The following is a 72,089-nucleotide window of genomic DNA, read 5'->3' as shown; positions in this document are numbered from 1 at the left end:
AAATTACTATTGGTTTAATAAAAAAAAATGTAGACGCGCTACCTTGTAAAATTTACATTTGTTGCAATTGAAATTCAGGTTGCGTATGCGTACTCCTTTTTTTAGTCTACATATTATGCTCCCTTTTTTCTAAATTTCCCACTTTGACGATTACCGAAAGCGGTGACTGGCGAGTTGAGACGTTCCAAATAACAAATTCTCTCACCGGTACAATATATTCATTTTCAGGAAAACAAACAAATTTCAATTTTGCTCGACCTACTTTACAGAGTTTGTACCACGGATAAAGCAATACACACAGAATTATTATAATAAGCTGAAATGAGAACATTTTTCCATTTCCTTTAGTATTTAGTGTGCCGCACAAATTGCACTATTAGGTAGAAAAGTGTTATTACTCTCCGGAAATGGCATCCGCTTTATGAATGCACGCTCCTTATGTGAATACATTTCAAGTGCAGTGAAGTATCCAATTTGCAGTTATTTCTAAACATTTACTTCAAAAATTCATAGAGCCAACATATGAACATGTTATCTGCATATTGCAAGAGAGAGGTACTTCGAATTGTAATAATATCGTCCCGTAATAATTTGCGAGAGTTAAGCCAGTGTATAATAGCAAGTTGGAAACTTAGGGCAGTAAGGGGTGGTTTTTTGTTTGTAATAAACATAAATTAATTTGGAAACAACCCCTGGCAGTTCAGGGTTGGTTTACATCAGCTAAAGACGAAGCTAAAACAGATAGTTGCATCTCGCGCGTGTCTTGAGTCTTTATGTCCCGTTATCCTTCCTGCCTTTAGGGAATGTGTAAGATAAACTACGATATGGTCTTTAGGGTCGAATGAGGTTTAGTAATGGATCTCCATCTAGTGTACAGGAACATAAAACAAGTACGTTAATGTTAAATTCAAGTATGTATAGTTAGGGGTTCTTTTAGTTACAATAGCATTTCGATACGCTGCCGGTAGCTTTACTTAATTTCCCTCAAGTTACCCTCAAGTAAAAGAATAACTAACCTTAAGATACTTTTGAAAAATACGTGTTCGAAGAGATTAACATTTAAATTGCATTGCTGTTCTGTTCGATATAATTTGTTTGTAAGATTTCCAGCTCATCCCTAGGCTCATCCTTGGTGGATGGCTCTGAACGGTGATGGAGGGTAAAACATACTTTTGTTTGTATTTCAAAAGTGGTCAATGGTAAGCCATCATAAATGTAAAATAATATCACAAAATCAGAAACTTCGAACACCATATTTGTTTTTTTTATTGAAACCCTCTTCTTTCTAACCTAAATTGTTCGCAAAGCCAAAAGCTTCCTAAAGCTTCCTTTTAAAAGCTCATGTCCGTTATATAAATATAATATTTATAAAGTTTCCTACACCTTTCCCTAATTTATCTCATCAACTAAAACATTATAAAAATATTTGATTGTTCAGCCATGCAAACAGTCAGCACATTAAAATCAAAAAACCGTTTTGACGCTGTCAATAAACAACTCAAGTAAAATATTTTTTTTTGTTATACCTGAATAACAATTTCAGTTTTGAACACTTAAGTGCGTTCGAAATCGAACCCTTAAAACACAAGTTCTTTAAAGGTTGCTAAGTAATGTTACTTCAAATATGACTTATGAAATAAAAAATCTTCTTAGGTCGCTTTCTGTAAATGCAAAAGATTCTTTGACTTGTACCTATCCTTTGTGTTAATCTTTCACAAACGCGTGTAATGTAGGGTATACTGCTGTTCCAGTATAAGGTCAATATTATTTTATTATATTCGGCCTCATTTCGTAAATAAATAATGTAGTACCCTCGTATCTGGTCGTTCTAACCACAATTTGAAAGCGCAAAATAACGCCCCCTCCACCGCTGAGTCACTCTCTAAACACCTTACACTTCAGTCTTCGTTTTTGTGTCGAACTATCGACATACGTTCTTCTTTCGGCGTTTTGTTGTTTTTGTGATGCCGAAGCATTCTAAAAGACGGAGAAGTCGCAGCCCTTTGCCTGTGACGATCGAAGCTTTAGGATCTTTATTACAAAAAATTGATCATCGCCTGGGAAAGGTCGAGAAAAGACAAAGAAAATACCGCTCCCGGTCATCGACACCCCGTTCTCGGCGAGGTTCGCGTGAACGCGCAAGTGTCACTCGCGGTTCACCGGCAAGGCCTGTTTTGAGTTCTCCCGCTGGTTCAACAGCGAGTGTTTTGGAAGATTATGATGACTACGCCTCCGATAAGGAAAATGAATTGACAAATTTTGGTAAGTTGATTACTCGTTTTGTACGAGTATAACGTGCACAGATTTTGAATATTAATTTTTTAACAAATTGGCTCGTTTGGATTAAAGCCGAAGGCCTATCTACCTAGGGTGGTAGAGTAATATGTACCTAGTGTGGTACTTATTGTAAAATATAATGAAGTTTAGTAACGTTTATATTATAATTTTTTCTCTATGGCTATCGATTTCGGCAACATTGCCATCATCAGGCCTAGCTATAAATATATTCTGTATTATATAAACAACATATCTTATACTTGTGCTTACCGTCAAGGTTTAAAAGGCAGCGTATTTATACATGTCATGAAGTGCGTTATACATGACATGTATAAATACGCTGCCTTTTAAACCTTGACGGTAAGCACAAGTATAAGATTATGTTGTTATATAATACAGAATATATTTATAGCTAGGCCTGATGATGGCAATGTTGCCGAAATCGATAGCCATAGAGAAAAAATTATAATATAAACGTTACTAAACTTCATTATATTTTACTCTATTCATAACGTTTATCAAAAATGGAGACGTACATCAAAAATATGGTACTTATTGCTTATTATTATCGGGATGTATCTCGACAAACTGTCAGTGAGCACAGTGGCCAATTGTTCGGCTCCGAACTTTTGCATTTTGTACCTAGTGTGGTACCTATTTATTGTGGCTGAGAGGTAGTGCAATACATGTTCAGAGGGTACTTGTATGCACGTTGCCCCAATGTTGGGGTTTTTTCGGTCAAGTTACCTTTGTTTTATCTAATGACCGTTTGGTTTTTAGATGAACGGGATGGAAGCGAGACAGGTGGAGTGCTTGCTCCTGATATCCTAACTTTATTAGGCGAGGATGTCGCTTCAGAAAAAGTATTTTCTGATCCTTGGCAACCTGACTTAGCTTCACGTTGGGGAAAGCTTCTAAGAGCTGGTCTGCCAGAGGAGCAGAAATCAGTTCTTATTAAGAAATATCTTCCTCCTGAAAACTATGCAGAGTTGATACGTAGCCTACCGATAGAACTAGCCGTGACACTCATCCCCACTATTGCGTTGACGTCACAACTGACGGCGGCCGTCATATCGACTTTTAATGTAATTAATTCCAAGTAGTTTAATGTTGTACACTTAAATTAACTGTATTCGAACAGAATAAGTAAGAAAATGCCAAATACGTGCTGCGTCCCTGATTGCAAAAGCAATTATAGTTCAAGAGACAAGGTTCCTTACGGTTTTTCGTTTTCCGAAAAATGAAGACGATCAAAAAAAGTGGTTAAGATGTATTCACCGGGACAATTTTGAAATTACTAGTTACTCCAGGGTTTGTATAAAGCATTTCTCCGACATTTTCATTATTCGGGTAGACAAGATGACTAGATAAGACGATACAGTATTAACAGTTCCACGAGACCAGATTAAACTTGCCGAAGACACGTATCCCACCATTTTTGAAAATCAGCCATCATATATGAAAAGGATGTAAATGATGAGTTACGGGAAAATATAGACCTTTGCAACTACAAATGACCGAAAACTGTAGTCTCTAGGTGGTCCAGGGGCCGAGATCTCGATGGAACAGACAGATAGGCAGACGACGGAATAACGAGCACATAAGCGTTACCTCAACTTCGTTGTGTTACGCTAAAAAAGGCAGATGTGTGTATTAGAATGTTTAAATTTTATTTGTTTTCAGCTCGGTTTTCAGTGAGTATTTGTTGTTTATGTACGTATTTAATAAAATTTTTGCATAATAACACGTGTCTATAATTAGGAAACAACATATAACAATCCTGCGGCTCAAAATAAGTAATTACTTAATGTTTTCGCGTTAAATGAGTACGCACGCGAATCAAATTGCATTTAAACACATAGTATCGCGTTGCAGTGGCCCATCTCCAGTTGTGACGTCACTAAATCAATGTCACGGCTAGATCTATCGGTAGGCTACGGTTGATACCGCCGAAAATTAACCCTGAAGTTAGAGGCGCACTTCAAGAAAATACAGCTCGCAGAGATCTCCGGTTGTCACAGTTGCAAACTCAACTTGGTGCAGCAATTTCGGGAATTGGATCAGTTGTTACAAGCATGATTGCAGGAACTGGAGAATTTAAGCATTTCATCGAAATTCTTAGTGACGCTGGACGACTGCTTTGTGATATGCATCACGGAGAATCAATTTCAAGGAGGGAGCTGATATCAGTTAACCTCAATAAGGACGTCAAGGATACATTGAAAAATACCCCTTTAATTGACTGTTTATCTTTATTTGGGAATGATTTAGAACACAGTCTAAAAACTGCAAAGGAGCTGGAGAAGTCTGCTAACCAATTGAAGGTTCCAAAAAAGATTGCAGTGTCTCGAGCTTCTGTTTCATCAAAACAGGGAAACTTCAAACGCCCGTTTGTTCAGAACAGAGGAGCACAGCAAGCGGGTCCAAGTTTTCGTGCTCACAATATTCAGACCAGGGCTCCAGCTTACAAATCTGTCAGAAGACAGGAACATTACAAATTACCGCAACCTCAGCAAGGGAGGAGAGGTCGCTGACTTCGGAGGTTAGTGCTATCGGTGGTAGATTAAAAAAGTTTGTTGATAGATGGGTTAAGCTCGGCTTTGACAAAACTGTTGTCTCATATACTAGGGGATTTCGTGTTCCCTTTCATATAAGACCCATGCAGATCTGTAGACCTGCAGAACCAAAGTGGTCTTTAAGCGAATTTAAGATAATTAATGAGTTGATACAGGATTTGGTTAATAGGAAAGCCATCAGCTTAGCTAATCCAAGTGAGGATCAATTTTTATCATATATATTCTTAGTTCCTAAGCCAGACGGGTCTAATCGGCTTCTTTTGAATTTAAAACATTTAAATAAATTTATAAAACAGGTTCATTTCAAAATGGAAGGCTACACAACTGTTGCTCAGTTGATTAGACGTGACATCTTCATGGCCACTTTGGATCTAAAGGATGCCTATTATTTGGTACCAATTCATGCCTCACATAGAAAATATTTACGGTTTATGTTTAATGGCTGTCTGTTTGAGTACAACTGTCTACCCTTTGGGTTAAGTTGTGCGCCCTGGGTTTTCACAAAAATTTTAAAACCTGTAGTAAGCCTGCTCAGAGAAATAGGGTTTATTTCGATTGTTTATTTGGACGATTTCTTGCTGTTGGGCAAAACACAATTAGATTGCCTTAATAACATAAAAGAAACTACAAATTCATTGGAGTATTTGGGATTCTTAGTGAATTACAAGAAAAGCAATCTTACGCCCAACCAAGTTTGTAAATTTTTAGGCTTTGTTTACAATTCCAAATTAATGACCATATCTTTACCAAATGACAAACGTGTTAAGTTATCTCAATTAGCCATTAGATTCCTGTCTTTACGAGAATGTAAAATACGAGAATTTTCTAAATTTATTGGTTCATTAATTTCTGCCACTCCAGCTGTTAAATATGGTTTCTTATACACTAAGTTGGAATTATTGGCAGTTTTGTTTGGGCTAAAATGTTTTGCACAAGACCTTCGTTCTTGCAATATTTTATGTCGGGTTGATAATACTACTGCCATTGGCACTATTAACCGAATGGGAAGTGTTCGTTTTGATAACCTAAACAGCTTAGCTCGTTTAATTTGGGGTTGGTGTGAAAAAAGGGATATTTTCATTTTTGCGTCTTACATACCTTCTTTGGACAACGTTCGTGCTGATAAAGCTTCTCGAGTGAAACACTGCGAGACAGAATGGACATTAGCAGAATTTGCTTTCCAAAATATTGTAGACAATTTTGGAACACCCGACATAGATTTATTTGCAAGTCGTTTAAATAAAAAGTGTCAAAAGTTTGTATCATGGTTTAGAGACCCAGGAGCATTTAAGGTAGATGCTTTTACTTTAGATTGGAGAGAATTTTTTTTCTACGCTTTCCCACCTTTCTCTTTAATACTAAGAACTCTTCAAAAGATTATTTCAGATAAAGCAGAAGGGGTGGTGGTAGCTCCTTTATGGGTCTCTCAACCCTGGTACCCAATTTTTTTGAACCTGCTTACTGAAAAGCCAATTATTTTTGAACCTAATGAGACTTTATTGTCCTTTAGCGGAATTCCACACCCTTTGGCGAAAAACCTTTCCCTGGTAGCAGGCAAATTATCAGGGAAGCACTACGACTCAGAGGCACACCTGAAACTTGTGTAGATATTAGTTTATTTTCTATTACAGAATCCACTCTAAAGCAATATAACAGTGGACTTAAACTGTGGTGGAAATTTTGTTGTAAGAATAGTATTAATCCTTTTCATGTTACGGTGTCTGACTTATTAGTTTTTCTAGCCGATCTTTTTAATAATGGTGCGTTGTATGGAACTTTAAATTCTTACCGTTCGGCTATAGGACAAATAGCCGAGGTTGATTTAAGCACAGACTCGCGTTTAAAAAGATTTTTTAAAGGGGTTCTAAATTTAAGACCACTTAAGCCCAGATATGATAATATCTGGGACCCTAATATAGTGATAAATTATGTAAGATCTCTTAAGTCAAAAGAAATTACATTACAAAAATTAACTCATAAGCTTGTAATCCTTTTGGCTTTAGCAACAGACAAGTAAGTTTAATAAATATTGATAATATTTTTGTTCAAGAGAATAAACTTGTAGTAAATATTCCAGATCGTATCAAAACTTCTAGATTAAATAATTCCCAGCCCTCTTTAGTCTTTCCCTGGTTTAACAATGACACCGAAGTTTGTGTGGAAAAAACAATTTTAGAATATCTAGAAAAAACCAAAAATCTCAGGGGAGAGTGCCGTTTCCTTTTTATTACACATAAAAAACCCCATCATCGAGCATCTACACAATCCATTGGAAGATGGATAGCTTCCATTTTAAAGGAAAGCGGAGTTGATACAAATCTGTTTAAACCTCATAGTACAAGGCACGCCTCCACTTCAAAGGCAGCTAGGGCAGGTATAAGTTTTGATACTATTAGACTTGCAGCCGGGTGGTCGAAGAATTCGAGCACGTTTGCGAAATTTTATAATAGACCGCTTTGCGAAAATTCAGATTTTGCGAAGGTGGTCTTAGATTCTGAATACAGATAAATGTTTAATGCATTTGAGTTTTAGTCTTAAGAGAATTTTTGTTCTTACATTGAATTAAATTTGTTCCTCAGTTGTTGCATGTCTTTAAACATCTACATTATTTATTTACGAAATGAGGCCGAATATAATTACAAGATCAAACGAACTTACCTCAAGTGAAGTTCGATCTTGATTATATGAGGGCCTCATTGAAGTAAATAGTCCCAAACCCTCCCATATTATTGCACAATCCCGTTAGATGCAACATCTTTCAAGATAACTGAAGTGTAAGGTGTTTAGAGAGTGGCTCAGCGGTGGAGGGGGCGTTATTTTGCGCTTTCAAATTGTGGTTAGAACGACCAGATACGAGGGTACTACATTATTTATTTACTTCAATGAGGCCCTCATATAATCAAGATCGAACTTCACTTGAGGTAAGTTCGTTTGATCTTGTAATTTTATGTCCCTTATTTTAAAATTATATTGCAGGTATAATAAAAGATACTATAAGAACCATGTGCATAAAGGGTTTTCAAAGCTCATGCAACTTTTAAAGACATACACACTGCGCTACTCGTTGTGCCATTAAACTCGTTGCACGTGCTGTAAAGACTTGATTATTAGTGTCCCTTATGCATCAGAATATAGCTGTTTAAAACACGGCTGGCCGTGCTAAAAAAAGTCGATTAAATCACGCAGAGCTTTAAAGATTGCTAAAAACGTTACTTCAAATATGACATAATTATGAAACTATAAAGGGTAGTTTATACAGGATAACTTACGCTAGCGGTTACATATAAGCAAGTTGTAAAAAGCAATTTCTCTTAAAAAAGAATATTTGTTATTTTAATTACTGTAGACAGAACACAAAAATGAACCAACAGAAACTCCTTTATTTGTAAGTTTGTTACAATACAGAGTAAAACTTCAGCTAGATTTTCCCGTTCCATATTGAAAATTACAAACAATACACCGTGAAATTGTCTGCGACAATTAATTGCAAAGAAAGGATGTAGAGTACAACTGGCTGAAATTGAGCGCTCGTCTGGACGAAAACTAATTAATTTTTCAATGAAAGCCGTAATGCATAAATGCAGTTTGTTTAATAAATCACAATGAATTAAAATTATATATAGAGGCGGCAGAACTTCGAGATTTATTTATAATTCACTAAGACGTTAAATTTTCTAAGCATTAAATTCTCCCAAGTTGACAAGATAATTCTGCATTTATTCGAGTTAACCGAGAAGAAAGAGTGGAATAAGAGTAGTGGCAAATGGATATATAATAGAGGTTTCCTGGTGGAATATATTCGTCGATGTCATTGAAATTGCATCTCGGCGCAAAAAGCAATTGCTTAGATCTATTAGTCTGGCGTTAATATCCAGTGCACGTATTTTGTCCCCACGTTATCACTAGCCACCCGATTTCGTTGCACAAAAAGTTATATTCGATCAGCGATTGTGGAAGGGAGCAAAATTAAGAAAAAAGAAATTAATTCCATTCCCGAGTACGCAATGTTCTATATAGAAAAAAAAGGTTAAATCCTTTTAAAACCAAATCTTTGCTATTTCTTCTTTCCCTGCAGATATTTAATCGAATTAGCGATTCAGATACTATTACAAAGGTACCAATTAGATATTTTCCCTTCCCTATCGAATTCTTGTAATGGAATAATTTAATTCGATCCTTTTTAATTTTATAACCTTATGGCAATTATGCACCTTCATTTTATTCCTCGGAAGACTGTAAAACGAATCCGTTCGTTCAACAGGTCCATATAATGCTATAACTAGGTAACTTAATGGAATCTATTCATTTGCAATCTGAGATATAAATCTCAAATGAATATTACGTTGCCTCTTGGAGTCGGTAAGACCATTTCATCGTATGTCCACTCACGTCTATGAGAAGTATCTCTATTTAAAATGTCGGTCAGATATCTTAGTAAAGAAACTGAATCTGCAATTAATGATTTACGATCGTAATTATTCGGGTAGTTTCAATTTTGTAATATGTTTTATACAATATGTACATCATGTCTCCTAGTGTTAAATCTAAGTTTTCGACCTTGACGAAGCTGTACGCACGCCACCATCTTCGAAAAGTCAGTCAAATAGCGGCAAAATCTAGTTTTTCCCATATTTCTCTTCTCAATGCTTCTTCCCAAATTTTCTTTTATCTCCAATAGGTACCGAGATATAAAGTCGCAAAGATTCGTGTAAGTTTGCAAAAACACGTGTTTTTTTTTATTCCTTGCTCGGGCCATGAACAGCTACAAGATAGTCTTCCGCTGTCTCATCAGTCGAATCCTTGGCCACTGGGTCACTGGTAGTCCTGGTCATCATCAAGGGCTCCTATAACATTCTAACAGGAGTTGTCGTTGCAGTGAATGCAAAATATAGCGAACATTTTAAACCTGACTTTTTGCAGGTGCACTTTCCTTTTTTGGACTGGTAGAATATGAAGTTCAGAAAGGCCTGGGGTGCAGCTTCTTTCGACATTGGCACTGGAGTTAGTAACCTGTCAGCATCCTTCTTCCAATCCCATTGAATTGAATTTTTATCGTGCCCAAGTCAAGTCTGCACTTGCAAGTATGTCCTTGGAGCGTGATGTTGGATAGCATCTTTGACGGATGATAGCCTGGATAAATGAAATTTGTTCTGTTTCACTCCTTTAACAAAAAGAGTGTGCCTTAAATTGGCCAAACCGGATTTCTCATTGCCGCTATGCAACAGGGCGGCTGCCAAAATGCCAAAGTGATTGTCTCTCGTTTTTTCTTTGGATCTTGAAACACATGAACACATTCATTCACCGGCGGGTTCTGGAGAAGAATCTTACAAAAGTTATAATAATAAGCCTGACCGAATGAAGCAGCACGAACGAATGAAATGTTTTAAACTATTTCGGTGTGCTTAAAACATTTTTTGAAGCCTTAGGTGATTTGCCTTTATCAACTTTTTGGTAATATGTTGGAGAGGAGAGAGAGCTCCGAAAAGCACCAGCAGGTCGCTATCCGAAAGTCCGAAATTTTACACAATCTTAATTAAAAGTTCACATCATTTCGTCGAAATTTTAGGTGATGTTACTTATATTTTGTCATTCTTCTGGTACAACTGAAAGATCAGAATTAATAAGAGGTTGTGTTAACTTCTACGTCGACTAAACTGAACTGAGTTTAACGTGCATATTAACAGTTAATGTAATAAAAGTAGTATAATACGTATATACTCGTACAATGCAAGTTTAGATTTAGTTCGACTTATACACAAAATAAGCGATACTCCGATTAACTTCTAACGCCTTTTCTGTATCAGCTGATCACCAGTACCATCGATGACAAATGCGGATCCTTCCAAGTTTACCTCATGCAGTGGGGTAAAGAGGTCATATAACACTGACTTGGGTGTCTTCCTCATTCCAACTGCTTCGAACAGAGAGAGATGATAGCATCTTATCACTTGAAAGGGGAAGGGACATCTTTCGCACCTTTCATAAATCGTCTTGTTGTTAGCGACCGCCGATTCGATCAAGTAAATCTTTAGCGATCTTAACATACACTACCGATTCGTGGTACCGTATATGTGGCCCATTACAGGACTGAAAAAATTAAGTGCAATCAAGTTGTAGTAGAAAATCTTCCGAAGTACGTATACTTTGTTAGTATGAAAGTCAAAAATTGCTGTGTCATCTGTAAATAGTGTACTACCTACACATGAAGGATGTATAAAAAAATAACATAACCTCTTAAGAAATTGAAGTTGGAATGTTACACACGCTCTTACCAACTTCAAAGTAATCGTGAAATGTGGAGCAACATAACTTTTGATTCAAATTATGGAAATTTCGGGATTCTCCCGCAATTTGTTGGTTGAAAACCTCTTAATTAAGGTGGAATCTAGCCATTTTTATTAATTTCAAGATCGTAGCTGGGGGGCTTAATAACGTCACGTAACCAAAAAAAGATACAAAAAGGGTTAGAGGGAATATGTTCGATACCTTCCAATCTAACAACTACCTCAGGTATAAATTTTTCACAATATTGCACACATCAATCATCCTCAGATAGAGAAATAACTTGGCAAAAATATCGTAGCATGCTACGCAACACGAAGCTAACAGAATGACCGTGCTGGGAAATAGAAAAGAAGATCAAGATTTACAATGTGACTGAGTGAATAATTTCCGATTAATTTTTAGTGTTACATTGGTGGAAAAAGACCACTACAAACAAATTCAACAAATATTACAATTACAATATTACGTCCCCAGAAAGAAACAAACAAAAACTCTCAGGCTCATCGCACAAGCCGATAACAGTGAAGTCGTAATTGAATTCCAAAGCCATCTTTCCAAAATCTGCTAGATACCCTAAATTGTCTCAACGCTTTGTGTATTAATCTCAAACCTCCATCTAACATGATAAATGATGATAAATGTAACGTCAAAATCAAAATAGAATATTAGTAAAACTGCTGAAAATTCCACAAACATTAAGCCACATGGCACATGCATGGATTTAATTTCAAAGGTTGGGAATACAGTGATTATAGAGACAGTGGCGACAATTTAATATACTGTCTAATTTTGTATGGGTTGTTGCGATCGGCCGCAATGTTGCATCGAGTATATTGTATTGCTTTGAAATAGTCTTTTATTTCAATGTTGTATTGTAGTGTACACAACACATGTCATACGTGTATTGTGTGTTGCCTACTTCTAACTTGAATTTTCTATGCAACATGGCGGCTATCGCCACTGTCTCTGAGGCGTCAGTAGGCGACATCTAACAGAGGAATTCTACAACACTTATTACAGGGGCGTTATACAAATAAAATTTACCAATCTTAATTTTCCTTACAAAACCTCGTTTGATTTACACGCGGTTTATTTGCCATCAATTGTAACCCTTTCTAATTTACATTATCTCTTACACTAACACACCGTTTTCAAAGCATCGCGCAAGTAATTATCTCAATTATGATGAACGATTCATCGATGCTTTGTATAGTAAGTATGGAACTGGGAAAGCGTATACTTTTAAACGTGAAAATATAGCCGCGCTATACAAATAAAGCCTGTCTTGAAACGACGTCACCTACCATCTCAGCTCGTCTAACGTTGAAAATGTCTAGTTTGATAAGTGTAGGCCATAAACTCATTGCAATCTTCTTACTTGTAGAGGTATTTTTATAAAATAGCGTTCCTTTTGCCAAAAGCAAATAGATCGCAAACATAATAAATTGAATTGAGCATTCCCAAAATGATAAAACGAATCTTCTTGTTTACAAAGGATTTATTTATATTTTAAGGGTACCTACTCGCAGAAATAAAATCAACGTGCATGTTAACAGTGGAGTTTTGAAAAGGCAAAGATTAATTTAGTTAATTTGGTTCCTCCACTTAGGAAATACGTACTCCCCACCCCGTCACACTATGTATTTTGTCGCTGGTATGGTGGTATCTATGCAACCTGGTACTTCAGATTATGTGCTCATTTGCGCCGCTTGAATAGAAGCTAGCGCCAGTACTGTTCCGCCATAATAAATTTTCAAATAGAAGGGGGGGAAGGAAAAAAGTATTTTCGGATTTCGTTATTTTCGGTGGCGCCTTACAAGCACATGACTATGAAATGTATAAGTGGAGGCGGGGGGAAGGGGGGAGGACAAATGAAAAGATCCAAGATTTACGAAAGAATGGGGAATAGATAAAATATCCCGTTCTATTTTCGAGTCCAATGTTGTCCCACGCAAATTTATTCAAGATGAATTCGCAAAATTATCCAGAAAGTTGTAACTTTAATGTTGTCAATATAAACGGGAGCTCAAAAATTTGGTATTATACGTTGAAACGTAAGCGTTGAACGTTGAACGTTGAAAAGCAAGAAAAAGTTCAAAATAATAAAATAAGAGAGAATTTTAAAATCATAGCGTCTTGATGACATCAGAATCCTGATGGTTAATTAATAACTGAAAAAATGTCTTGAAGGGCAATGCCTGATTAGAGATGGCAAATAGTACAGAAAAGAGTCCTTTACGAAATTGAAGTTTCCAATATTTTTATCCATATGTTAAACTTTTTGTTTTACTGTTGTTCGAATGATTCATGAAAACTTACACCCTTTCCAATCGATAATGGCTGCATAAAAAGTATTGTCCTTTTTGTCATCAGTTTTCTGCTTATTTGATATCTGCTGAGAGTTAAACGCTGGTGTCAGTTTGATATATCCATTTAATACAAACAGGATCATTTGTTGAGAAGTTTCCTTGTCGGTATCTACATTATTGGTAGTAAAACGTATTATTGAAAGCGCAGCTCTTGACTTGCTGCTTCATCAATCGTAGATAGTAATATATCATTCTGGAGCGTCATTCCTAAAAGATGTTTCAGTTATTGGTCGTTTCATGTATAATTAAATTAAATAGTTTTATGAACGTTTAATTCAAATTTGAGTAGCAAAATCAATAATTACGCGTTCAGTTACACTAAGAAAAAAGAACACGGACTACCCGCTTGCCATCAAATGTGTTTCCTGTTAGGGCGTTTCGGAGGCCCTTAATTCTCTAATCTAAAAGCAAAAAATATCCACTAACGTCTTACATGCGATTTGAACATCTAAATCTCGTCGTCAAGATGAATGTAGTGATGAATGGTGTAATCAAAGACTTTCTTATCGACAAAGTTACCCTATTTACACGTAATTGAACGTGCAACTAGAAATGTTCTTTAATTTGGAATTAATTGAGTTTGAATTCTTTGGTGGCGAAAATGCTTCAAAGTATAAACACATCAAGTTTTGTAATATACTGCTATAAGTGTAATGTAAAAATTATACAATGTTCTCTATTGTCAAGGGTTCTATATATTACTAGCTTCCAATCGCTCTTTGAGTCTAATTAAGCGCGAGGAATTTGCAAATCAAACATCTTATATAGATTGTAACATTTGTTAATCTCGGTAACAAAAAGCTTTCATGCTTTACTACAATTGTTGCTTACGCCAACATCTGACAGTAAGAGCGCTATAGGGCGAAAGTCATGTACGATTTTAGCAACCCTCTTACACTAATAAGGGAGAACAGCTACAAAAGGATTCACGTTAATTTTCTTTTTCCCTTTTTTCTGCAACATAAACTGTTCGCCCGAAATGTTTAAGTACATAATCACAATAACTTCTAGATAATATTCCACAAAAGAACCACTGAAGTGGCGCATTATTATTATTATTATTATAACCGCTCATATAGCGGAAAATTACTAAATAGTTACATTTCTGCAATAAATTCATTTCTTTTAAATGGCATGTGGATTGCATCAGTTCTGTTTTGTGCTACACTTAGTTAACTAGCGCAAAATGCTTTAGAAATGAGTGTGAACATTATTTCCATTCACCAAAAAGGAGAAATTTGTTCACTAAACAAAAAGTTTTTTCACAGTAACTGTCGGTTAATGTTTTTTCGACTGTAGGCACTTATGTCAGTTAATCACCGTTTGCTCACTAACGGCAACGCAGATGAATTTTTGTAACGAAAAATAACGCAGCGCGTTTAATTGATCTGTCCTTGACCGAACACGACCTCCATTTTTGTGATGGAAAAGCGCGTATTTCACAATGAAGTGTGAACGTCCTTTGGTTGCACAATAATTCGCTTTGTGGTATAATAAATGACACTTGAAACTTGAAACTTTGACATATGCCTGGCGTCGCCGCCTCTCACAGGATTTAGTCAACTGTGGTGAGGATGCGTCCCTGGTAGACACTATCAGGGACGTTTCTCCACTACTTTGTTGCCATCGCGCTGGGCCGCGACATAGTGGTGGATTTTGTGGATTGGGAGGGTTGTGGGGGGGGGCGGCTAACTGGGTGTTATCCGACCCGAACGGGTACGGCCACAGCTTCGCCACTGGTATTCTGCCTTTGTTCCCTTAATCCATTTCTAAATATTAACTCACTGGAATTTTCTAAGCTGAAGTTTTCTATTATACTCGAAAAATACCGACGGGCCGTCTTTAATTCGACATCTCCTCTCCAGACATCCGGAATCCTTTACGCAAACAATACTCTATAGACATTAAACGATACAAAAAGGACAATCTTCGATTCCACCGAATTCTCGCTTATTATTCTTACAATCCTACTACCAAATCGCCAAACAAGCACTGCATGGAAATCGTACGAATCATGATTAACGCATAGTGTTTCTAGCGAGGTTTCTAGAGTTAAAATTAACTAGTAACTAGTATGCTGAGCACGTCTCAAAGATAAACTGATTTGGTTGATTAACGTTATGTACCCAAGACGGTGCGTTTTCAAATGGTTTGAACTTTCCAAAGTTGGCATTGTGGTTACAGCTATCTGAGCTATGCTTAAAAAAATCTAGGGTCTAGTAATTTCTATTATCCCCTATTATAAGATGGCGGTCAAGAACTTTGCCAAAGGTGTGACAATCCAGTTCTGCGTATTTATCAAGGACGTCGAAGTCAATGTAGAAAGTAATAATCGTAAGGTTTATTGTAGAGACAAATGTAGACAAAGAGAAGGACCAAACACAAAAAATCCATAAAAGAATATACAACGTTAAGTTAATTGATTATTACGTCAGCTTAAAACACTTGCCCTAAAATAGAGCGCAAAAATTTTATATAGTCGCATCTAGGCATGGGAATTTTTTTCGATATATCGATAGGTATCGATAGTTATCGATATATCGAATAACAATAGGTAGAGCTAAAAAAATCGATATATCGATATATCGATAGATCGATAACTATCGATATATCTACTATCGATAAGTATCGATATATCGATACATCGATATGTCGATAACTATTGATATATCGATATGTCGATAACTATCGATATATCGATATGTCGATAACTATTGATATATCGATATGTCGATAACTGTACGATAAAATTATGTTATTGTTGAGATTTCAACGAGCGCTACTATTTTTATTAATAAAATCTATTTTCGGGTTTACTCTCGTGTAAATTTACTATTTTTAGTCGCTCGACGTTTCGGAAACTTAACTTTGCTCCCTTTCTCAAGAGAAGCGCTACGTCACATCATCATCCATGCCAAATAAACGCAGTAATAAAATCTTTAGAAAATAGATCTTTTCGTCTTACTGACGATTGCTCAAAAAAAGAAGCACTTCAAAAACCTGAACAAAATGTTGCATCAAAATGGCTACTCTTTGGGTAAAATAAAGAAGACAATCAAAGGGTGTAATCATGGTCTATGTATCGGTATCTGACTAATGGTTACAGAGGACCAGTCACAAAAAAACAGAGAAAGCTAAGAACACTTCAAATTTAGATATACAGTTTCAATTGATTGACATTTACGAAATCTAACAAAAAACTCTTGATAAAGGTAGCAAAGAAACGTCGAGTAACTATTAATAGTCACTTTACACGAGAATAAACCAGAAAATGGATTTCATTAATAAAACTCGATAAGATAACTATCCCTGTCGATAACTATCGATACGTCGAATATTTCTCTCAAATGAGACGTGCAATTACCGCTTAATTACAGCGGTAATTGCATTGTAGAAAGCTAAAGAGCCCTGCGATAATTGCACAGTTATATGGTAACTCCATTAAAGTTGCAAGAACTGCATTGGGTTATTTTCATATTTTGTTAAAAGAGCCCTCTTGTCTTGTCGGGCTCTTTCGCCAAAATATAAAAGTAAACTCATGCAGTTTTTAGACACGCTTTCAAAAAAATTATCGGTAATTTTATATCGATACCTATATATTAAAAACTAGCGCCATAACGAGAACTATCGATATACCGATACTTATCGATATAGCGGTAGTTATCGATCTTTCGATAGTTATCGGTGTATCTATAACCATCGATATTTCGATAATTATCGGCATATCGATAAGTAAAATATATCGATAGGTAAGTACCCGATACTTATATCGATAGGTGAAAACAGTTATCGCCCATCCCTAGCGATAACTATCGACATATCTATATATCGATAACTATCGACATATCGATATATCGATACCTATCGATAGTAATCATATATCGATAACTATCGATAACTATCGATAACTATCGATAACTATCGACATATCGATAACTATCGATATTTCGATAATTATCGGCATATCGATAAGTAAAATATATCGATAGGTAAGTACCCGATACTTATCGATAGGTGAAAACAGTTATCGCCCATCCCTAGTCGCAATAAGCATATTCTATAAAGCGAAGCAAAGAAAAAAACTTCACAGATGTATAACACAACCAATATACCACTTCAAAAAGGCAGACAAAGATGTTGAGAAAAAATGGCGTATATTACCTTTTACAAGTGAACGAGCAACAGACGTTCTTCTAAATAGAATGAAAATCGAGCAATAATACTGATATGATAATAATGATACTGATACTGCCCATAGTACCTATAACTTTGTTAGCTTTGGCAATCCCATTTGCTTGTGCAGTATGGTGGCGTTAATTGGGGTGTAATACTCCATTCTTTCAAAGTGCTAGAGATAGCCTTACTTATGTACTGTGCCCCATTGTCCGACACCTTGGGCAACCATATCTGTAAGTGATGGTTTCCTGTAATGCTTTAATTGTTACTGTACTGGTGGTTTTCTTCAGGGTTTTTATTTCTACCCATATGCTGAAACAATCCTGACTAATGGGGACATATCCCTTACTGGATCTAGGAAAATGACCAATTACATCTATAGGTACTTACTTTTTCCCCATGGATGATTCACTTTTAAAAACTGCTCTTTTCCCTTGTTTTTTGGTTCTCATGCTTAAATCTGATGCCAAGATCGTATTTTCTTACATATTTCATCACGTGCTAACAACATCTAGGCCAATAGTAGTTTTTAAATACTTTAGAAATTGTTTTGGCAACTCCTAGATGCCCTGCTGGCGGGTCGTCACCACATTCATTCTATACCATGCATTCTGCAACCTCTGGAAATGTAATTGAAAAAGCTCTATATAACTTACCATTTTCTACCTTCTAATCGCGATATGACCTTGACTTAGCGACTATTTTCTCTTTCATTTTTTTATATCGACTTCTTCAAGCTCTTAAAAAGCTCGTAATTGTAGTACAAAATTTAATTTGAAAAAAGTAATTCGAATCATTGGAGGGAGGGGGGGGGGCTTAATCCAAGTAGACTCGGGCACCCCATTAAGAACTTTTAGATTCCTAGTGATTTAAGCGACCTCTAATTGAGCTTGCGATATGAAAAGCTCCTAAATAACTCTGAAAAAAAAGATACCCTTAGAAGCAGCTTCCGTACCGAAACATAGTAAATAGATTCATAATCAACTGTCAAATGAACATGTACATACGTTATGATATAAATTCAACAAAAATGGTTGGTTCCTATTTATTAGCACTATTCTTGACATAACCAAGGAGCTGTATTTTGACCTAAACGTACACATAAAGGTACCCTATATACACATATAATAATTGTCACCTTTTGTAAGCACAAACGACAAATTAAAGTTTGTAAATAATCATTGTTTTAATTAAAACAAATTGGTGTAATGCAGGTTTAGTTCATCAACTAGGAAGCGCTGTCATAAAGTTACTACGAAACACGAAACATCAGATGCAATTAGCGCACTTTGTACGTAAACTCAACTAGAAAGCTGTGAAAATGGTTTGCATATAATTACATCCTTTACGTGATACAATATTTAAAATGTGGTAATAGGAATTACAAAGTACTCCATCTACCAATTAAGCTTAACCATCAACCGCTTTTCAATCTGTTATAAAAAAGAGTGAAAAGCCCGAAATAAATGAATTTCATTTTTCCCTAACGACTTTGAAAGTTGCTCCGCTTCTTGCTTATATACACTTGAACGAATATTGAGTAGGTACGTAAATTTCTTTCATAATTAAAGCTCCTTTGGCACGGCTTTTTTAGTGTACTGAAAATGTGTACCTTCTTTCGATTAATTGGGGAGAAAACCAATTATTGAGTAGATGTTGATGAAGGCGACGGTTACGACGTCGACATGTAGCCATTAATTACACAACATTATTGATTTTATTAAAGTGCAAAATGCGATGATTGACACGTTGTTTTACGGTAATATGGAATAAATAGCGTGAGATTTATTGATATTAAATTTTGAAATGAACGTAGCTTTGGTTTGGTATTCCTAAGTAGGAAAGCTACGTGATTAAAGGGATTGAAATGCTCTTTGACATTGTATACATAGCATTAATATATAAGTAGGGAAGCTTAATATTGCATCGCTTGAATATCGGGAGCGAAGTGATAATTGCTTAGTGGGATGGGCTCATATATCACGTTAGATCAAGAATGCAATACCGTATTTACATAATAGTACCTACATTCTGTAACAAGGTTTGGATGAGAAAATTCAAGTACGAGTGCAAGCCTAAGGGGAGCATAAGGAATCACGAGTATTTGTATGTCCATTTGAACTGAGTAGCAGACAAAACCACAGGAATATTATGGCACGAAACGCAAGCAAAGTGCATAAGCATCAGGCAAGTGTTTTAGAATATCCATTAAATAACAAGGGCTTGAATATTCGACTTCTATACTGACAAATTGGATTTTAAAATTGCTACATTAGGTAACGAGTAAATAGTAAAATATTCCAAAGCTGTGTATTTTCGGAGACATCCATGGTGTGATGAAACTCAAAATGGGGTTGTGTAATTAGTATATTAGAGTCTTTGAATACCAAAAAGACACAAAACCTTCCCCATACTAATTTATTATGAAAGCAGCGACTAAGTTTCTACCAACGGTCATCTTCTGGCTTAAGGTAAATACAAAATAAAACTTTTTAAAACATTTTTAAAAGTACACAATGCAAAATTTGTAAGGCAGCATGGGGAAAAACGATCACAATTAAACAATAACATTAAAAAATATCATGATTTATTGCTTTATTTCTATTATTAGCCATGAATTACAAGACCAAAGAGAAAATATTGATGATTAAATGGTATATTATCAAGGAAATAGTTAGAATAGTAGAAATACATAATATTTAATAATATGGCATGGTTTTTATTTTGTTTATATTCAAATTAATAATAGTTTACATTAATAGTGTAAATATGCAGAGGAGGTTCTTTGGTCATAACATTAGCTTGATTTTATTTTACGTTGGTAAAATAAACGCATATCTAATGCATAGATGAGGTATTTGTTAACTGGCTGGACTCCTACACAAATGTTATTGTCAAGATCTAGTTTTCTCATTTAATTTATCTTCCTTCTAATTCCAAATTTTATATCTCTTTCACCTGCAAATGGGATCTTTTGTTAGGTCTTGCGGTGACCTAAAATGTAGTCTTCACACTCACATTACTGTTTTATGTAGGTATTTTTGTAAATTTAATCTTTGGTTTACTTGAGATTTACGTCAATCTTATTCCAGCTTGAAATTAACGTTACGTGAAAGTGCAACAATTTGAAATTATATAAACTTCTAACAGACTTGCAGTCATAACTATGCTAAACATAAATGAATTACGTTGCGGAATTCCTCACAGAAGGTTATTAGATTATAGACGAATAAATGGAAGCGAGTAAGTGACATCATTCAAAAAACTCAAGCCAACGGTCTGGAAGAGAAAAATATAAAATACAATCAGATGTCAGATCCTGTATTTGAGCACAAAGCATGTAGGTTTCCTATAGGACAAAATACAAGATAGCCCTAGAAGGGATGAAAAGCATTCGAGCGGTCAGCAAACATTTTCACAATTCGCTTGAAGGAAAGCTTTCAACTAATTAATTATTTCCAGAAAGAAATCCTCAGAATTAGAAATGCCTTGATGTCGATACGAGTTCAACAATAAAATGAAATCAAAGAGATTAACATATTTTGTTATCGAAATGAAAATGCTCAAAGGGGCGTGAAAATTATTGAGCTTTCGCTTGAGTGAACATTACATTTTCTAAATTTAGGTAAAGTAGCAATTTCGATAAATAATTTTAGAAACTTATTGCATAAGATACTTTAGTATGCATACGTTTTCTAGTTTGAAGTTTCTAATTAAGTTTAATTAGCTTTTTGTAGGATGGAAGGTTTACTTTGTTAAGGTTTTCTTTAATCTTGGCTGAGTACGTTGCAACATCATTAATTTATGAACTTTAGGAATTCAAGACTCACCAGGCAAGAAATTTGTTAAAGTAACATATGGCACAAAGAGTATAGAGGTTTGTAAGGACACATCGCATTCTAAAACACTATGAACGAGTTTGGTAAACAAAAATTGTTTGGAAAAAAATTTCGTTAATATATTTCCAGAATAATCGTTTAACGTTTAAACTGCAACAACATAATATGTTGTCTTAAATACATTTTCTACCATTAGAAATGTGTGTTAAAGTATTTCAAATTTGAGATTAATTAACACAAAACATAAGATAGGCCTTACCTTTGGTAATCAATAGTTCAGAATCGTCTTGCAATAATAAATCGAAAAAACTCATCCGTGGTGAAACTTGTCGGTTGTCATTCCCCTTTTGTTGATTCTACGCTGATGTATATCCATTTTTTACACGTGATTCCAATTTGATTTAATAGGAAAATTTCAGAAGAATTCGATCAGAAATAAGACATTTTAGTGCGTATGCGTAAACTACGTTGATCGGACATTTTATTTGATTTCGGCTCCTGCAATAACAATAGGACACCCTGTATGTGAATTTCATTTATTTTTAGCGTTAAAAGTTGGTTGTATGGGGATAAAGCGCAATTCCGATCATTTTATCCAAGTTCTAGGTCAATTTTGTTTGTAACAGAATTATTAGTTGTTAATTTTGTTTAAAAAATCGCCTTAAAATATTTATTTGTTCCATTTTATTACATGTTAAAAGCCTAGATTCAAAATCTGGAAATTATTTGCGTAGTATGTATGTATGTATGTATATGTAAAATTTATCAAATTCTCATGTTTTCTCCGGTCGCAGATAAGAAGTTTTCTTATCGCTGCAAAGCTAATTAGTTTCAAGGTACGGACGTGTGATCTCAGAAGTTTAATACAAGTGCAGATTATTCTAAAATGGCGTGACTTTTAATATTTACGTCGTATACAAGTGAACCGTAAGTCGTAGCGGAAGCGTGTTTTACGTTTATGAAGGAGTTTCCCAATACCCATTAAAGAGAGTTTGTCCGCCACTGAAAAGTCACATGAACAATTGGAATTACACGATTCAAGTGAAGGTAAAGAAGCAGAGTGTAGTAATTACCATGGATACAATCAACAAAACAATATCTCTATGAATCCATGGTTTACTATTTAAAAACAGTAAAAAACAAGGTTTTTATTGATTTTTATGGCTAAAATTTAAAAAATCCATCTATCTAATGATATGTGATAAATCCGTATAGGAATTACATATGTATAAGCGTAACCTTAGAGGTGTGTCAAAATGAACTACAGCAGAAGAATATGAATATTAATTCTAATAAATCAAAAGTAATGCTAACACGATCTGGGAACAAACATATGGACATAGAAATTGGACAAAAGGAAATTTAACAGGTGGACGTGCACAAATGCTTAGGAGTAGGTAACTTCACAGGAATAGAAAAAGAAGAAGAAATAGAAAAAAAGGTTATATTAATAGCAATGACAAAAACGTCAGTGTACAAAGTAATTAGAGTATACAGGCCTACTCTACTTTTTGGGAGCGAAACATGGATATTGACAAATACATTAAGAATAAATAAAATGGATAAGCGAGAAACGGCATTGTCAGAGAGGAATTATAAGCAGAACCAATTACATACATACAACTAAGATGGTTTAGACCTCAGAGGAATTATTCCTCTGAGGTTTGGACATCTACCTCCAATTGACAATAACGCACCAGTTAAACTCACACGGAAATCGAAAAGTCAGCACAAAAAAGGTAACCTAAGAAATCATAGAACGACCAAATAGTAGTAGTCACGAACAACGTCAAAAGACACGACAAGAAACTAAAATCCTCTCTAAAAATAGACAACAATGCGCAACATGTTTGTACGAGAAGGGTACTGACTTAAACCATACAGTATGGTCTAAGGTACAGACTGCGGATACGAGGTTAGTTTGATTATACAGGGTGTTCATTTGAAAACTTCCCACCACAGATTTATCGAAAACCACTGATTAAAGGAAAAAACGCCGAGACACGCCAAAAGATTTGTCAACGGGACTACTTTTTAACCAAAAAGTACTTCATCCCCTTTAACCACCGGTCCCCAGGGTCATTCCCTTAAAAGTTTTAAATGACAAGTGCTATCGAGTAATAGCATGTTGGAAAGGTCTTTCGACGTCTTTGATTTTAACTTTTAATTTTTTTAAAATGGTCGATGTGCTCTGGTGAACAGATCATCTTGGACTCTCTTTCTTCTTTTCGCTATTTTGGTTTATTTATTTTCTTCTTTTCAAACAGTGTGCGGAATTCATCTACAACAAACAAGTTTAATGTGTTGCAATTTTTTATGTAGCCAAGGTGTAGCTCTTTTTTTTCATTTTAGATCATACGCCGACGCTTTCTGTTTAGAATAACCTATACGAATTTCATAAATATTCTACAAAACGAATCGTCAGTTTTTCTGATGGTGCTTCTATATCAAAACTTGAAACAAGCTATTCTATGCGTTGGAGTTGGATTAGGTCTTTACCTTTCATTCATTTCAAAAAATTGTATTTTAAACGCTCACTGAAACCGAACTTCTCGCCACTGGTTTACCAATAAAAAGGTAAAAAACAACTACAACACTAAAGGACGTAGCCTACGATGGGACCGACAAGAAATCCAAATTCCAACTTTTTAGGGACAAATTATCCAAATAATTTGGATTGTCATTACCTATACGTTTTTAACAGCAGTTGTTTTCAGCGTGAGAGCTTTGTGCTTGTCAAAGTGCTGAGCTTTAAAAGTACTTATTAATTATAATTTTAATCAGGCATGAACCTTGTGTGGTACGAAAAATTCCGAATCAGCATTTCAGTTTCAGTGTTAAACCTCGGCATAGCAATTAGCATTCAGTATGTTTTTATACAGTGTAGTTGTTCATTTTGCTGCTATCCTATAACTTGCATTTGTTACTAGGTAGGCACTAAGACGCTGTATGAAAACATACTAAATGCTATGGCGTGCTTTAACACTTAAACTGAAATGTTCATACGTGATTAAAGGGCTTGAATAAAATTTGGATTTCTTGTCTAAAAAAGTTCGGATAACTTGTCAAAAAATTTCCGAACTTTTTGGATATTTTGTCCAACAAATTTGGATTTCTTGTCTAAAAAACATTTGATATTTGGATATCTTGTCGCGCCACCGACAAGATATCCGAATCGGAGTTTCCAAATTGGTTGGATCTTTTGACGCTTTATTTGGATAATTTGTCCCTAAAAAGTTGGAATTAGGATTTCTTGTCGGTCCCGCCTACGATTATGTTTATAACAATAAGTATAAAATGTGACCCTCGTATGTATGTCGAAATCAAAAATAATTACCGTACGATACAATTGGCATTATAAATGCAAATATAAAACGTCAAAGTTCATCCAGTTAGAAGAGTAAATATAACGGATTCCATTTCAGAGAATTGATGACCAAATATCATGAATTGTTTATTGGTTAATCAAGTCGCCTGTGTACACCGCTACCCTAACTCAGATGTTGTGTGATGGGTTGCGTGCTCCGCCGTGCATTCTCTTTCAGATTTTCTGCTGTAATCGCTTCACAGAACATTGCATAAAATATAACGTTTTCTCTACTGAAATTTCAATGTACATAGTCCGATTTCCGGTAAATTGGACAATTGTTTACACGTTTCTACTGAATACTCTTTTTTAGTGCCAATTTCGTATAGACCCCATCAAATATCAAATTTGTGCAGTGACTAAAGATGTAATGCTTCAGTAAACGTATAGGAATTTTGCTAATTGTCCACTGGCTGTGGGCTAAATCGGTTGTGATCGTATTAAAATTTTGATGGAACTGTTCGAATTTAATTGAATTCCAGTTTCTAAGAAAGAATGATGTGCTTTTAAAAATGAAAAAGTATAGAATAATCAGTTGCCGTAAATCAACCGAATATTCCTGGCAATCTTCGTAGTAAAAGCTATTTTTCAGTAAATTAGACATGGATTCTTAAATAAGAGAACTAGTATTTCACCAAACCTCCATTCAATTTCCCCTTTTTATCGTAACAAAATTTTCTCCACTCTTGCTTATGTCGATACCTATTTTAAAATAAGTATGTAGGTACCCACATTTGTACATTTCAAGTCTGCGTTTCTAACCGAATAAAAAGCTGTACGTTTCAGTAATTCTTGTATAGGTACGTCTTCGTCTAATATAAAAATAGTGAAATAATAGAAATCTAATTAACATCTTTATGAATAGAAATGGTTCATAATGCACTTAAAAACACAATGGTATTTTACTTCATTTGATTTGCAAGGTAAAGAATGAAACTGTCGCCTGGCTCATAAAGTGATTTACTTGCAAGTCACATCCAATCTGTGGGGATTTAATCACCACAGGGCAGAAAGGCGAATTTAGCGAGATATTAATTTGATTCTCAAATTGATCCAAGAGTGCGTAAAGAAAAGGCATTTTAAGCCTCGCAGTGTTCGACAGAGGGTACCGCTGCTGTCGTGAAGATTTTAATTTCCTTTAAGTGTACTTTTCCGTTATTTTTTTCTATAAAGTGTTGTTGTTAAATGTGACAAGTTAAATACCGAACAATGGAGGTTGTCAAAGAGACTGAACAAATCCTTCTAATTGCAAGCTTTACATCAAGTAACGTGACGAGACCTCCTTTTGTATGGATGACTAAAGACTTTTAGTCAGTTTTTGGTTATTATTCTCATAGTTAAAAAAAGAATAAATCGTTCAATTCTTCCCCATAACCTTATCAAGTGTTACATGCTCAAGACACGCATTTTATTTAACAAGCCGACTTCCTTTGATTTATAATTGTTATAAACTTCGGCGGCGCCAAGGTAATAATAATACTAAAATGGCTTTTTCCTTTGAAAAGATCTAACGGTCCTTTAGAGTTTAGGATAAATACGGAGCTTTGTGCCATCTTCTAAGAAAAGGATTATTCGTTCTCATGAAGGACTTGTCTTTCTTAATCCTCCTAAATGGACGTTAGTGGTGTTCTCTCGAATTACATTTTTCTACGTAGTGTATACCTCTGTTGTCAGAACCTACCTATACCTATTTTATTTTAATCACACAACTGCAACAAAAATATATTAAAATATGATAAAGTGGTAAGTAAACTTACGTACTGCAACAGAAAAAGGGAAAATCGATACTCTCCCAGATACAAATTACGGTGACGGCGTATTTGCACGATATGTATATTCTCAAAATTTCGATTACATTTATTTGCTAGAAATGTACAACTCATATTTCCTGGATTCTAACATATCGAAGTTTCTAGTCATCTAGTGCGAAAAGATTATCTATCAAATCTACCATCGCCGTGGATGTAAAAAGGATAATTTAAAAAATTGTTGGGGCTAATTTCTGGTGGTGTGCGGATAAAACTATTAGCTTTAACCCGTGTTGGTGTTGTTCCCTTAATGTCAAACATTACTGTAGAAGCTGTAAATATTTTAATTTCAGTTTCGTGCCACATTTAACTAAACACTACCACTTTCGATTTAGGTTAGGAAAAACTGGTGCTATGTATTTATACCTACGTCTAATACACAGATTTAAATCTGTGGTCTAATCAACACTTATTAGTTATTTCGATTGATGTCAGCGATAAAATTTCCAAATATAGCATGACATTTTTGCGATATTTAGTGCTGTCATTTTGTGTGAAATGATGTATATTCCCGAGTAATTATCCCAAAGCAGGGGCGTCATTAGGTTTTATCCATAGGGAGGGCGCAGCTTCAGTATCGAAAAAAGAAATGGCGTTTTTAGCTTTACGGGATAAATGAGGAATTGGAATTTGTGGATTTTCAGTGGCGCCGGTGGTGAGTAATTTAAGTATAGGGTAGTTCCTAATACCATAGACCAACTGGTCTATGCTAACACTAAATACACGACATGCCAAATGCAGCTACTTATGTAAATTTTGCCGCAAAACTTAATTAGGTACCTACCTGTTTATGTCAATTGTCATGTCAAATTTATGACAAAAAGCCCGCTCGCTATGCTTCTAATGCTATCTTTGTTATTGGAGATAAATCGCAAACTTGCTGTATTTGTCGGCACAACGGCACCTAATACGTTTACGTTACTTGTTACTTAGGTACTTATTTTTATGCAAGGCAAATTTCCGACCGAAAGTATCTTACTTTGTTTATACACTTTTTCTTGTAATTTCAACTTTACTTTAAAGGATTATTATTCTTCTTATGCTCCCGTATAAGTTGAGTAACGCAAAAAACGCCCTCGCCAAATTGACCATCTTAAAATTTGGCCCGCCAAAACCGATCCGCAATCTTTTCTCCTGTAATATTGATCACCAAATATTCATTTACGTCTTACAGTATACGACCCGACAAATTCTTCGCTGTAAATTCCTCCTTTTCCAAATGTCGAACAAAATATTATATTAATAGGAAATCAAAACAGAATTAACGATCTGGATTAGGTTATTGAGGTACCCCCTTCTAGATTTAAAAATGTTTCCAACATTGTTTTTCCATGAAAGCGCCCCATCCCCCTAAACAGCGGTCCAAAAAATACAAATATCTGGTTTTCTTTGAACATCAAAATAAAGAAATCAGATTTAAATTTCAATGCTTGTCACAGAAATTCATTAATTGCTTGCAAAAAATGTCTTTAGCCTACACTTAATTTGCATACACACACGATCATTTTTGATGTGGCAAGAACATTTGTTAATATTCTATTCGACAATCGAGTGCGTATACCCTTTATTTTGTAACGTGGTATGAAAAAAATGTTCCACAATTTTGTTCTTCTTCCGGTAATTTCTGTGGTCCTACCAAGAATTAGAGTTGTAGTTTTTTCCCATTTTGTATTCGTCATTGTGTTGACATTAGAAATGGTTTTAGAACACCAGATCAGGTGAAATATTTTTACGAAATTTGGTAGCGGTTTTTATGTGAAATCAAATGCAGAGAATACCCCCTCCCCCTGATATAATAAATATAAAATTAATGAAACGGAGAGTATGGAATAGCTTACCTACAATTACAGCAAAAATTAAACGGTCTGAATCATGAATGCAAAAATGCGAAAGGCAAAAAGCAAAAGATTTAGATACGGTTAAACACCAAAAGCCAAAGATGCAAAAGGCAAAAGATTTTACGTTTCGGTTAAACTTATTTTCAGTAAACCAACAAATGCAAAAAATCCCTGACGTTTCGGTAAACCACGAAAAGATGCCATCTAAATTAAGCGTTTACCTTATACAAAATTGGCTATACCGTGCGGAACGACGGTTTTTCCAGCTGGACGGAATGACCTTGCGATAACATTCGAAAATTAAAACTGCTTTTAAGTAACTACGTCTTTCCCAGGTGTCTTAAAAATACGGGACCGGTGTCAAAATTCAAACTTTTGAGGGCGCACCTAACGGACCGTTATGTCGACTTAATTGGACCTGTTATCTGTAACTTATTCAAATAATTACTATCCAATTTAAATATTTCTATGGAGACGATTGCAAACGGCAAATTGCATACAGTCTTATTTTCTTAACCGACGGCTATACAAATTAATCTACTATTTTCTACCTCTTATTTCCAACTCCTACACAGAAATAAATAGTTTGGGAGCGACAATATTCGTAACGAAGCGCCCAAACTATTGGCTTTTAGATACCGGGTGTTCGGCAGAGCTGGTCGATTTCACAAATACACGGTATGGTCATAACTTCGAATAGGAAACTTCAAGACTGGAAACGGGTTCTTTGTTACACATCCTTCTATCTGTTGTGGTTTCTGACCAAAAATTAAAGAAGAAACACAAATTTTGGGTCTCTTGGGAACGTAGCTCTCAAAAAATCATTTTTGTGCTTTCGGTTTATTTGAGAAAAGATGTTTTTTGTCACCTCTACTACTCACTATCTTATATTAATACACCCTATACATAAGAAATGTGTATTCAGGGTGAAAATATATGGACCCATAAATATATTTTTAAAACTCGCCTCGTCGCCGGGAAGCCACCTTGTGCTCTCTTCTACCAAAGTAACGCCCGAATAACAGCCGTGATAGCTAAGCGTCGCCATTCAGCGTTACTCTATTTAAATATGGGCAGAGGTTCCTGCAAAAGCAGTTTATTGTATCAAAAATTGTTTAAAAAAATGTAAGTAAATCTACATGTTTAAAACACGTCAAAAACTTCCAAGTGAGGTGCGAAATTCTATAAATATTAGTATTCAAATATTTATCCCGCCTTTTATTTGAATCTTTGAATTACTTAAGCCTACGAATTATGCCAGTTATATGATTATTCGAATTATCTATTCGCATATTTGAATAATCAACTATTAAAACAATTGGAATATTTCAGTGCTTGTCCTTGTGTATTCAAATATTTAAATAATCATTTACACATTCTGTCGAAATTTTATTTAGGATAGTTCAATTCCATGTTGTGCTAGAGTTATGTCTTTATTATCTACATAAAACGTTAGTCATAACCCATAAACGTATTATGTACATAAAATGAGATACAGAATGTACACATAACAGAACGGACAGCAGAGGCATTTCTGAGGAATCGATTATACTGAATTGATCAAAAAGCATAGAAATTTACGGCCAAAGCATTGCAAAATTCAAAAGTTATAACGGTAAATGCACCTGCAACCCTGTAGAAATCAACGCATTCGCACAGAATCCTAGGAATATTGCAAAGTACTTGGAGTTACCGAATGCGAACTGCATACGGGTGCCGATATTAGGATGCTTACAAGACTCGTCGATGAGAAAAGTGACGCAGTAGCATCAGAGGGTCATCGGTTGGAACCTTCAGTATTTCTACAAGTGAATCGACGGTCAAGACCTCAAATTCTGGACTTCCGCAATTACCGGAAATTCAAATTGTAGATTTTCTACCTATTAATACAGTGTAGTACAAATTTGTTTGGTTTATGTTACTATCTTGGCATTCGCCATGGCGCCTTTGTGGCGCGATAAATCGTGCTGTAATAAAAATCGGGTCATAATATGACAGAATATAATAGTATATTACATGATAAGGGGGTAATAGTGCGTATTGCAGACGAGTAGAAAAATTGCGCAGGATGCAGATTGCAGAGTGCGGGAATTCTACGAACCTCTAACACGCAAATCACAACCAAATTACGTACCATACTTTTTCTACGACCTCCGTGAATTTCGAAATATAAGGCAAAACTCAAAACAACGTTTGTTGATAGTTTTGACATTTGTAGATAATTTATCACTTCCAAACGTACATGATCTGTTCTATTTTTTTTCATTCCGCACGGCTAATAGTTATATCGTGCCTTTATAGTATATTAAGTATGGAGAACGGTAAGGGATTTTTACCGTTCGAAGACAATTGTTTGGAGGAGGAGCGAAGCGACGACTCCAATTATTGTCTGAGAACGGTAACCCTTAACGTTCGACGTGCTTATAACATTTTTTGCGCGATCGAAATTAAAATTATCCAACCAATATAAATATGCACTAAGAAATTAACGAGCAGAATAAATCGAAATAATCGAAGTGGTTTGGTGTACATCAACATCACTAGGTAACCAGTTTAAATGTCAAAATTGAAATTAATAATTTCATAAAAATGTGCATGTGTCTGATGTAGTTTACTAGCTTTGCACTTCCTTTATGACTTTATGAGCGTCTTGCTATAGGAAACAACAGCACAAATTGTACGTTTAATGTACCTAACAATAATTAAAGATTAAATGTAATGTAAGACTGTTGATTTTTAAAAAGGCGTCGGTAAGTATTTTTGCTGTTCTGTTTTTAGATCGGTAAGTAATTTTGGCGTCGTCGTAATCATAGCAACTGGTAAATTCTACGTACTGTCATAGAAACATCCATGGTAAATAGTCAGAAATGACCGATCGCGCAAAAAATTATATACGTTAGAGCTCTTTTTCAGGGAGGTGGTAGAAAAACAATGTTTAGTGTCTCAAAGACTACTTGACTACAAACATTTTTAAATAGCTCTCCAGTCATATATCAAGGATTGTATATGTATTTGGTGCTATTCAAGGTTTTTGAAGAGCGGGTATACTATGTTAGGTTTAATTCGCCGAACTCCTCTCGAAATGCGATTTTCACGTTGCGATTCATTCCAATTTTCCCCTTAAAGTTATACATTGTTAACATAATTATTAACTGGCCCTGACAGTAGTAGGTACCTAAAACTAAAAGTAAAGTATAACTTTTGTTTGAAAAAGTGATATTAAAAAACTGTTCGATAATTTTTTCTTTAACTTATGAAGTAGATATGTACACAACAAATTTCGTGGAATTCTCTCAATTTTCGTTGTCCGGCCAAGAATTGCAGTGGAACTTTTTTTTTCGAATTTTCAAAAACTAATTTCAGATTCGCAATTTTCATGTTCAAAACCCCCCATTTAGGGCACCTTTCCAAATGTTTGCAAATTCGGAAAGCGCGCGCATACCCAAAAACCTATTCAACGAAGTGCCACCAGTCTTTCTAACTCTAATGGTTGCTGAGAAAAAAATTAAAGAAGAAATGCAAATTTCACCTTTTTTTGGGGGTGGCTCCTAAACGAAACAAGTTGGTCCCTCGGATTATTTGGAAAAAGTGCTTGTTTTAATCTCCTCTACCACCCAATTTTTTTACATAGATAGGTACTTATATGTAACACCTTGTATATACTTTAATAATATCACAGTCAAACCAACATCCCGAGAGCCGTGATACCCACCGTGAGACATGCAAATGGATAGGGATAGGTACCTTGTCTGTAGATAACGAGAGAAAAACGCAATATACCAAAGCATTATTTGTATTTTCATTAAAGGTAACAGAATTCTGCATTTTATAACGATTTTTATGGTATAATTGACCCATGCTTTATTCTCGTAACACTTAAATAACTAAGTTTTTGTGTTGTTGAATCCAATCACTTTAATTAAATTTGAGCTCATTTGAGGGGTTGTTACTGCAGGCCAATTGAAATTTTTCTATACATGTACAAAGTGGTGCGTGTAATAAGCGGTATGATCCATCATAATTAAGGGTTATTAACAAAATTTCTGTATAGGGGAGTTCATCTGCAGTACCTATATCTACCCTATTCTTTGTCAATGAGGGCTGCATAAATGTAGGTAGAAACATTTTCAAAACATGTATATAGGTATTGCTAAATGCGTAGGTATACCTACTGTTTAAATGATTGCTTTCACAATCTCGAAGCGGTAAAGCTGGAATTAAGGGATTTTTTTTAAATACGTGTTGGAGTTACAAAATCGAATATGTGCCCAATGCCACAAGTTGTCGAAGGGGAAGTCTACCTGCGTGTAATAAACAATCATTAATGGCAGCCCGTGTTTTTTTGCATTCGTATGTCGTAAGATAGGTACTTTTTACGTTTTTGCATTTAGAGAATTAGGATGTAGTCCGATTATAATCTTTTTTGTTATTCTGCACGGGTAATGTAATCCACTCCATAATTCATTGCTGGAAAATCTAACAAGGTACTTACCTATGATAAATAAAATAAACAAGCAAAGTACGTCGGTGCTTGAACTAATATAAAACAATTATTTGGTGGAGCTTTCATCAATGACCTAAAGGTTCAATTATGCGATTATCAAGTGGATTTACTGCTCAGTTTATTAGTGGCGATTACGGAACTTTTTAATTACACCACGCCATTTTTTACTACAAGTACCTAAGGCATTCTGATTTTTTGCGCTACTTATTTCTACGTCTAGTGGCATTCTAGCATTTTATTTCTAAACATTTAGAATTCGACGTATAAATTCAATTAAAGCTGAGTTTTTATGAAATCTGTTCGGGAATTGTACGTTTATTGTGGCTGCTTTGTGATACGAAATGGCTTCTCCCCTAATTTCACCTTGGGAGCTCACAAAAAGAATAAACTAAAAAACTTTGCGGTTGTGAACAAAATTGTATCTCTTAGTAGAAAAATTGATCAGGTCATTACCATGCCTTTATAGCGACAATAAATTATTTATGTAAACCAATTAAACTAATATAAAATCCACAATTGAATCTAAATGACGTAATTTCGGTCAGTTTAAGAGAAAACTAGAAGTGAACTAATAAGTTACAATTAAAATAGAGCCGTAAATTTAAATAAACTGAATTTTAAATAGATGTATGACATGTATAATTAACACTTGGAGATAAACTCCGCGCAACTTACCACTGGAGCCGTTTAGATTATTTCCAAACTGGAAAATTGGAAATTTAATTAATTTACGATTACCTACTGTTAAATTATACGTGTTGTTACAAAAAATACGTTATGGAAAGGGGCAATCTAAATTTATTTAGTGGTTGTTCGATAAAAAGTAAAAGCAAACTCGTGTTAAGTTTATGAATATAAATTGGATAAGTTCGGGCTGATTTATGATTGCAACTGACATTTTGTAGGTGGAGTGTTTGTGCAAATTAAATCTACAATTCTTAGTTTTGATGAAATTTGTTTGCAGGTGCTTAGCTTATGAGTTGTTAAATTCATCCAGTCAGTAGCGCCGCTCTTCCGTGGTAACTTGCGGAACTACCCAGCGCTTGCGTGAGGGAAGAATTACTACCTTTCTGTATATACTGCAGTAGCGTGTTGAGTTCTGTTAGTTTCGTGTCAGATGCTGTTCGAGAAAGGATGTATAACGTGTTATTACATACCTTCTTATGCACACACAAGTTTGTAATTAACGTTCGTGGACGAAGTATGACTGTGATATGAACTGTAGTTAAATGTGAAAATGCCGTGTGTTTTACGTAATGAATCATGAAATTAGTGCAAATGATCGACGGTTTTTCGGTAACGTGATTAATAATTTGTGCTAAGAAAAATACTTCACAATGTGGTTACAAACGTGCGCGTTTTTACTGGTGGTAACCGGAGTTTATGCAAAATTCGAAGGGCCGGAGCAGTGTACGTGGGTAGCCGACAATAACAGTACTTCAACTGGAAAATTTTTGGTTACGTGCAAATTTAGAACGTTGGACGGTTCCGGCACCAATCTTAGCGCACTTCCAGTTGAAGGTACTTCCAAATTAAAAATCCAATGCAGCGACATGTTGTACTTTGAGAGCGAACTTCCCTCACACGGTCTTCAACGTCTGCATGAATTAGCAGAACTACAAGTCGAAAATTGTAAAATCTTAAATTTGGCCGCCAACAGTTTCGAAGGTTTAGTTAACTTGAAGAAGCTTTCGATTAATAGTCGTAACGTGGATTGGGGATCGGGGAAGGCCTTACAATTAACAGGATCGAGCTTTGCGGGACTTAGAGAACTACATAGTTTAAGCCTCGCCGATAACAACATCCGCAATTTACCAGACGACATCTTCTGCCCGCTTACTAATCTGCACACCCTAAATTTGACACAGAATCGCATAAGGAGCTCCGAGAGGATCGGATTTGGCGATACAACTGCTCCCAGGTCCGGTTGCGGTAGCAGCGATCTACAAATTCTTGATTTGTCGTATAATGAGATACGGTTACTCCCCGAGGACTCTGGATTGTCTCGTTTACGACGGTTGCAGCAGCTCGACTTGAAGTACAATAATATAAGTGAAATCTCCGGCGAAGCTCTTACCGGTCTTGTTTCACTACGCGTCCTCAATTTGGCCAACAATAAGATCGAAATGTTGCCCCAAGGAATGTTTGCCAGTGCTCGTGAACTTCGCGAAGTACATTTACAAAACAACTCGCTATTTTCTCTTGCCAAAGGGTTGTTTCATAGGTTGGAACAACTTTTAGTGTTAGATTTATCGGGAAACCAATTAACGAGCAGTCACATCGATGCCGGGACATTTATTGGACTAATTCGTTTGATTGTGCTTAATTTATCGCATAACGCACTAACGCGCATCGACGGTCGCACGTTTAAGGATCTCTTCTTTTTGCAAATCTTGGATTTAAGGAACAATTCAATCGGATTTATTGAGGATAACGCGTTTCTCCCGTTATACAATTTACATACGCTAAATCTCGCCGAAAATCGTTTGAATACAATCGGGCCTCTATTATTTAACGGGTTATTTGTTTTGAGTAAATTGACGCTTAACAATAATTTAATCGTAAGCGTCGATTCGCAAGCCTTTCGCAATTGCTCCGATTTAAAGGAGCTGGATTTGAGTTCGAACGCGCTGCAGGACGTCCCCGACGCGATCCAAGAGTTAGCATTTTTGAAAACGTTAGACTTGGGCGAAAATCAAATTAATTCGTTTCGGAATGGATCGTTCAAGAATTTAAATCAACTCACCGGTTTGAGGTTAATCGATAATAACATTGGTAACCTATCGAAGGATATGCTTTGGGATTTGCCCAGTTTGCAAGTCCTGAATTTGGCGAAGAATAAAATACAAAGTATCGAGCGGGGTACGTTCGAGCGGAATACGCAAATTGAAGCCATTCGTTTGGACGAAAACTACCTTACGGATATAAACGGGGTATTTGCAACTCTGGCCAGCTTACTATGGTTAAATTTATCCAAAAATCATTTAGTGTGGTTCGATTACGCTTTCATACCGAGTAATTTGAAGTGGTTAGATATTCACGGCAACTTTATAGAACATTTAGCTAATTATTATAAAATTCAAGATGAAATTAAAGTGAAAACTTTGGACGCTAGTCACAATAGAATAACGGACATTTCTCCTATGTCGGTACCAAATAGTATTGAGTTGCTCTTCATTAATAATAATTTTGTAAAAACCGTGCACGCGAATACGTTCCTAGATAAAACTAGTCTGGTGCGGGTCGATATGTACGCGAACGATTTAGTGAATATGGACTTGAACTCTCTGAGACTTTCTCCGGTACCAACTAACCATTCTCTCCCAGAGATCTACATCGGAGGTAATCCCTTTCATTGTGATTGCACAATGGAATGGCTGCAGCTCATTAACAACATGTCAACGGTTCGCCAATATCCTCGTGTAATGGATTTGGACAACGTCGTGTGTCGAATGACACATTCGCGAGGTATGACCCATATGCCTCTTACTAGAGCTAAACAAAGTGATTTTCTCTGTACTTACGAAACGCACTGTTTCGCCCTGTGCCACTGTTGCGACTTCGACGCCTGCGATTGCGAAATGACCTGTCCTACGAATTGTTCCTGTTACCACGACCAAACCTGGAATACCAACGTCGTCGATTGTTCCGGCCAAAACGTAAACGAAATTCCACATCGTATTCCCATGGACGCCACCGAAGTGTACCTAGACGGAAACGACTTCAAAGAACTCCAAAACCACGTTTTTATCGGTCGAAAAAACATGCGAGTGCTTTACGTAAATAATAGTGGAATTGAAACGATACAAAATCGAACTTTCAACGGTCTAAACAACCTGCAAAATTTACATTTAGAGGACAACCGCATACGCGAATTAAAGGGGTACGAATTCGATCATTTAGCGCAATTGAAGGAGTTGTATTTACAGAATAATTTAATCGCCCATATAGGTAATTTAACTTTAGTGCCCCTTAAATCGTTAGAGATCCTACGTTTGGATGGGAATAAGCTGGTCGCGTTTCCCGTTTGGCAATTATCTCAAAATTTACGTTTAATTGAGGTAACCTTAGGCAACAATCATTGGTCGTGCCGTTGTAAATTTCTACAGGAGTTATCTGCGTGGGTTAGTGATAATGCCGGTAAAGTAGTGGATAGTTCCGATATTACGTGTTACAATATGGATTCGAAACCTCCGCAGCGTCGCGAAATTGACCTAAACAGCACCGCTTGCAGTGACTATTACGCGGGTGGTTCGGTTATAGATAGCATGTTTATCTCGGATTATCTTCCGATGGCGGTTGTGACTTTGTGCATTGTACTGTTATTGCTATTGGGGTTGGTGTTTTGGTTTTCGTTCCGCGATTCGGCACGTATTTGGTTATACTCGCGTTATGGGGTTCGACTGTGCAGTTTTCGCGCGACGACCGCGAAACAGTGCGAGGACAGAGACAAATTGTACGACGGTTTCGTTTGTTACAGCCCGAAGGACGAAGAATGGGTTGTGCAATCTTTAGCCGTCGAGTTAGAGCCGAGTTTCCAATTGTGTTTACATTACAGAGACTTGCCGCACGCCGCGTATTTACAGCATGCCGCCCCAGCCGTTTTAGAAGCCGCGGAAGCCAGCCGTAGGGTTATTTTAATCTTAACTCGAAATTTCCTTCAAACGGAATGGTCGAGGTTTGAACTGCGCCAAGCCCTACACGAAGCTTTGAAGGGTAGGGTGTTTAAGTTGGTTATTTTAGAAGAGGGTCCTATTCCGGAGGCCGAACTCGATCCGGAGCTAAGGCCGTATTTAAAAACCGGTCAACGTGTGCGTTGGGGTGAAAGACGATTCTGGGAAAAGTTGCGTTACGCTATGCCTTCGGTCGAACCTCGAGGCAAAATAAATGCAAATTACCGCCGTAATGTAAATAATTATACGATAGACTCGCGTGTGGTAGCCAACGGCACGCATCATAACACTTATCCTGAAAAAATTAAGAATCCTCCGCCGCCATCCCCTGGTTTGCAAATGTTTCCGCCGCCGGCGTACACGGCGGGGATGTCTCAGGAAGTAGACGATGCGAACTACTCGTCCGCGACGACCGCGACGCCTTCACCGAAACCGATACGTCGCGTGCAAGAACCACGTCCCCTTTCGGACCACATCTATTCTAGTATCGATTCCGACTACAGCACCTTAGAACGTGGTGGTTCGGGTCGGAGAGGACCCCCATGGAGACCTCAAGTTATGATGCATCATCATTCTGGAGGCGGTAGCGGCCAGGCCTACCTCGTGTGATAACCCCATTGACTGATTAGGCGTAAGAAAGACTTTTTAATAATACTGACTATAAGACTCGCATCGTGTAATTTTTGTTCCCTTATTTTTGTACATTTTTGTACATAGCGATATATTTATTTGATGATGATTTTTTTTTGTATAATTTGTGTATATTTTATACCAGTTGCGAAACGAATAATAAATGCAATGTGAAATTGAAATTGCTTCTTGTTCAAAATGAGTAAGTACATTTTTGATGCATTAATGAATCGTATCTAAAAATGCATCTCATTAGGAATGTAAAAGAGTATTTTCAAGCAACAGTGAACATCTTGTGATCTACTCATCCTAGCGGGAGATCGACATCATTATAAAGCATGACGAGTCTGGGTATTATGTAGGACCACTTAGCGCTCCTAAATCTCAACACAATGTGAATTGCTATCAAAGATACCGCATTGTTTTCTCGTAATAAATTCTAAATTATTTTTGTTCTAAATTATCTAGGTAAGTTCGCCATTCTCCCGAAACTAATCACTTCAACAAGTAGCTGTTGCTAACGAGATCAGAACTTGAAAACTTCCCAGAAGAAATTTCTATTACAATTAAATTATCGGCATCTGCGATTTTTGTGCAAAAACTTCACATTACATCGTATATGAACTGGAAGTAAACTTCAAAAACTTGATTATAAATTCTACACCGCCGTTGCAATACGGAATGTGAACTTGTTCTTTTTCTAAAATTGAAATCACAATTGATCCCAGATTTTATAGCCCATTGTTTAAATAGCGGCATCATTTCATCACAGAGGTAATTTATGTGATAACAAGTTAATACCTTCAGATATTTTGTTAATTAAAAAAGTAGAAATATAGAATGCATAAAGTGAGTCGAGATCCGCTTCGCTCATTAATTAATATCCTTTAAAAGTTGCACCTTCCTTATTAGGTTAATTAGCGGCGAAGATTCCCTTCGTTCCCAATTATATACGAAATACTAGTTAGTGGACAAATAAATAATAGATACCTAGGCTTTTATGCAGGAAACGACATCCTGGACGGGATATTTTGCAACCTCTTTTTATTGTATTTATAAAGAGGAGACACGCGACGTCAACAGTTCTTGCGTAATTGGCAAGAGGAAGATGGCTTTTTAAGAAATAGCAATTACCAGATAATTATTCGACAGCGCTCGGCTTAATCTTCCATTACTATTGACAATGAAATTCAAATTAGTCTTAAATTAAACAAAACAATTTAGATTTTCAAAATCAAATTAAATTTTAAAGGTTTTATTTGACTAAATAGGTTCAGTTCCAAACGAACGTCGAACTCGACCGCTATACAATTTACACAATGGGAATTCTAGAAACAAAAACGTCGTAGAAACTTAACTGCAATCGCCGCAAATCCAACCCTCGGCAGGGCATTTTCTTTTATGCAAATTTGACCAATCCAACTGATATTGACAACGATTGGCGTCAATCGGCGGGAAGAGCCCATAACTAGATACTTTAATTAACATTTAAGCAGAGAAATTCCAAACTTTGTGTTAATTAACTTAACTGCATTTTTCTCAAGCTGCCTTTTATTTTTTTGCGTCTCCTTTCCAAACGGTTAAATGTTAATTAAATTAGATAAATTTTTAAATTTCAAATGTATGGTAGGCTATGTACGTTAATTAAATATTTTCATTATTCCAATAAATGTATGAGAGGGTAGTTATCAAATTAAAACTTCGGTGTGCAACTAGGAAATGTAGAAGTTTATTTTTCGAAATTAGATTTTAAAATTGCCCACCTACCTACTGCTTGCCGAGAACTGAAAGTTTATAATTGCAATTAAATATCAATATGTTGGAACGGAATGTTCGTGAATTCAAGCGTATCGTAATCAAAACTTTTTTAAAAGCGGGTTTAAATTCAAGCAGTTCATGTAAAACGATTCGGTTTATTGTTGATTGGAAATTAAACTCGTTTTTCAATCGTTCATTTATGTACCTACGGACCTATTGGCGATTGCGGTCAGTTTTACGTTCTAGACTTTTGTTCTTCTCATATTTACGCATTTATTTCGTAATTCGTCGCCCCGGCCCCATCTGACTTTACGCATTCAAATAAATGATGAATATTGTTGTAGTCAGATTTAAAAAAGAGGTTTAGAGAAGTATTGTTTACAACTCTATTTCTTTTTATTTTTGAATCATTGGTCTGCAAAGGATATAATTTGCGACTATTTTTATAAGTAACCCCACACATCAAATTCGTCTGCATATTTTCACAATTTTTAAATTTAGCCAAAAGTCTTAGCATTGGAAGTTTAACGTTTTTCAGTTTCACTAAAACGATATACGAGCATATACTTATCAAACAAGATACGAAGAATCACATACGACTTTCAGTAGGGGAGGGGAAATTTTTGCCACTCGCATTGGGAAACCAGACTTTTCATCCGGCTCATATTAAATAACACTGATCCTTGACCAATTGGCGAAGGTTTGACATATCGCTGTCTCTTTTCGTTCCAGGTGGACAAGGAACAGACAGACAGATGGACAAAACCATTATATAAGGGGAATTTTTTTTCTTTCGAAAAACCCCTAAAAACCTCGCTAAAAACCAACCGTAAAAGTTTTATCTGTAACTCAAAGATTAGTTTATTTTATTTTTGGGGCCCTTTTTGGCGCTACAGTAACAGTTTATTATTAAGGTGGGGTTTACAGAAAGTGCAAAAGTTGCCTTGCGATTTCCTCAATAACTTTGTTTCGAGGTAAAAAAATGAACCTCTGTTAACGACCGATGGTTGCTAAAGGTTTAAGCGAGGGTTTAAGCTTGTGAGTGAAGTTAAATTTGATAAGAAATTATTATCAGTGTGTGATAAAAATGAAAGATATATTTTTTATATGGGTGTTTTTTAACAACTTAAATCCGAAATAAAGGCGAAAGTGCAGGAAATAGCTAAATAATTTTTGTTTCATGCAATTGTCGGAACATTATAAATATTTGAATGAATGTTATTTCAATCAAAAATTTGTACCCAGAAGGCAGTTATTGTGGAAACAAATTTCCAATTTTTCAATGTAAACGCCACCTTAATCATTTTCGTTGTACACGAGGCGAAAAAGGCAATATTGTCAAAAGGTCCTGGTAATATGAAGGAATTATGGAGTAGTATGAGGAAATAAAGGGTCTTTCAACATGAGTGATAAGTTTTATAAGGGGAACTCCGAAGAAGTATGAGGAATTACGAGGTAATACGGGGAAATTTGAAGAAATGTAGGGAAATAAGAGGCAATATTATAGGTACCTATTAGTAATTACGAGGAATTATGTGGCAAAAATCCAGATAATATGATGGTATTACTGATAAAAATAACCTCAATTCGAGTAAAAGATGTTGAGATAGTAAAAGGAAATACGAAATAATACTTTGGGAAATATAGACTGAATATAATTCCTCTATGAGGAAATATTTTGCAAAATAACAGGCGTGGTTTCGCCCTCGGTTGTATAAGCCTAGGTAACCCGATGGGCGAAATCTCGGACGAAATACGCTGTATACATGAAAATGAGGTTTTGTTAAAATATTAGCACAGATTTAAACATTAAATCTGTGATATTAGTTTATCATAAATATAATCGACGCATCTGATTGGTTCTTTCAATTTAATTTGAATGCGATCGAATGCGATCGCGATCGCTTCTGTTGAAAGAGAGGAAATAAAATGAAATCATATTGACGTTCCCATTAAGGGGGCTGATTATTCGTAATTATATGATTTTTCATGAAAATGTGAATTGACGTTTGCTTGTAAAAATCACCGTCTTTGTAAATTAAATGACTTCGGTTGAACAAGATAATACACCGTCCATAAAATGGCTTGTTGCAAAAGCAGAAGAAAAGTTGGTAGGTGCAAATTTCCAAAACTAGTAAAACCTAAAGAATATGAAAAAATCGTTTTCGTGGATGAATTGGAAGCGTCTTCTATCCTTTGGTGCATTTATTTTAAACCTCAAACAATGCTGCGAAGAAATGAAAAAGATTTAGCAGCATACTTACCCTAAATTACACGCGTTTGTTGTGAAAGCTTCAAACAAAGGATAGCCCTATGCCAATACATTTGTTTACGTTTTGCATGTTGTCACATTTGACGGGCATATGAAAACTTTTTCCTCAAAATTCTACCTAACAGGCACAAACGTGTCCAATGTGCTGCGTACACATTTGTTGGTTCGTATATTAAGAAATGCATCCATGAACCTTTATCTAATTATTTAAGAAAGAAATTTGACATCCTAAAAAGTCCTGAACTCCTGACACATATCTTCGAAAAAAGGCAACCGTCGCTGGTTTTCACGCGGTCTTCAAAGTCTTTAAAATAGTATAATATGCGATGGTGATTTTTCACGTTTCCGTTAAAACCATCACGCCTACGTAAATTTAAGGATATTTTTGGAAGAGCACAGTTTCTCCATAGTTTGCTCTAATTCTGTTAAAGGCCAAATACTATTTTTATCTCTGTAGCGGTACCGGAAAGTACATCAGAAATTTTGAATTTACGAACTATTTTTTTCTGCCGTAATACCAATATAACACTTTACTTTACGGACCCATCATCAACTTTATTTTTATATTATATTCGCTATGGCTGGCTGTCTGACTGACTGGCTCTCCGGCTAAGATCTCGGCAATTACAATAGCTAGAAACCTCAAATTTTCACTAAAAGTTTTCTGTTATAGTGTAGATGTGCAGGTTCTATTATGAGTTAGATTAATCGTGAGATCGATAATTTTAAACTAATAAAATTATGATCTGTATTACCAAAAGTGCGCTTTCATCATGCATATGCTGATTTACAACTTTTAAATCCCGCTTGATATTCTTATTTTTTAAAGCCATTTGTGGTCTAGTTGTCTAGTAGTCTTATAAGTGTCTCTTTGACACACTAAAAATTATTGATAATCTCTTTATTTATTTTATTTTGCCTTTATTTTTGAGCGGACGGGGTTTCAGCCAAGGCTGCTCTACCAACCCAACCTACTATACATTTACAAAAAAAATTTGAATTTTGCAGGGAATTTTGCATTGATTTGGCCGCAAATACTTTTTGATCAATTCAGATCAAATCGATTCCTCAAGATTCATTCAAAATAGTAAACGTTCTTGGCCGATGTGTTTTGGTATCGTTAACGTGGACAAACAAAACGGAACCTCCCTCTTTAACATCTTTTGTGCATAACTCCATTACGATATAGCACTTATTTTATTTAATTGCGATTTAGCTTTTTTTCGGGCTTAATTTAGAAAATGTCTATACAAAACTATTTTTTAAATAACAACAAATTAGCTAGGAGAATAATTACAAGTTTACATAATCTACGTATTTCATAGGAAACTAATGAGTGAATTGATACAACAATTTAATAGAAAAACAAATTAAATTAACAGGAGATATATTAAGAATTAAAATACAACAAGGAATGAATTTGAACAAAACAACTAAATTTAGAGCAGATGTTCGAAGTGTACAGACAATATAGGTACAACTACAAAATAATAAACATTTTCATTATAAGCAAGACCGATTTTTTCTGATCAAAAGGAAAAAAATGTTGTTTTTCGTAGCGGCTAATTCTGGGTGATTTTATATCTATAGAATTTTGTCATGTTAGACATGCAAGACTTGATATGCCTTTTAAATGAATACTTTGTAAATTCACATAATATTCTGAGCATACCTCTATAAATAATGTGTACCTATATTTTGAAAATAACTTCATTGATTACAAAATGCTATTTATTTTATTCGGTTAGGTGTTTGATGACGTAAGGTTAATGTTCTCTCATTTTAACGTAGATTTGAAAAACGCGAATAAAAAGGAAGACATCGCTCTAATAACGACGTGTGGACGAAATTTGACCGTACATAATTAAATACGTACATTTTTAACGCATTTTTGAAAAAAAATAGTATATTCGTTATGGCTGGCTGTCTGACTGGCTGGCTGGCTGTTCGACTGAGATCTCAGAAATTACAATGCCTAGAGACTTGAAAGTTTCACTAAAAGCTATCTACTATAGTGTAGATGTGCAGGCTCTAGTCTAATTTGAGTTAGATTACTCGTGAGATAGATAATTATTTAAAGTTTGCTAATAAAATACTGATCTGTATCACCAAAAATGCGCTTTAATCATACATTCATATACTGATTTAGAATTTGTTTAAGTTAATGGCAGAAATTATTCTTTTCATTATGGAATTTTTAGTGTTCTGTTTATTTTACAATTCAACGTTTTGCCAAAGAAATTGGCTCATAAGTCAACAATTTGGGCTCAATAGCAACTGAGATCTTTAAGTTTGAGTCCACAACCATGCATATACGATCCAAACCACAAACTTGAACTAGATGAAATTTACTTCTCTTGGATATACACAATAGTATATTGAAAGACAAGTGCTACAATGCGACCGATTGTAATACGACTATCTTGTGTCGTAGCGAAACGGAGCCACGAGTGTCCACAAGATAGGAGTATTACAATAAAGCATTGCAACACGTGTTTTTCAATATACCACTTACCATCTTGGGCACTTAACTGACGAATTGACTTTCTGGCGTTGTCCTAAATATTGGACAACTTCATCGTTTCGTAGTAATAGACGACGACCGTTACGTTTTTCTTTACAAATGCAATTCTTGTTTTCAAATCGGTCAACGATTCGTTTCTTATGATTGGCAAATGATTTATAAGAAATAATAACATATCGGGATACTCAATAAACTGCTCTCAACAGGACCGGAACGAATATGACCACGTTCCATCTTCATTACGTATAGCACTTCGAAAATGAGCCTTCAAAATAAACGCGTCTTGTTCTGGGCATCCTCAAGAAGGGTTTTTTTAACCTACAAATGCAAATTTAACCGTTATTTAATTACTTACTTCAACAAACTCTTGAATTTACAGCGTATCTCTAAAAAGAACTGTTTTTAAGAACGTTGATAATATACAGATTGGAAAAGTAAATTTAAACAACAACAAATTAACGAAATGACGACGGCACTGGTGACTAGGTAATAAGAAGTAGTAAAATAACTAAAAATATATCATCGACAATTCAATCACGTAAAAAACACTAGAATTGTACGCGTGAAATTCAAGAGCGATTTTCAATATGCGGCATTTTTAAAATATGCTTGTTATACGTACAGATGTACTACCTATTACACGTTAAATTTTAAAATAAGTTTGAATTACTACCTAATACCATTGAATAAAAATAGTGTTTTTATTCAATGCTAATACCTATGCATTAATTCTCACAATTTGGCAGATGTTTTAAATACCTATGGCAGAAAGTTAATAAAAGATTTTGAATTAAGTACCTTTATAGTTCTCACAAATTGAACTGGGGAACAAAATAACTGAAATAAACTCGATAAGGATCTAATTTCATAATTATAACGAAATATAGAAAAACCTCCTTTTGATAGTCAAGCAGGAATTTGTCTAGTATTAATGAATAAATTATTTTAGATGTATGGCGTGAATATGTTTATTCTGGAGCCAACGTATTTTTTGTTTACGATACATGGGAGGAGCTTTTATAAAATTATTCAATTGACGTCACTGTACGACAACCCATCTTGCGGGATATACAATAATAAAGTTTGTTGGGCGTACAAAATTAATTTATATATTCCACTCTCTTTCCTCTTTTTATTTGATTTATCCAACACATGTGTTTCATTTTATATTTTAACGTTAGTTTTAAGGTGTAAGTAATATTTAAATTCTTGCTAATTTTATTTCAAATGCATTGACTCATCACTTAGGCAGCCAAATTAAATTATGAATGTAAATGAGCTAAAAGTAACAATCTGAAGCATTTGTTTTTAACTTAAATTGAAATGAAGCATATTGTTCTGCGAAAAGGAGGAACTAAAATATGTGCATTAGCTAGAAAAATACGGAGTTGGAGCATATAAGCAAAATTTGGCTTTCTCAAACATAATCATTAACAGCGATTTTCCAGAGTATAGGGATACGCCTTCGAAAAAAATTCTTGTAATAATTTCTGCAAAATAGGTACCACTCCACGGCGTTTCCAAGGATTGGATGAAAAGCAATCCTCTTAAGTGTTTTTGGGCTTTGGAAAGAGATAATCACAAGGGGCTAAATCCGTATTGTAAGGTGGATGTTCTAAAAACCGCCCTTTTGTTTCGTAGGAGGGGATCAGCGGTTTATCCATATTCTAGATCTCATCCTCCGTTTAAAAATGGTATACAAAGTCTTCATCTTTGCACGAAAATAATTGACGGGCTATTTTCTCCATAGACCATTATTTCACGGATATTCTATGCTTCGGGCCACTGCCAATATGTTTTGTGCTTCTGTGCTCTACCTATAGGTACATTTTGAGTCACTCTTGGAACTCTGAGATAACCTTATATCTACCTTATGTGCTGTTTTCTGAGTTTGTATGGTGTTTTAGACATTAGCGGAAAAATCGCTAACATTTGATAACTCCGTAAACGATTCTTGGTCGTTTTTTTCACGAACTTTCTATAGATGTAACTAGATTACGGTTGGTTGAATGAAGCTGATTTTTTTACAGATTATAGGTATGTACTGCCAATGACTAGGACAGTGTTTCTTTTTTAAATTTTTCCTCTAATGATATGATATTATAAGATATCTTCTTAATTAGAGAAAAAATTTAAAAAAGAAACACCGTCAAGTCATTGGCAGTACCTACCATTACTCTGTAAAAACCAGGTGTCAAATTCTTGACAGAATAGCTTCCTAGCTGAAACCAAAAATTGCCAACATATGTACGCACTTACAGACGGGAAAAATTTATTCTTTAAAAGTTGCTTAAAATGATCTAAAACGTCAATAGCTACCTAGCACATGCTAGGAAGCTAATGTTCCATAAATAAGAAAATTGCATTTCTGCGCATGCGCAACACGATTTTTGCGCATGAATTTTGTTTGCTTTTATTAAAGGGACTTACCATAGAAATTTCGTTTAAATTGCTTCAGAAACAAGATCGTTGCGTTTTGCACATATGCAACACAATTTTTTGACTTTGACAATTTTTTTCTCCGTTTTTTGATAATATAACCCGGCCCAATTTTTTGTAGGTGGTACACAGGAAAATAAGGTCTTCCAAATAATAGAATAAAAATTTTAAGTTGCTATTTGAAAAAAAAAGTTCGATGCCGCTACGGCGCTCCAAAATTTCTTTTCAAAAATCCGGCCCGTTATTTTTCTGTTCGGTATGCCTAAAACATATATACAAAATTTCAACAAAATCCGTCGAGCCGTTTTCTCAGAAAATTGCCAACAAACGTACGTAACTACGTACGTACGTTTGTTGGCAATTTACGTACGTACATACAGACGGAAAAAAATTTTATTCTTTAAAAGTTGCTTAAAATGGTCTAAAACGTCGACATTTCATGAAATTTTGAAATGTTCAAAAAACGGCTATCGCAATAGCTACCTAGCACATGCTAGGAAGCTAAAAATGAACTTCATTCATCCAACCGTTACCTAGTTATATCCGTAGAACGTTTGTGAAAAACCGACTAAGAGTTGTTTTTTACGGAGTTATAAAATGTTCGCGGTTTTTTTAAATATTTTTTTAAGAGCGATTATCAACGCTGGTGTTAGGCCAAAGTGGAACTCCGTCGTCGGTTAAAATTTTGGCCACTCTCGTTCAGTGGATTTCAAGCTAGCTCCGCTACTAACACCATAATTCCAAAAATATCTGCTATTGTACCGAATGCACCTTTTGTTTCTAAAACGGTTTCTCCAAGAATACAACTGCAGGCATTAACATAAAAACTTTCAAGACAATTATAGCTTAGCTCCGCAGAAAATCAACGTTGGTAGCCAATTGGATGAAAATGAAGCTGTATGTGCCTGGATTCTTAACATTAAGTTCAAATCTCACATAACAGTTAAAATCAGAGTATTACGAACTCTTCGATTATTAACGATCTCCTAGTGAGTTCGTAATTTCGTGGTGACTGTCCGTCTGCCCGTTAGCACATACCTAGTATCTGGAAAACGAATGCACCCATTACGATGAAATTTTGCAGATGGATTGTAGATCGAAGTTCGTGAATTGGCAACATAGACAAAAAAATAACGAAGGCCCTATTAACATCTCCATTAATTATGAAACCGAATTATGAACCGAATTGCATGAAATTCAAAATGAGCATATCTCTAGCCACATAATATGCAATGGCAAGCTATAGCCACACTCAGCTATACCTATTTGTTCAATTCATTGAGTTTTGGCTTACTTAATTCAGATTATAACTCTGTATATTATAGGTACTGTAGTAAAATACTATTTCGGTATCAGACCTAAGTTACTTATTTTATAATTTCATGGTTCCTATAAACAAATTTGTATTTAGTTAATTGTGCCCTTTGTGTTTAGCGTATATCGACGCCCGTGTTAAACCACCGAAAATCGAAACTAATTTATGTCAGCTTTGAATTTAAAATTTTTTTATTACCCAATTCCTGTATTTGTTAACTGCTTTCATTGCCACTACAAATTCGATAATTCCCAAGTGTAATTTTCGAGTTGTTCAATTTAAAACCAAACGGTATTGCCGTTTTATGTTTTATTACTATTGTAATTTTAAATTGAAATATACGGCATCTGGCATTTTAATTATTTCATTAGGGCGGGATTGTTTGGTCGGATGTATACACACATATCACACACTTTTAGCGAATTTTAACGCACGGCAGCACCTAAAATATGTAGTTAAATAACACACAATGCGAATAATCCGCTCCAGCTATTTTTTAGGAACACTGCATACGATCTTCTTTGGAAATAAGCCAATAGAAAAGAAATTTGAAATAGTATAGCAGTTTTATGTTAACATTGCGATTTGAAGGAAGCGACTAATAGGAAGCTAACTTTTGGATTTACTAGCTCTTTCGAAAATGTCACCCGATAACTGGAAAATCATTGGTCAGATTCCGTTCAAACTTTGTACAGTGACCTATATACCACATGTAACAAGCATATTGAAAATGGGTCAAGTCCAATGACCCGTAGGGTCACATCGAGGTGTTCGGTCGCTCTTTTAGATCCGCTTTACGAGTTTTATTATTATTTTCAATAGAGTCCAGTCAAATTAGCTCCAAAAGTAGTGGAAACTGGTTGTTGTCACTTCACTCACCCAAACCAAGTGTATTTTTGTAAAAAAAAATCAGCTGAATCCGAAAATCATAGTCCTCTAGCCGCAAACTTCCGGAACATATTGTTATAAACAAAAAACGAAGAAAAAATGGGAAAATGTCGTTTTTTTCGCATTTGACTTCAATTATCTCCTTAGCTATTGCTCTGAGGGAAAAAATAAATGGAAATGTATTTGTTTAGAATCAAATTTTCTATTTGGTAAGGAACGTTCATTTTCAAATGTTATTGTTTATGGAAGTAATCCCGAAAATTAACAATCTATTATATTACTAAGTAAAATATGATGATTTTCGGATTCAGCGGATTTTTTTACATAGAATACACTTGGTTTCGTTGAGTGAAATGACAACATCCATCCTAAACCGTAATTTGACTGGACTAGTAGTACACTCACTTGATACATACTTTGCAAAATAATTGCTCCTAATGTAAGTATTGTTTACTGACATATGGAACCAAAGTACTTGCATTATTCTGAGGGGTGGTGAAAATGACGCTCTAAACCGTCTTTCAAACTTCCAAAGGGGAAGGTCGGAACGAGACGTATTTGTTCAAACTTACAGGGTTACTATAAAGTAATGGAACAAGGCTCCCCTGCCGGAATTGATCCAGATATTTATTTGCACAGCGAAGGACCTCAGTGAGACGTTATGCATGTTTGGAAATCAACTGAAGATTATATGATCCACGTTGTCATATGTCGACCGCCCTCAAAATTGGGACCATGAAGAAATTTCTTTTTTATTCCGAAACAGCGTGCATAACAAAGTCTCATTGAAGTCCTCCAAATTGCAAACCAAAACTCGAACCATCTCACCAGGATAGTCTTGTTCCATTAGGTACTTTATAGCAACCGTGTACTTATATAAATATCTTTACCTCTCCTGTTTTCACCCTTAACTATTGTGATCTCGCCTTTACTATTTATTTATTTATTTAGATTTATCGTTTCACGTCATTGCCTGGTTTTGTCTTATTTACTTGCTTCAGTTACGATCCCATCATTTCCATCAAACTGTACTCAAATATTATAATGGGCGCAATGATATTAAATTAATAGACCAAGCAACAACCCCTTTTGAAAAGTTGCTTGCGTTAATTGATATACCCATACTCCTCTGGCTATGATTGGAAATACTGCTCCCATTTTGCAGCACACGACAACGCTCATGCCAACTTTAGCCAACAGTTCATTAATTTTAATTTAACGTTGAGCTTTGCTATTCTTGTGTCTATATCTTCTCACCGGCCCACAGCTCCCATTCTTATTATAATCATACTTGCCAGAAATCAATTAATAAACGATTGGCAATGTATGTATATTATTTTCTCCAACAACGTGTGAAAATATTGATACGTTTTGGTTTTTGACACATCCATTCAGTCATGCTAGATAAGTAATCAAAGTACACATGAATGGTACCATTATTTCTCGACATCTCGAATATGGCGATGCTTACGTAACAGGTAAAAATGAATTGTAAAATACCTAATGATGCTGCTTGATTTATAAGCCAAACTTTTAACAAAATATGACCTCCCAAGACGACAACAAAAGACATGTAGAGAAACATTGAAATATAATCTCGTACCTCGGACTAGTTTAGTTTCTTTCATGCTGAATTTGACTTCTGCAATATTCTCTCTAATGAACATCCTACGGTTCTTATAAATTACGAGCTTCTATCGTCCTTTAAGAACAGCGTGTTAGAGAAGGATTCGTATATTTTACGTTAGAGGATGTGAATAGTTGCGTGGTGCTGCAGGGTTACCGGACTAGTTCTAGCGGCCATCCTAAGGTCGTTTAACTGTTGGCTACCGCTCATATGACAAGGAAAGTTGTAAGAGTTTATTGCTAGCAATTATTTATCATTATTATTGACGTTTATTAAACCCGTTAGGAATGATACCTGCTTTATTTTTTTTATTATTACATTCACACTGTTACCTAGGATGGAGTAAATAATTCATACGATCTGCTCTTTCATGGTTCGTAGTAATCTTCAACTTTATGTGTGATAGAATTTGGTAATAGTTCCAAAAATATTAATCTCGCCTATTCAGCGCCTACTAAATAACGGCGAGTAGGTGTAGATTCTTTCTAAAACTCGTATGTGCAGTGGTCGCTAATTAAAAAATAGTCAACTCCCACATTTTACATATTTTTTCTATGTATAGCTAAAGAGGGTTTCATTATACTCGCCAGGTTATTCCTTTTCGGAATTTATTATTTTTAACATCTGGCTTGGAATATCTTCGTTGGCCAGATGAATTAAAATTAATGTTATTTTGTTTTGTCCGTATTCTTTGTGTTCCAAATGAAAATAACTTTTTAAGTTAAAAGAACAACGGGGTACCGAGTTCTGTAATACTAAATTAGGGAGCCCCTGTAAACTATTGTATCTATCAAAGTTTTTAGTACGAAATTGGTTGCGAAGGTAATTAAATTAAATTATAAATAGAGTCTAGCATCACGCAGGGACGTTATTTTGTAGTTTCCTTACTATATGAAACCACGGTAATTATCAATTTGGGTACGCAAACTTTAAGTTTAGGGATAAATGAAGCTAATTAAAGAATTATAATTTATTGTCAACGACTAATATCGTAAGGCTCCCACTGTTTAATGATAGTGTACTGTGTAGGCAACCCATCTTTGGCAAAATTGTCTATTTAAAGAAGTTCTGCCCGTAGTTTATCCATGTGTATGAGTTCCATACGGTCTTTATTTTACGATAATTATCTTACAGTAGTAATAAGAATATTTTATTTGTATTCCCACCCAAATGTGCTTTGACTTTCTGAGCTGAACATTGTTGTAAAGTGCGTATAATGAAATACGTTTTACTATCAATTTATTTTCAGATATTACAGTTGCAATAAATCTTATACTATTTAAATTGCCTAAAAATTTATACAATTCATCAAAACCAGAGTGCATTTCTTAAACAATATAAAGGTGTGATAGTGCCTTTGAGAAAATGCTATAGTAGACGCAAGAGAAATCGCAGAAGACCTTGATATTCCGACTACGTTTGAAGCGGAATCTTCAGTATTTGAAGAAAAAGAACAGGCAGTTTACCCAACCGACAGCTTAGTAGGACTAGCTTCAATTTCCAAGAAATAGGCCTCAACGTTAATGGCGTGGTCCGCTTGGTGACTTTACTACGGTTCAGATTGACACCAAGATATGGTTACACGTCCTACCAACCTTTTTGGCGAAAGCTTCAACCAAACCATTAACGTCGATAACTATTCCTTGATCAATGGAAATTGAAGTTAGTCCTACTAAGCTCTCGCTTGGGTAAACTGCCTTTTGTTTTTCTTCAAACGGTGTACTGACGATTCCGCTTCAAACGTAGTCGGAATATCAAGGTCTCCTGCGATTTCACTCAGGTTTTGCTGAGATTGTTCGTTGCTGCAGATATTTTCCAATTTGTTTGGCGAGTCCGATCCTGCTTAAACTCTGGAAACGTTACCAACATTTCCAGACACTTCCTAACGCTGATGCGGACGTACAGCTGTATTGTACAAAAGAAAGTAGTAGCACCAAAACAGCATTTAGTAGCATCATTTACCACAAGATTTGACACGTCGGACCTGCACGGAACGTAAAAGTTCACATCTAAGATTCGTCGTTGAAAATCTACATTTTTTCGTTTTATATTATTTCCATTGTCGTAACCTTATTCTTTTCTCAATAAATAGTTAGGTAATAAACTAGTATCTTGCTATATTTATCGATGTTTATCTTCTTACTAGACCATTAATAGGGATCTTTACACATAAACATAAAGTCCGCCGGGCATACCTTCAAAATCTACGCTATATAATGCAAGAAGAATCTAAAATTAGGAATTATAACCCATCACGATAATGGGTAGAGGAGGAGGAGTATGGTAATTCTTTTCATCAAGACCTTTCATTAGAATACCATGAAGAATAAATCAAGGGTCTCTCTCCCCACCCCACCCCCTGCCCCTCAATTTTGATAAGGGGTAAGAGGGAAGGGCGATAGTTGGTATAAAACATTTCATTAGAATACAATGAAGGGCAGAACGTATGTTCCCCCCACCCCCATTTTCAAAAGTCTTACATGGCACCACTAGGGACATGAGTATGCGAAATCCGAGACAAATTGGTTGCCCTATGTAAAAGTTAACCTTCACACACACACCTATTGTAATTACAGGACTTAAGGACCACTCCCCTAAAAGTAATTCAACACGGCCGAACGGATGTACGGATGGACGGACCAAATGGAATAGAGCATAATGTACATCCGGTCCGAAATACTTGCGAGTTCATAATTTTGCGATGTCTGTGTGTATGTCCGTTAGCACGATATCTCAAAAACGAATGGACCGAATACGATGAAATTTTGCAAGTGGTGAATTGGCAGTGCAGGCCAAAAAATAAGAAACGCCCTTGTGACATCTCCGGTAGTGATGAACCGAATTGCATGGAACCCTAAAATTTGTGACATGATATCATTTTTTTTACATTAGACTATGTTTCTTTGTTTCAATATGCAATTTGAACAGATCACACCATATTTTTAGTTCGGTATAAATTACCGCAATACTTCGTAGATTTATAATGACACATAAACACTTGCACAATCTGATCAGGAAATTGCTAATTCGGATGAGCATAATATAAAGATAAAGAGTGTTAGTCACATTCGGATTTACCCGCAAATAAAAATAACAAAATGTTTCCTTGGTTTCCAAAACAAATACCACCACAAACTACTTGTATTCCAGATTGTTTATAGAAATTCATGCAGCATTCCTTTAGATAAAGAAGAACGAATCAACTTATCTGCTAATCGAATTCTTTGAAGATTGTTGTTTTGTTTGCATTCTTGGTACTGCGGGATGGAATAATTATCGTATTTATAATATAATCATTAACGGATAAACGCCTCGAAATACAGCAGATTCATTGCTTGAACTCGAAAATTTAATCTGATTTGTATGATCCTTGAATAAGTCAAATTCCTCAGTCAATGGCGTGATTAAAGATGTAAATAATGAGGTAATGAAGAGACAATCAAGCGTTCATAGATACAATTTAAAGTATCTTCCGCCCTTCAACTACATTCTTGAATAAAAATCAAGGATTACCAAAAATATCTTTCCCTCAATGAATCCGAATGATTCACTCGTCATGAAGTTGTTTAGCAGAAACTCGAATCTTTTGTGCAACCAAATTGCTCCCAAATAACAAGGATGACACTAATGTGTTTTCGTTTCATTTCTTTCTGAATTTACAAAATATTCCAATCCCAAAAATTTGGCTTTTGTGTATTGTTGAACATGAAAATCTAACTAAACTTAGTTTTTAAAAATTAAGAAAAGTCTTCAGCTGCACTGCATGGAACGACCACTAAAAAATCGACCTAATAAAAAAACATGCATTCGATTTGCACCTCGAGCCTAGCACATGTGCGAATATTGCTAGTTGATTTGGACGTACCGAAGAACCTGGGTTATAATGGTAGGATTAGGTTGGCGCTGCTTTAACTCAAACTCGCCACATAAATGTCAAGATAGCACAGGGTTGTAGGCGGAGATAGTCTTCGGAAGACAGCGGAATGGCGACAGGCAACGGCGCAACGGGAGTGCTTCCAGAAGTTTTCGGATAAGAGGCGGTCGGCGATGCTAAGCTCCAGGCAACCCGAATGGAGAACGGCGGTCCCACGAAGGGCAAGCGGGACCAGCAAATAATCGGATTTGGTAGCGATTTCTACGGGAACGCAATTGCAGGAGGCGAAACAATTATCCTTTTTACTCGGATCGGTGCTAAAGGCGAATTCCAATAAATTCGGTGCGGTAACTTAATTGCAAAGCAAAAACAAACGGTACGGATGCAAAGAATGTAACTGGAGAAAGTGCAAAAGCCAAAAAGATCTAAATATGGTGCGGCAAACTTGTAAAAACAAAATTTATACGGTATGCAAAATAAATTCACGGAAAAGCTCAAAATTAATGTACTTACAAAACGTACTTACGACAAGCAAAAGTGGTGTTTGGTTTGGGTATGTCACTGTCAGAAACCCACACAACCTTACAAACAAGTTACTGAAATGTACATTGCCGTGTCTTATGAGGCATAATTTTTTTAGTTATTGGTTATTATTTCATTATTTTTTATGTTGATAAAACTACAAGCAAAAATATGCTTCCATTTCGACTATACAGCTGCATTGTCTTATCTGTTACATAAGACGTAATAAAACCACCCTCGTCCTCCCCGATATTATTAAATCGACGGAGGTGGAAAAACTTCAATTTACTGTAACATTATGCAAAAAAACATCACTGTTAAGCTTCAAGTCGCTTGAAAAAAAACGGCTTTCCAATCTACCGTAGAAAATTAAACAAAAGTGGTACATGGAAATATATTTTTAAGGAATTCTTTTTCTCATCTGTTGACTACTAAATGTCAAATTATAGAGACAGGAATTTCAGCCCTCTGTGTTTTGTCAAATGAACGTTTTCAGTGACATTTTCAGGAAATAGCTTCCCTAATAAAATTTTTCTAGCAGAAATATTTGTTCTGGCAACTCATTTCCGAATGTGCTCTGATTTCATTACTTTTCTCTACGTTTGGCGATAGTAGGGATGTGTTTGTTACGCATTAGGAGTTTTTTTACTTGTCGACTTCCGTCATAATTACCTAGTAATGCTTTACTTGTCGAGTTAAAAGCGATGCAAGCGAACGCCGAGATTCTATATTGCTGCCTTAATAACGGATAAAACAACTTTTTTGTCTCATCTTAGGTACAAAGAAATATTTCCGTGGCGTTATTAAAATGACGCCAATTCAAGTAAAATTTTGCATCTCATCTTTCATCAAATGGTAATTACACCCAATCATGCGCAAATAGTATTTATATCATGCTCTAATAACTTTGAACCACCAAAACGTGCGAATCGATATCTTTATAAAAATATCTGTGTTAAGATTTGAATCGCAATTTCTTGTGAAGTTACTTTGTGTAACACACGCACTCCAGTTTCGTTCCTGTTTCAGGAGTATATTGATTACCTACTTTTTGGGTCGCTGACAAAATAGATCATGTTCCAATGTGTCACGCATTCTTTTTCCTATAGCTACGTGCCTTCAAAAATGATTTTTTATAGAACGTTGACGGTTTATTTTCTTAAAAGAAACATGCAGTATGGCTTTTAGGATATAAGACATGCAAATAAATAATTCATAGTGCTTTGCAATTTACCAACCACGCCCTATAACAAACTTATGCATTTTTAAATTAAAATGTTGTGGTACTGCTGATAATTACGTCCTAAAAAATTCTTGTCCAAAATTTCTTGTATACAAATTGGAATTATTTGCAGATCGATTTACATTATCTTCACGTCGAGAATAGAATAGTTGTTACATCATGATAAAAGCTTAGTAGCCTTGCCTTAATTTAAAAGCACAAGATGTTGTGAATTATATTTAGAGGGATGTGTTTTTCTTTTATTCAAAACTGGTAGGTCGGCGTTGTAAACCCAATTACAAATCGTATTACTTTCTCGAAAAATTTCTTATTTTTAGAATGCCATTTACAATTATAAATGAGTTGTTTGCATTATACTCGTAGGAATCAAGGGATTTAAATAATGCCATGTATTCCAGTCTAGATTTTCACCATTTTGTTCTAAAATCAACTACTAAAAACATTTTCCTTTCCTACCCTGTCCTAAATAATGTGGTACAATTAGGTCAAGGTAGATTGAGAATGAACCGTAAAACTTATATTTAATCAACTTTTTTAAATCGATATCTTTCCGGCGCAGCGTGCAGTAGATATATTATATTACTTATTCATTTGTAGATTACACGGTAGGTCGTAATAAGATAAAAGTGGCATTCTAAAGTTACAATTTACAACCTCCATTTAATTACCGTTCAACTAAAAAGTTAACATCGTTATTTGACTGATTATACGCCTAGTTTCCAAACCCGTGACCTGTTCAAATCATAATATTATACTTATAGGTTAGCTCAAGTAGCACAAATTGTGGTAAACCTAATAAGAAAAAATACAATAAGTAATATAACAAGCAACCTACAGGTAAAACACCACTAATCCCAATTAGATATAGTAGAATGGTAATATAAGTAAACGTTTTAGTTAACTTGGAATTTCGATGACTAAGCCTTCAATACAATTTTACCACCATTCCGTATACAAAACCCTGCCTGATCATTATCTATAGTCTAGTCAAACTAAAAAAAACATGCGCAAAGATCATTAAACAAATTGCAAGAAAACGTTTTTTCTATTTCGGTGTCACAATGATGATTTTGTACAACTGTTTTCGGCCGAAAACAGTTGTACAAAGACAGTGATTATAGTCGTTTTTTTTTTTGGTAACTCATCTCTTAAGTTGGTAGTTACTAGTTAGTACAAGTAGGTACTTCGTTGGGTACTTGCATGTTTGAACTTCAAAATGTCAGTCTTACTACGCTGCCAACCTAAAACTTAATGGCATAAAAAGTGTTCCCAACATAAAACATGTTAGTTCTAATGTTCCCTATAGTTTCTGATAATGATTTTTTTAATTAAATTAAAGCACCGAAATAGAAAAAATAGTATGAAAAACGCGTGTTACAATGCTTTATTGTAATACTCCTATCTTGCGGACACTCGTGGCGTGGCTACGCTTCGCGTCGCCACTCGTGCCACAAGATAGTCGTATTACAATAGGTCGCATTGTAACACTTGTCTTTCAATATACTATTATGGTTTTGTTTTGTAGTATGAGGTGTGCAGAATGACATCCTAAAAATTGGCAAAAATATAACTCTCGCCAGGAAAGATTGCCGGTCACAGCACACCTTGTGCCAATTTACAATCTATGTTTTTTTTAAGATGCGATGAGCGACTTCCGGAATAGAATCGTGCCAATGTTGAACGAAAAGACTTTTCGTTCAACATTGGCACACTGGAAGTCGCATTTGGATTTGATTGGATTGGATGGTGGATGGCAGTCGGCATCAATTTCTGCGAAACATAACGATAAATTGGAACGTGTAAACAATAAAAGCCATTTATCGCTACGATTTATGACTCACTTTCGGCTTCATTGGTCTTTCTTGCGAAGATATTACTCTTAACATAACAGTACGTATCATTTTTTGACAATCATACACATCCCTATATGCTCATATGTCCATGTCGACAATGAATATTACTGGAACAAGAACTTGTTACATGTAAACGATTTACTTCAACAATAAATTAGACAATCACATCGTTACGATCTATCGCAGCGTGTAAACTAGCCTTAACCATTGACTAATACCCCCTAGTCAATGCCTTAACCTATGTAACAAGAAAATTGAAGTGGCAGACGTTTACTAATCATCGTACAAAATCTGTCGTTATCTCTCAGTATAACCGCCGTCCTTGTGGCTCAGTGGTAGAACGTTGGGCTACATAGCCGGGAGGTCAGGTGTTCGAACCTGGGTTGAGGTGCATTTTCATCTGTGGCAGAGATGGGAATTTCCTTAGATCTATTTCAAGCATTCGCCGACTACTCCGAATTAAGTTTTCCTGCACTTTTCCTAATTCGTAAGGTAAATACCGGAGTAGTATAGAACAACTTCTGCAGGGGTCCTCTAAAAAAGCATTATGCGGGTCACTCTATAATTGGACGAAAGCCTGGTGAGGGCTCAGAACAAGAGAGGGACAATAACACCCGACCTCCGGATTTATAGTCCAACCTCGAGTCCAACGCTCTACCACTGAACCATAAAACCGGAATTACCCTCTTTAAAATTTTAGGGTAGTTTACTCCGAATTTACTTTGTGAATTTTCGTGACTTTTGAAATGACAACCTACAATTGGTCACCAGCTCTTCGTCTAGTCTGGATGCACTATCTTGCAGTTTTAATTGTGAGAAAGTATTAACCATATTAGAAAGGGTTTGTCCAAAAACCAAATATAAAGTCAACAGTTCCGTCATTGTATGTCTCACTGTTGCTGAAAAAAAAATTAAATAAAAAACGCAAACTTCACAATACCTTTGAAGGGGTGGGATGGTACGATTTTTTTATTTTTATGCTAAATGAAAATCATTAAACAATAACAAACCACTCTCCAAAGAGTGCATTGAAGAAAATATAAAAGCCTTGCTTTAGAATTTATAAAACACAATATAAATGAAATCTTTTTTTAATTCTTTTTGGTCACTATAAAACACCTTTAATTGCAGAAATATACTCCAAGAAATAATAATACATTATAAAAACCTCCGGTAGTAAAGTGATTTATTAAACTCTAATCGGGATTATTCTCAAAAAACTGTATCGTGGGTCCCATTTTGGTTGAGATGGCAGTGTATCTCAGCTATTTAAAGAGACTATTTTTTGATATCTTTAAAAATAAATGAACGCCAGCGCATTTTCTAAAATGACATTTTTCACATCCATATTCATTCTAACAATTTAAAAGAAAAAATAGAGATGACATATCTGATGCACGGATTGCCCATTTTTTGGTCTAATTTGCCTGTACTATTAAGCGACTTTGTATCTCTTACGGTTTGCGAGATCCCCATACTAACCATAGGCAAAAACTCACCCTGTATATTAGTTAGGTATATAAATAAAATATAGGTGGTGATGCATCTATGTAACCAGAAAAAAGAATGCAAAAAATTGACGATATCTCCAGGGTGTTGCATTTAGAATACTAACTCTGGGTCAAATGTCGGCAAAAAGTGGTTCGAAAATGTTTGTCAACTACGCCGTTTTTACCGTTTTTATATTTTACATTGGTAGTAAGATATGATAGCATCCATTACATTAATCTTGACTTTATGACGGATATCAGAAGTGTTTGTACTACAATGTAAATTCTAAATTACTGTAGGTACCTATTGCTCAAGGGTTGAATATTAAATTATATATTCAAGATTATTCAATATTGACAAAACAAAAATTAAAACATCAATTTAAATTACTTTCCTGTTTAACTACTGCTGTGCAAGTGTGTAACTCGTACATTTATAACTTCGTCTACTTCGGATTAATTACACGACAAATTTAGGTACATTTTTTGGGCTGAATCAATTAACTAGACCAGGGTCAACAACGTAGCCCTTAAAACAGCGCGGTTAGGAAAATTGAAATAGAACTGAATCGATAAAGTAAATGAGAATCGCGTACGTATTAATTCAGAATGAAAATGTGTATAACATTAATTAGGCAGGTTGGGTAAATTATAGACCAGTACACTCACAAATTCAGTTTCGACCCAATAGCTCATTATCTTGAAAATATCTTTCCTAACTTCTGAAAACAATCTCGTTAGTTCTCAACATTAAGAGCTTTGCACGATTAAATTGTCCATTTGTAACGATACTAATTGGTGCATTATAATATCCCTCCCTCTGAGAAAGGAGCGGATTCCTAATTAATTTATCCAGAGAAGAGTTTTAAATGTTCATTACCACACTCAAGCTTATGGGGTACAGGTGTTTCAATAAAGTGGTAAATATTTATTGCGTTTTAGTTAGAAGCTATGGGGTAGCAATAAAATGCGGAGAGATTCACAGTAAAGTTTGCAAGAGCCCAAGTTCCAGTGGTCAAGCGGTTGGCCATCCGAAAACTGGTTCACTTTACAACCCTTAATATAACGGATGTTTGGAAAATGCGTATTATTAAACTCTATATTTTATTGTAGGTAATATAATTTTATTACTGCAAAATCATAAAGCGACAGACCTACAAATTCCTTTAGCCACAAAAACTAAACTTGCGGAAAGCCTGTGAAGTTATATGTTTTATATCCCTTATATAAATATGTCAGTAAAAAGGTAACCAAAAAATTTCTTAAACCCTCAATATATTTTAGCTTCAGATATTATGGTAATATAATGCTCGGCAAGTATGTATTAAGAATTTTTAAAAGTAATCTCAATATAATCTCAACTTAGCTGGACAGGTAGGTAACAGTCGCCAAGGCCTATTTGTACAGAGAGCTTAGTGTCAATCACTTCTAAAACAGATTAAGATTTTAGGTGTTTGTTTATTTAGTTGACAATTTTCCATGAAAAAATGTCACATCACTGTCCATTTTTTAAGTCAACACGCATTGTTTGTGGGAGTATTTTAGCAGAAAGTTGCAGCGATGAATTCCAAAACTCAATTTTATTAGTGTATAAACTTCAATAATGTATGCAAATCCATTCACTTTGATTTCCATATGAATTAGGCTTGTTTATCGCCATCACAGTAGCTGATGTTTGGTATAATTCAGTTTCGCCATGAATTCCTAAAATTGTTATTTAACCTTGCAATGTAAAACTGCGTTTAACACTTGTTCCATTAATTTTGGGAGACGTGATGAATTATTTTTACATGCACCTCCTAAATACGCTGAGTTCATCTTTTAATCATTTTATCCACATATTTTTCAGTAATAACTTCCATTAAGCAGCTGTGATGAATAACGGTGTTTCTAACCATATTGATGGTTTTCATAGTTCGGCGAAAGGGAAATTTTATCCCGTGTTCTTTTTTTCTGCGGATTATTTAGCCCATGCTTGTTTAAGCATAACTAGAGGTGTTAATGCAAAATGTTGGAATCTTATAAAATGAAGATCATAAATTCTTAAGAGTGAATGCCCTAACAACGAACACGTTTTTTAAAACTTTGCTACTTATAAATTGTTTTATAATATCCATTTGGCACCTTGTACTTATATAGTATAATATTCAAATTTGTATTCAAGACAAAATGTTGTAAAACTACAGTTATTTAAATTTAAGTCACTCGCTCTCAAACTAGTTTTATACAACTACCTCTACTAATTATTTAAATATTATGTATACTATTTTGCGTAGCCATATAAGTTCACAGAAGGTTCTGCTATAATTAAACGTTATTAAAGCTGTTGAATTAATTGTGGTTCATCAAGTAGCAACATCCTCAATTATAGATTTACAAATAGCATGTCCATCAGACCTCAGCGAAAACTTAGATATTAAGAAATAAATTTCGTCACAAACACCCTTTATGCTAATTAATGGAAGAAATTCCATTCTATCAATGACGTTTTAGAAGTTGGATATATAAAAGTGGCATTCCTGCTTTTATAGATCCGTAGATGAAAGAACTCGTAACAAAATGGTAATTAATAACTTAAAGTAGGTTAATGAATCAGAATGAAAAAGAGGTCGATTCTTTTGTAACTAGCATTGGGTAATTTGATGGCCTTCCCATAGTTGCAAGTTCACTTCAAATTTATTTGGGGGGGAAGACACCTACAATAAATGCAAAGTAGGTATGTCTCAATTTTCCCGTCTTAAGTCTACAACAAACTATCAAAGATATCAAATCAAAGGAATTTTCTGTGCTGTGAGAAGTTTGGTGGAGTACAGTGACGAACTTACGCTACGATACGTTCACATTTAAAAACTTTCAAGGGAAGCCACAAACCAGCTTCTTCATGAAATAATTTGACAAAAATGCGTCGACAGTTAGTGCTAGGGATGGGCGATAACTGTTTTCACCTATCGATATATTTTACTTATCGATATGCCGATAATAATTATCGAAATATCGATTGTTATCGATATATCGATAGTTATCGATATGTCGATAGTTATCGATATGTCGATAGTTATCGATATGTCGATAGTTATCGATATATCGATAGATTATCGATATGATCGATACTATCGATTATCGATATGTCGATAGTTATCGCTAGGGATGGGCGATAACTGTTTTCACCTATCGATATAAGTATCGGGTACTTACCTATCGATATATTTTACTTATCGATATGCCGATATTATCGAAATATCGATGGTTATCGATACACCGATAACTATCGAAAGATCGATAAGCGAGTCTAACGCTTTACCTTTCCAAGAAAAACGAAAAAAACTAAAATATTGTGTGAAGTGGCTATAAAAATTAAAATGTGGGAAAATGTGTCATAAATTTTTGATGCAATTACGTGAAAAATATATAAAAGTTTGTTTTGAAAAGAAAATAGCGTATATACAAAAACAGAATAGTGGCAAGGACAGAATGTAGGAGTAAATGTATTACATGCAATTTTTAACTAGAATTCCCAACAAGTGAAAAAAAATAAATCTTTTGTTTGGTCCGATTTTAATCAACAACTGCAATACAAATCTGATACACGCAAATGATTTTCATCGGTCGATTCCTCTACGAATATTATGATTACTTTATTCAAAGAACTTGAGTTGTACGTGTTTACTATCGAAGCCAAGCTGAGGAATGCTAACTCTTTCGTTTCGTTGCTTGTTTGTATTACGCCCGCTAGAAAAAGCGAAATGGCACACTCGTCGAGTTGTTTTTTAAATACATAGACTTCCATATGCTCGAAAGTCCCCCTACCTCTCCCTTAGAGCGGTTATTAGAACTGGCAACACGATCGAGTTCATGCTTGTCTACTAAACACAGTCTGAGTTTTATTCGAAATGCACGTCGTTATCGTTTTTATCTCTAGACATACTTTCGGTTACGTTTACTACGAAGCGGTAATTTCCCTATATTGAACGCAATTCAAATTTGAATAAAATAATTTTTAAAACTGCAAACCGGTGACCCGTTACAGTAATCTCGTAGAGATACACATCCAAGTTCTTGTTGAATAGATTTAGTGCCTCACTAATTTTAGTGATTAACATAGGTAATTAATATAATACTCTGCAAATACCATATGGGAATTCCGTAGCGTAGTAAACAAATTCTATTACGTTTGTCAAAGGAGTTATGTAGACATGCAAGTATGTATGCTTTCTGGTGTGAGATGCTTACCAACTTACCGTTTCTTTGCATTTGTTTAGTATCTAAAAATTGTTTAAAGATTATAGCATTTTCGCCGCGTTGCTACAAAAATGTGTTTGAATCCGTTATTTGATCGCCGTTCTTATATTCAGTCTGGTTATACGAGGCTGGAGGTAAGGTATAGTATCAATCAGAAGAGGCATTTGTACAAAACGCGTTTCAATTATTGATCCAATAAGCTCTGACTCAGTTGTACCTACTTTTAATTTAAAAAAAAAACATATTTGCATTAGTTTGAAGCAAATTGTGTTGCCTACGGTGTGTCTTTATTTGGCAGAATTTATACTGGTGGTACCATTTGAAGAACGTAGATTTTGAATACGTCCGCCCTTCATACGTAAATTATATAACCTTTGCAACTTGAGCTGTGAAGGCGATCGGTTGCCGTTAATTATCTTGAACTGTCCCAAGAGTATACGGAGTGCGCTTCTTTGCATTGCCGACATCCTGAATTGGTCACCGTTAACGCCTGGAAACGTGACACCCTAGGTTGGTCACCTCCCCTAAATAATTTCTCCGTATTTCTAATAAGTCGCCCTTATGTTTAAATCATCATGGCATGTTCAGTTTAAGTTTGGATTTTTTCTTGTTGCTCCCACCCAGGTAACTTGAACGTCTAAATGAGATTAACACATCCTAATAAACTTTCGGTGGCGAAATAATATTAGGTAAGTATTAAGAGGACGATCTTTTTATTAATGTCATAAAAATTAAACGGTGCAGATGAATGAATATCTTTCATGTGATAGGAAAAATTCATCGAGTAAATGATATCAGCTTATCTTTCTTTAGCTGCGAAGCCAGCAAAAACATTGCTTATTTGATCTTTGAAGTGCGAGTGTATGTCTGAAAACGATACGTCCTCTGACAGAAGTTTGATAGTTACTACTGGCGAGACCATAATGTTTAGTAAGCGAAAAAAGATTTTCTGATCTTGTCATGTAATAGTATTTTATTTTAGTACAAACTAAAGTTTGTTATCCCTGGCAATCAGAAGATGTCTAAATGACCAATTCGGTTAGGAAAACATCTAAACGCATAATTAAGAGAAAAATTTTGGGGATTTCGCTTTTGACGCTGAATTGTTAAAACTATTAGGTACTTTTCGGTTTATACTGCGCTATTATAAGTCTTCGTTCTTAACATCCTTAAGCCAGGCCTTAAGCTTACCATCCTTCTCCCTTGAGATCCAAAACAATTAAGCTGCAGATTCTAGATCGCCCCAAGTTTTCTTTCTAAATCACTTGATTAACAAATTGCAACAAACAAAACAGTTTCGTCCAGCACATTATACAATTTTGCATGTTAAGTCGAATGTAGCTGTTATAGACGCGAATGCAATTTATTAGAAAGATGTCCAATATCCGAACTTATACACCAATGCCGTGGAATATTTCAAACTCACCGAACGAATTTATGGCAGTTATAATTTTGGATTTCAATTTTTTGAATTTTCTCCAAATTTCGCTGTAAATGTAAGATATTTTAAGTTTAAGATCAGTTGGAGTTTTGAATATTATTGGAATTTGTAAGATGTCGAAATTTAAATCGTTTATTTGTTCGGAGAAATATAATTTGTGGAGGAACTTCAGGAATAAAATGTTAAACCGTATTGGAAATGTCCGTCTTTTCTGTATTAAATCAATTTCAATAGCCCTTTGTTTTTTAATTACTTCAGGATGTTGAGGCGGCTAGATGGTGTAAGTTTATCTCAGATTCAGACGATTTTATGAGGGGTATTTCATTTCATTTACTAAGGCAGCATGATTTCATTTTCTGACCCCGGATAGTTTAATCGTCAGGATTATAACGGACTACGACAGCCTCTTTCTCCAGAGTTTTGATGATGAAAGTAATTCCTATTGGCCCATTTCAAAAAACGTAATCTCGAAAAGTAAGCCCCATAGCGAAAAATGTTAAATACAAAAAAAAGATGCGTCTTGACAAATTGTACAAAAAAGTCTTATACACTTTTTGCGTCGGATTCAAAATAAAGGCGACAGAGGTAAATGTAGTGGGAAAGTCGGAAGTGCTCCTTACCAAGCTCATTTAGCTTTCATAGAAGCCAGTAGTATGCTGCATTTTATGGTGATTTCAAATTGTGTCTTTATACGTACCAAGGGATTTTTAGACAGCATATTTTGGAATTGATTTGTATCGGAAATATTAAAACAGTAGAACGCAAACAAAAATACCTACCTAACCGGAAAATAAGCACTCCCTTCGGTGCCTGCAAAGTCGAACTATAAAAAGGTTTGGTTTAATGAATAAATACTCTCTTTTGTTTAAATTTTCAAAGAAAATTTTGGACGTGAACAAGTTTATACCCTTAATTAATCTACCACGTACTCTTTGGAAATAAAAGAATCGCATTAAAGTAGGTAATTTATTTAAGTGAAATCGACGGTCACGGCATTAAGCATTCCGGAATTTTTTTTTGTCCGACCTTATTCTGCGGTGACAAATTATACTTCTCCTGCCCGGTATAATTTAATGACATTTTCAATTGGTTAAAGCTAACTACCCAGAGAAAACGTATATAAAAGCGAAGCATTAAGGGGTGTAATTATTAAACGTCTTTTGACAATTTCGGTTTGTTTTATAAACCGAATCCCAGCGGTTTAACTACACAGTTGCTCGTTAATTCAATTTTTACGTTATCGCTCCCTTAGAATATTACACCGACCAGACTTATGAATTTTAAATGCTAACTACAAAGTTTGGAGATGCTGTCTTTTGTTCTCCACCATTACCCTTAATAATTTATTTGTACAGCGCTTTGCGTGTGAACCCCATGATGCAGTAAAAAGCACGCTTACACTATATGTACCTACTGCATTCTATATTTTTTCGTCTGAATAGCTACATGTTTGGTTGAAATGTCTCTGATGTTTCGCCAGTCATAGCCTCAGACAATGGGAAGATACTTCTAAATCTCATTTGAAAGTTAAAAAAATTTGCTGGAAGTTGCTGTATTGTAAGTTATCGACAGGGACACATTTTGAGTAATGAAAAACCTGGAATGGTGGCATCTTCGCCAATAAAATAGCAATTCTCTCATTGCTAACGCAAGGTATTAATTTATTGTTATGATTTTAGAATTACAAATACAGGGTGTCGATTTAAAGAAATGAATAAAAACTTAGAGCACCGAAGGCACAGAAACTCGTATAAAGACGGTCAATCCTTCATCTTATATACGACCATTTCTCATGATATAGTAAACGTGTAAACAAATATAGAAAACGAGCTCCTGGGTATGGCTATAGCATGTGCAAGACCAAATTTTGAACTTGGTGTTAGTTTTGCTTTTATTTAAAGTGTATTTATGTACTTCCATAAATAAGGAAATTGGCACTGCACATCATGAACAAAACCAAATTTTGAAACTGGCGTTAAATTTGTTTTTATTCCAAATGACTATGGCTAAAGCTATACGCATATTGAATTTCATGCAATTCGGTTCACAACTCACAGAGATGTCAAAAGGGCTTTCCTTATTTTTTGGGCTGTATTGCCAATTCACGAACTCGCTAGGAGCTCGTTAATAATCGACTCCAGCTCATCATTACATACCCGGTGTAATCTAAATCTCGTTTCACATATAATATGTCTATAGTTGTATTTTTTAGATACACTTATAGGCATACTAGAAAAAAATCACCATGTTTTCCATGCTTTAGGTCGAGATTGTTCGATTCAATTCACTTGTGCTTTACTGAAAAAGGGGGCTATGTTAAATAATCAAACCAAATATGTAATAGATTTACTGCAATAATTATAACTACCTTTGAATAAAAAATGGGTTTCAGTTTCTAGTTACCTTATCGAATCTGTAAGTGAAGTGATGAATCCAATTTTCTTTAAATAAGTAACACGCGTATTCCGCAAAACATCATGTGCAAGAAAATAGTTCATTATGTGGAACACACCTTCACACATTTCAGTAATATACGTTACAGAGTAAACGCGATTTCGTGCTATTGAAGTATTCTGCGTTTTTTTAGATTGCACACCTTGCCAAACGGTAATTTAATTCACTTTTAATTATATTTTGTACTTGTTATTAAATAAATTACACTTGATCTAAAATAAAAAGGTGAATCCAGGTATCATAACTCCGATTCGTTTTGGTTTTAGACAAAAGCAGTTATAGACCAGTGGCAACAAACATTTGTTTAATTTGTTATATAAATACCTATACAAAGATGGATTTATTTTTCCGCATCGTTTCCGAGGAAGTTATAAATTGTATGCCCTCTACATGTGACTATCATCGTTGTTCACTCGGCTTATTCACGGTGAATTTTACCTTCTCTGTCGTTTCAAACGGATTTACTCATCACTACACTTTAAATAAGTTTAAATCAATACGGACCAACTCGGGCAACTTACCATGTTTTTAGCTGCTAGAAAAGTTCAGCATTAAGACTCATTTAATATTTTTTCTACATATAGTACTAAAATTTTGAACTAACAGCACCTCCCAGTATTTACATATAATAATAATAATAATAATAATAATAAATGCCTTTAATTACAAAGAAATAAACAATATAATGGATTACATAAAACTGGGGCGAGATTCAGTTGAAAGGTGCATTACCTCCCTCCTGCTCTTCCATCTAAACCCCATTATGTACCGGCGGAGACTCATTACCGATTTTTTCAGTGAATGCCGTCGGGTTGAAAATTAGCTTCAAACAGGCCAGTTATAATGACGTAACGTGTTATATTTTCGGTTTTAGATATGCAATTTTTGGGGCTCACTTCATGCCTTTACGAACTGATAGTGCTGATCACTCAAAACCGTTCAGGTACGTAAAGCAATTTGATCTTATAAACCTAGAGCTACTTTTGACCAAACTCCATTATATTTGGTTTTGAAAAGTCTACAATGGTACGTTACTACGGTACTAATAGGTATCAAGGATTGAAAATAGGGGGCCCTTTTAACAATAGAAAAGACCGTATCTTAGGGTAGTGTGCTAGGTCCAATTTTATTTTCGATTTTTACTTGAGATCTGCCACAATGTATCGTTTACTCATAGTTACCATCTCTATGTAGATGATTTGCAATTTATATTTGTCTTTTCATTGTGCCATGAAACAAATAAAGATATCGACAGCATAAGTAAAGTGGTGTGCAGATAGTGCTTTATTTATCAATCCGGAAAAAAAATGTACTATGTGTATTGCCAGAGCTTACTATAACTACAGTAGGCTCTGGTATTGTAGCAGTAGTTTGTAGAAAACTGATCCTTTCGCTGAGACCTTTAATTAGAATACAATGAGAGATAAAATTAATTTTTAACCCGCCCCCCCCCCAGGCCCCGTCGCTCACTGATCTCGAAAAAGAGTCGCACGGGAAAGTTATACTTTGTACAAACCAAGTTATTTCGATGAGACCTTTCATTAGAATACCATGAGGGGAAGAACATGTGTTAACCCCCCCCCCCTCCACCATTTTCTAAAGTTTAAGTAAAGTGCGTATGCAAAATCTGAGACCAATTGGTTGTCGTATCTAAAAGTTACGTTTTACTTTCAAAAACAGCATCTCAGGAAATAATTCGTGGGGGGGCCCCCTTTTAGACAGCGAAATTTGATGGCCGTCTGGCACACCTTCAAGGTATAGGCTACCTACTGCAAACAATTCCAGGACGGTAGGACCATTCCCCTAGAAGTAGTTCAAAACGGTAGTAGTGGGTACGGACGGACGGACGGACAAAGCGCAAACAATAGCACATTTTTTTTAATTCTTAAAAAATGCGCTAAAAATAGTATATATACCACGGTAGAGAAGTCTATTATTGCCTTCGCACCTTACACCCCTCGGCGCAATCGCCTCCTCTACCTTGATAGTACTATTAAATCAGTATTGTCATTTAATATTCCCTTCAAGCAACACATTACGCCATACTTAAAACAGTACAATGTAACGGGTCCATGAAGTTGTAGTGTCGACTTGATTCTTGAACGGACTTTGTTGTAATTATAAATGTAAAAGTGGCATTTTGATAGTGAGTAACTACACTTACAAAACCTTATAGAAAGGTCCCAAAGTGATTACTGCTCAATACTCAACTACTTCTCCGAACACGTAACCCAACCATTGAGTTAAACTCGAATTAGAACAATTCACATTTATAAAGATGAAATTAAAACTCATGACACTTCCTTCTAGAAAAACTTTACAGTCACCAATACTGACTGTCTTTCAACAAAATGCACTTCTAATTCAAGTATGAAGCGTATGTCATTTTCAAACTTGGCGGTGATTCTTGTGACGTCATTGGGATAAAAACGTCATCTGCGTTTAGTTATAGGCATACCTTGTCTTATTGTACCATGGATTTAACTATAGCTATGTAAAAATATATCAATTTTTTCCTTATTTAAAGACACTCAATATCGTCTTTAAAAATTTGCGTACTCTGTTTTTGCTTTTGGTCGCAATAATAATGATATTGACTAGTAGTCGAAAAACAATGTAGATCATTTATAAGGGTCTGATACAGTTATTGCTATATTTTTAGGGGAATTTTGTGTCTGTCCGTCCGTCTGCATGTCTGTCCGTCCGTCCGTACGCATGTCTGTCCGTCCACCTGTCCGTCCGTCTGTCTGTTCGCTGTTCCTTGTCTAACTCGAGAACGAAAAGAGACCGCCATGTTAAACTTTCACCCATCGATTTCTACGAGTTCAAGGATCAGCGTTACTCAATATGAGCCGGATTAAAATACTGTACACTAAATTTAGTAATTTCCATTTATTATGTTATTTTATTGTTATGTTATTATTTTTTTTTTTGCGCTTTCGATAACTGTGACCATTGAGCGTTATGTTATTCATTATTGTTTTGTTTCTATTGTTAAGCATGCATTATATGTATACATTAAGTGGTTGGTAGAGTAGTAGACTGCCTTATAAGTGAACTCTTTCCATTTACCTGTGCTTCAATAAATGTTATTACAATTAATAAAGACCGTATATCCATGTTAAAAAAATGTATATCTGCTTTATTTGATGATCATAATTTTTTTTATTAAAAGCACTTAGACAACGATTTCAGCTCAAAAAACTGTTACAAAAAAAACAAAAAAGCCACTTGTGAGCGAAAGACGAAGAGTGCACTTTCAAATTTGTTTTTTCAATTTTAAAAGCCCTTATGGACAGCGCAAAAGTGCAGTTTTTATTTTGAGAAAGTTAAAGCGCACTAAAAAGGAATTTGCGGTTTGGCAATGGGTAGTATAATACGAGTTAACAGACGGGCGGACGGACCTATAGTTCACAACAACTACTTCTGCGTCTTTGAAGACGTACAGTATACAGTATTGGTATTGGCACCGATGGATTCGTCTACCGAAAATATGTTTGCTCCGGGAAATTAATATTTGGTACATATGAAAATTATGAAGGTGGCCGACTAAATACAGTTGAATGGATTCCTCTGTTTTCTCACTTAAAAGTTGTAAATTTGCAACACAGACGAGACATCACAGAGGATTTTCCAAACATTTCAAAAACAACAGCAATTGGAAAAAAAGTATAACCGAGGAATGTAGTTTCGTATCAGTTTTATCGCAGCAAAGGTCAATTCATAGCAAACTGTATGAGCTTTTGCGTGACAATTTTGATTTTGATTCTTATGAACGTTTAAAAACATTTGTCCTCAGCTATCATCA

General features: G+C 35.3%; 1 protein-coding gene across 1 annotated transcript; it reads left to right on the top strand.

Moving 5' to 3' along the window:
• Positions 1 to 34,136: 34,136 nt before the first annotated feature.
• LOC116181121 (toll-like receptor 7) lies at positions 34,137 to 38,512 on the top strand. Its single transcript, XM_031501399.1, has one exon. The coding sequence runs from the start codon at positions 34,377 to 34,379 to the stop codon at positions 38,319 to 38,321; it is 3,945 nt and encodes a 1,314-aa protein (XP_031357259.1). The 5' UTR covers positions 34,137 to 34,376; the 3' UTR covers positions 38,322 to 38,512.
• Positions 38,513 to 72,089: the final 33,577 nt, after the last annotated feature.

The sequence above is a fragment of the Photinus pyralis genome, unplaced genomic scaffold (assembly GCF_008802855.1).
Source record: "Photinus pyralis isolate 1611_PpyrPB1 unplaced genomic scaffold, Ppyr1.3 Ppyr1.4_LG1, whole genome shotgun sequence".
NCBI lineage: Eukaryota > Metazoa > Arthropoda > Insecta > Coleoptera > Lampyridae > Photinus > Photinus pyralis.
Note: the sequence above shows the minus strand (reverse complement) of the source record. Positions and strands in the feature narration are given on the sequence as shown.

Coding starts and splice junctions, on each gene's coding strand:
- LOC116181121 (XM_031501399.1), top strand. CDS start 34,377: ATGTGGTTACAAACGTGCGCGTTTTTACTGGTGGTAACCGGAGTTTAT.